This window comes from Dendrobium catenatum, unplaced genomic scaffold (genome assembly GCF_001605985.2).
Source record: "Dendrobium catenatum unplaced genomic scaffold, ASM160598v2 fragScaff_scaffold_299, whole genome shotgun sequence".
Classification (NCBI taxonomy): domain Eukaryota; kingdom Viridiplantae; phylum Streptophyta; class Magnoliopsida; order Asparagales; family Orchidaceae; genus Dendrobium; species Dendrobium catenatum.
In genome coordinates, this window is record NW_021318761.1 from 200920 (window position 1) to 273008 (window position 72089).

General features: G+C 34.0%; 2 protein-coding genes across 3 annotated transcripts; one reads left to right on the forward strand and one right to left on the reverse strand.

Annotated features, from left to right (window-relative positions):
- Positions 1-18804: 18804 nt before the first annotated feature.
- LOC110101137 lies at positions 18805-20521 on the reverse strand. Its single transcript, XM_028693482.1, has 2 exons — positions 19861-20521; positions 18805-18899 (listed from the first exon to the last, which is right to left on the reverse strand). The coding sequence occupies exons 1-2, from the start codon at positions 20519-20521 to the stop codon at positions 18805-18807; spliced, it is 756 nt and encodes a 251-aa protein (XP_028549315.1).
- Positions 20522-25813: 5292 nt separating this feature from the next.
- On the forward strand, positions 25814-53825 carry LOC110101136 (ARM REPEAT PROTEIN INTERACTING WITH ABF2). Of its 2 annotated transcripts, XM_020828925.2 has the most exons (19): positions 25815-26185; positions 26296-26462; positions 28617-28789; positions 28879-28999; positions 29081-29155; positions 33331-33425; positions 34157-34232; positions 34339-34446; positions 36258-36386; positions 36515-36583; positions 36699-36758; positions 36929-37052; positions 37160-37299; positions 40212-40275; positions 40406-40485; positions 52662-52726; positions 52806-52923; positions 53020-53144; positions 53519-53825. In XM_020828925.2, the coding sequence occupies exons 1-19, from the start codon at positions 25903-25905 to the stop codon at positions 53607-53609; spliced, it is 2163 nt and encodes a 720-aa protein (XP_020684584.1). In that variant the 5' UTR covers positions 25815-25902; the 3' UTR covers positions 53610-53825. The 2 variants fall into 2 exon arrangements, with proteins under 2 accessions (XP_028549316.1, XP_020684584.1); XM_028693483.1 differs by lacking the exon at positions 36699-36758 and having other exon boundaries at positions 25814-26185.
- Positions 53826-72089: the final 18264 nt, after the last annotated feature.

Below are 72089 nucleotides of genomic sequence, written 5' to 3' on the forward strand. Positions count from 1 at the left end.
AGAGTCAATGAGAGAGTGTGAGAGAGTGTTTGAAAGATATTTCTTACCATTGGAGCCTGAAGGTTTACTTAGTACTCAAAGGTAAGAGTATTTACTCTTGGCTTGTGATTACTTCACTATTTTCTCCCTTTCTTCTAGAATTCTTGTGAATAAGATCTATCAAGGACATCCGGTTCTCTGCCGATACTTGAAGAGTGTGAACAACCAAGGGTTCTCTATCCACACTAGGAGAGTGTGAAAGGATAAAGGGTTCTCTGTCCACACTAGGAGAGTGTGAAAGGACGAAGGGTTCTCTGCCCACACTAGGAGAGAGTCAAAGGATGAAGGGTTCTCTGACCACACTAAGAGAGTATGAAAGGACGAAGGGTTCTCTACCCACACTAGGAGAGTGTGAAAGGACGAAGGGATCTCTGCCCACATCGGGAGAGTATAAAAGGATGACGGTTCTCTGCCAACACTGGGGATAGTGTAAAAGGACGACGGTTCTCTGCCGCACTGGGTAGTGGTGGAAAGAGTGTTCGTAAAGGCTTCTCCATCTTGATGTGGGTGCAAAAGGAGAGTCACTAGTGGTATTAGTGCAATACTCGGAGGGTGCCTCCGGGGAGTGGATGTACGTCTGGTTTTGACCGAATCACTATAAACCTCGTGTCTTTATTTTATCGCTACTTTTTATTTTTGTGTTTTTACTTTTAAAACTGTGGTTGAAAAATATTTTTTTAAAAAATTCACTAAAGTTTTATTTTCGTTTCCTAAGATCAAAAAAAGGAATAAATTTTTTAATTACCAATTCACCCCTCCTCTTGGTTAGCCGTGGGACATAAGCTTAGGTTTAACAACCTAATTCATAGTGAACGAGTTTCAACACCCATGAGTATAGATCAAGCTTTAGGAGATGAATTATAAATCATAGCAATGTAAGAAGAGTTGAACTAATTTACTAAGAATGATATATGGGAATTAGTCAAGAGACCTAAAGAGCATAATGTGGTGGGAACAAAGTGGGTCTTTAAAAATAAGGTAAATGAATCACGAATCATAGTAAGGAATAAGGATAGATTAATAGCTAAGGGGTATAACCAAATTGAGGGCATAGATTTTGAAGAAACCTTTGCCCCAGTAGCTAAACTTGAAGTTATAAGAGTGCTCTTAGCCTTTTCTTGCTTCATGGTGTTTAAATTGTATCAAATTGATCTTAAGAGTGCTTTATTAAACGGGATAATCAAAGAGAATGTTTATGTTGAGCAACCCCCCAGATTTTAAAACTCACAATTACCAAATCATGTATTCAAATTAAAAAGGCACTATATGGGTTAAAGCAAGCACCTAGAGCCTAGTATGAAAGACTTAGCTCATGCTTACTAGATAGAGGATTTGTTAAGGGTAGTGTAGATACCACCCTCTTCCTATAAAGGGTAAAAGATGAAATTTTTATTGTTAAGATTTATGTAGATGACATCTTGTTTAGATCTTCAAATAAAATCTTATATGATAAATTCTCAAAAATTATAAGTAATGAGTTTAAAATGAGCATGATGGGAGAGCTAAATTATTTTCCTGATTTTAGTGTAAAATAGATGGAAGATAAAACATTCTTTAGCCAAACTAAATACAGCAAGGATATTCTAAAAAAATTTGAAATGGATAATTCTAAGGCCATGAACACTTCCATGAGTTCAACGATTCAACTAGACAAAAACCCAAAAGAAAAATCAGTTGACTAGAAAAAATATAGAGAAATAATTGGATCTCTCCTTTATTTAACTACCAGTAGACCGAATATAATGTTTAGTGTGTGCCTCTATGCCTGATTCTAAGCTGACCCGAAATTATCTCACTTGATTATGATCAAGAGAATCCTTAGATATCTACTAGGCACCCCGAATATAGGAATATGGAATCCTAGAGATAGAACCTCCTTTAAAATCTTAGGGTATTTATATTCTAATTTTGCAAGATATAGGGTAGATAAGAAAAGAACCTCAAGAACCTGTCAATTTATAGGACAATTTTTAGTTTCCTGGTCCTATAGAAAGCTAAATTTAGTAGCCCTTTTCACTTCAGAGATAGAATATATAGTAGTAGGGAGTTATGTTGCACAAGTTTTTTGGTTGCAATAATAACTTTTAGATTTTGGATTACCCATAGGAACCATCCTAATTATGTGTGATAATACAAGTATAATTTGCATATCCAAAAATCCAATTCAACACTCTCGAACAAAATTTATAGATATTAGACATCACTTCATAAGAGATCATGTAACTAAAGGGGATATAGAATTGCACTAAATAGCTATAGGAGATCAATTGGCAGATATATTCATGAAACCACTAGCATATGACACCTTTAGCACCATGAGGAGAAAACTAGGTGTGTTATATACATTCATGCTTGATCCAAAAAAAAAAACTGGTCTAAGAAGTTTCCTGATCTCTACACACTCACCTTTTTGAATTCCCAAAATGACCAATTTTTTGTCCATATCGTACTGTACAATTCAAATTAATACTATACGATTATCACAAAATGCATATATCACAACCCATTGTTGAATTAATGATCCAATTTTGACCTATGAACTACACATTATACTATATGATACTCTAGTCATACTGTACAAGATATGTATCACTAATCGTCCATGCATTCAAATCATTTGGTACAATATTATTGGCCTTCATACTATACGATATTTACTTTTCATACTGTATAATCCATATGGCCAAATGGACTGGGATGAATTTAACTCGGTCGGTATAATATTATTGTCCTTCATACTATATAAACACTAATTCATACTATACATTACTTTTTGTTAAAGGTCGTAATAATGACCCTTTGGGACTAACATATTTCCTTCAGATCATCTAATACGATACTAATTATATTGTACAATTTGACCACCTTTTCCCGACTGGTTGTCCAGCAAAATAAACACTTGATCGTACTGTATAATATTAGATCATACTATATAAATAGTTAAAATTTCTATAAATAGGAAGGAAACAAGCTCATTTCACTCATTCGTTCTTCACTACACTTTTTTTCACTCATTTCTGCTCAATGGCTAGCTCAAGCAAATGTGGTCCAATCATCCCAGGAAGCTCCTGTTCATCTCATTGCCATGATGATCATTTTCTTTCTATTAAGGATGAGGATTCCTACCACAAATGCAAAGCATACAAGATCACGCTTTCTCACATGCTAAATCAAGTAGTCCTTAACTTTGAGGTGATGATCCTCTTTACTTCCACTACCCTTCAATTTCTCCTCACCCTGGCCTTTCCATTTAACTCTGAGCTCCTCTATGAGTTCCTTGCCAACCTTAGGATAAATCTAGGCAATTTTACCCTCACTTTATTTGTCTGTCGTCAAAATATCAAAATCACCAAAATAGACCTCACTGAATATATCAGGCTTTCTACTAAAGGACCTCGAGCCCACTCCTTCATAAAAAATGAGTTTGCCTAGAGTTCCATTAATTTGGTTCTTATAAATGTTGCTTTGAACCAACACCAATCTCTTGCCCAATCCTTAATATAAAATAATTGCATCATCCAACACGTTCTTAGGACATCCATAATACCCAAAACTGGAGATAGGATATGCATGACCCCAATCCTGTATGTTGACACTTATCTAATCATGTTCAATACTAGCTTTGATGAAGTTGATTTGTTATTGACTATATCTGAAACATGACCCAAATTTTCCATCCTAACACCTGTAGGAAACTCAATATAGCCCTAGGATATTTCATATGATATATTCTTCATAATAAATACCAGTTGAACTAACCTAGTGAACCTGACAATGTCCCTATTTTTTATATTGATGCTTTCTTTTGCATCTTATTTCATTAGGGCCAAGAGCATGCTGAGCAAGATTTTGATGAAGAATGGGAGGCTTCTCCAGTAGGAGAACCTACTCCACCAAGAGGACAAGCTCCACTAAGAGGACCTGCACCTACCTATCCTCAGAACGACATCATTTGTTGACTCGACCACCTTGAAACTCGGATTGACTCTCATATCCATGAACAACACCATCAACATGAGGAGGACATGCTATGGTTTGGAGAGATATTTACTTTGATTGATCATCATTTTTCCTCCATCCATCGCTTCTTTCAACCACCACCACCACCTGATCAGGATCCATCATTTGACTAAGTCTCTATCTAATGTGTTTTATGAACTTTTTCTTTCATACTCCTCTTTTTGGTGATGTCAAAAGGGGGAAAAGTTTATATATCCTTTGTTAATATCTTTTCTATTGCATATTATGTTTATTGAAGTCTATTTTAGTTTTTGTGACTTAAAATAAAATGCATGTTTTTGCTCATATTTTTATATTTTTTGTTTATATTAATAATAAAAAAATATTATCCTACTTATCAACTAAAATTATTTGACATCATTAAAAAGGGGAGATTGTTGCATTTCATGACACTTAGTCTAAGATTTTGATGATGAAAAATAATATTGATTGAATTATTTTATTATTTTTAAAATATTTATAATGTTACTCTTTCTATGAGTACTGACATTTCAGGGAGATCACATACTTCTTAAGACAATGAAAGACTTGAGACTAGGTAGATTAGGTTGTGAAGGAGTCTATAACTATATATTTTCTTTATTTCATTATTTATTGAGTATGGCCACAGAAAGTGTATGCAAACTGAGTGACCAAACACATATACACAGGGGGAGAGTTTTTTTTTTTAAGAGAAAAATTATTTTGTATGAAGATTGTACTGTATGATTTAAAATAGTACTGTAAAATACTCTGTGGACCAACGACCATCTTCTGTGAACTAATCATACTTTACAATAGTGATCATACTATACGATTCATTTTCAACCCGAAAGCCTAACTGCTAGATTAATTTAAGTAAGTTTTTAATATTTGAAATTTGAACACATCGTCTGTACAATCAAATCATACTATATAAATATTTGAATACTTACTAAAATTAACCCCCATGATTAGTCAATTAAATCAAGGCTTAATTAATGATTGTTGATCATACTATATGACCTCGATCATATCGTATGATGAAATGAGACAATTTTTTTCATACCAATGTTTGTACCAAACGAACCTTTGATTTTGTTCTAATCATATTATACGACCTTGTTCATACCATACGAAGAACCGAGGCTATTTTTTATTGTACCAAAGATCTTACCATACTAAAGTTTGATTTTTGAACTAATCATATTGTATGATATATACATCATATAGTATGACCAGAATATTTTAAGTGATCATACGGTACGAACTGGATCGTACTGAGAGGAACCTTTTCCCAACTGGTTGTCCAGAGAGAGAGAGAGAGAGAGAGAGAGAGAGAGAGAGAGAGAGAGAGAGAGAGAAACGTGACAAAGGAATGGAACTCTTGAGAGGAAGCTTCATGAAAAGATTTAGGGCTTGTGAGAGGAAGGAGATGGTAAGTTTGTGCGTGAGGGAGGAGTGTGAGGGGATCACATGGTTGCTCTAAGCCTGCTGCATGCTTGCTCCTCCTATGGCACGAGTAAGTCTTGTGGGAGATCTCTAGGGAGAGAGCCTTCAAGGTCAAAGTCCTAAAGACCCTCTGCCTCTCGAGGAGGGAGAAAAATGAGAATGTCTGCTGCCATCACCGAGAGGGTGACGTAGCGTCTGACACTCTGCCACATCGAGGAAGGTGAAAGTGAGTTTGTGTAAAGGCTTCTCCACCTTACTATGGGAGCAGAATGAGAATTACTTTTGAGTAGTGCAAATCCCAGAGCAAATGACTCTAGGGAGTGGGCATATGTCAAGTGACCGAACCACTATAAAAATTTTTGAAGTGTTTTTTTTTCCTTTTATCGTATTTTATTTTTCTTGCATTTAATGTTGCTGTAACTGTTTGGTGAAATTTTGATTTTAATATTTTGTTGTGTGATTTAAAATCACCACTATTATTGCAATTATCATTTAATCACTAGCTTCTTCTTCTAATTAGTTAAGTCATATTTTAAAATTTACAAAAAAAAAAATAGATCTCATGTTCAGGCTTTGATTTTTTAAAAATACCAATTCCCCCCCCCCCCTCCTCTTGGCGCGTCTCATACTTTTATTTTTGACCATGTTTGACCACTCCAAATAGTTGGTTTGATAGTTTGACCATTCCAAATGCCATGTGGCTTTTAAGGTGGTGTGGGAGGAGCTTAAGAGTTGATTGTATGGATCTTAAGGCTTTAATATAGTGTGTTTGAAGTTTGTAAAGGGGTTCAAGATGATTTGACCAAGTCTTAATAGTTGACTTGGTCAACTAGAGTATGATTTGGCTCATGGCATGTTCAAGTATATTTGAAACATACATTGGAACAAAATTGAGGACTTAAGGATATGGTTTTGAGGAAGTGATTTGATTTGATCCATTTGGGTCAAATTTGGTTAAACTTGGGTTTTAGTTGACTTGGTCAACTAATGACTAGATCAAAGATTCAAATCAAGTCCAAATCTCTAAGGGATGTGTTTAAAAGAGAGTTGATGAAATTTGAATACATATAGAGTTTGAATCCATGCATGAAGAGCTTAAGGTTTGATTTGGTAAACCTAGGTTGACTTGGTCAACTAGGTTAACCCAGGGTCGGGGCTTGAACTCAACAAGTTTGAAATAATAATTTGAATCTGCTAGGGGTGGTCCCATGGTTTGGGGAGGTCGATTTAGTCAAATTGATTGTTTGTCAACTAGGTTGACTTGGTCAACCAAGTTGACCCAGGGCTTAAGTTTAGGTCTAACAGGTTTGAAATTGCATTTGGATTTGAATGGAAGTGGTTCCATCTAAAAATAAACCCATTTGGTTCAAAATGACTGTTAAAATCCTTAAAGGGTATTTTGGTCATTTTAACTCGTGGTCAATTGGAGGTTAAACTTGGTCCATCAAAATGTAATTTATTGATCAGCAAGTTATAATCAAGTGTATGGATGTGGTTAGAGGCTTTGTAAAAGGCTCCAAAGTTAAATTCCACTAGTGGATAAGTCTAGTGGCATAGGTCGAACATATTTAAAGGTTTACAGCCTTTGAATTTCAATTTAGATTCTAGGGTTAGAAGTCTTAGAATGAGCTCAAACTTGGATGCTAGACCCTAAAGACATTCCTAATCAATATACAATTTATAGATCATGAATCAGTAGTTATTTTATTTGGGTTTGAAATATTTGAAAACATTATTAGAAGAGGCTTTCAGGATAAGGCCTTTGAACTTTAGATTTTGGTTTGAATTTCTGTGTTTGAATTGGGTTTTAGATTTATATGCTTGAATTTCAATTATCTAAATCATTAATAATCATTTGAGTGATCATAAATGATTGGATAGGATTGAAGCTAGATTATAGGCTATCTCAATGTCTAAATTAAAATTGATATCTAGATTGGCCTGGAGTCTGGATAGGTTTAAATGCTAGGTTTGATTTGAACCTATATTAATATAAGATTTGGGTTGATCCTAGGTATGCATTGATCTATGGTCATGGTAGATCCTAGGGTCTTGATTGTTCTAGGTTCTAGGTAAATCCTAGGGTCTAGATTATTCTAGGTAGATCCTAGTGTCTAGATTATTTTAGGGCTAGGGTAGATCCTAGGGTCTATATTAATCTAGGGTCAGTGTAGATCCTAATGACCTCATATAAAAATGAGGTCAATACGGTCAAAATGGCCATTTGGGTCAAAATAACCATTTAGACCCTTAAGGGGCTTTTTGATCTGACTTGAGGCTTGGGTTTGGGTTTAACATGTTTGGTTTGACATTTACAGTCTAATAGAAGTGGTCTTATACAAAGATGACATCATTTGGATTGAAATGACTATTTAAAACCCTAAGGGGAATTTTGGTCAAATAAGCTATATTGATCAACCAGGCTTGACCAAGGTCTGGGCTTGAATTCAGTGCATTCCTAAGGGTGTTTAGGATGCATTAGAGGAGGTTTCAGGGTTTGATTTGATTGGGCAATGTTAAAGTTTAAAGGAAACTTCAAATTTTTCCTTAAGGGACATTTTGGTCATTTTGACCTATGGTCAACTATAGATCAAACCGGATCCACCAAAATTCAAATTTATGCTTGAAATGTCATAATAAAGGGTCTAGACATGATCAAAGGTCTTGAGGGATGGTCCAAATGTCAAAATCCATAGGGTGGAGGGTCAAGTAGCATAGACTGTAAATATTTGAAGGTTTTATAGCTTTTGTAAATAAATTTAGTTTTTTAGGTTATAGATCATAGATAGAACTCAAATTTGGAGGGCTAACCCTAGGGACATTCCTAATTAATATGTAATTAATATATCATGATTTGGGGATCATTTGACTAGGTTTTGAAAATTTTGAAAAATCACTCAAAAAGGTTTTTAGGGCATAAGCCCTTAAACTTTGGATTTTGGTCTGGATTTTTGGCTTTGAACTTGGTTTTAGATTTGAATGATTGAATTTGAATTAGCCAATTTAATTATAATCAATTAAAGGATTATTAATGATTGGGTAGGATTGAAGATTTATAGGAGGCTGGATTAACTTAAATCTAGGTTGATTGAAGTTTAAGAGATTGGAGTCTAGATTGATTTTGAATTGATTGAAGTTTGGATTGATTTGAGATCTGTATAGATTTGAATCTTCAATAAATTGAGTCTTAAATTAAAATCTATATGATTTATTCATGGAGCCTTGTTAACCATTAGATCAATTGGGTAGAGATAAAGATGGTTTTTTGCAACCTCATACAAAAATGAGGTCAACACTACCCTAGGCTCAATAACACTTGAAATTCTAGGAGGTTGTAACCTAATGAAATTCTTTAAAGAGTTGTCTACATCATCAGATTGGGTACCAAAACTTGCATATGAGCCTTACATTCTAGCTAAGCTAATAGACCTATAATATAAGAAACTTCCTTTGAATTAATCACAAGAGATATACCCTAAACTTGAGTTACCTAATTTGAGCTTTCATTGTTAGTCATATCTATATATGTATTATCAATCTCAAAAATACTAAAAATAGTTGTTTATAACACATGCATATAAAAACAAACAAAAGAAGCACCCAAAACTACCCATAATAATCTTATTATTTAACATATTAAATCCAATAACTCTATTACAATTCACTTCTCCAATTGATGCTCAAATACCAAAAAGCTTATCAGTATCTTAAATAATATGACCTAATATCATGCAGGTCATGTCGTACCTGATCGTGACAATAACAAAAAAATGACCCTAAGATTCAACTGGAGAAGTATTGAAAAACTAAAATTTCTAATTTATACACAACATAGAGCCATTATAGAATATAAAATAAAGTGAAAGACTTTATCTCAAAAATAATATTTTTATATATCATCCAAAAATGTATATACTATCTGAGATATATCTATAATAACGTTTGGTAATTGAGTACAACAAAATAAAAATAAAAACTAATCCTACAAAATTAAACTACCCATGACATACCAAAATCACATATCTAAGTCTGCTATCAAAACTACTCGGCTTGCTCTTTACCCTTCCCCATACTTAAAAATGGAATCAAAAGTAAGAGTGAGCTAACACAGCTTGGTAGGATATCATAGACTAAAACAAAAATCACTAGCTCAAACCAAATTGACTAAAAATATTGTATTGTAATAATAAACTGAATTATTATACATAAAGTTGAAATGGAATCAAATATTGATACTGAATTTTTAATACACATTTATAAATAACTATTGAAACTTTATTAAAAACATAAATAAATATCTCATAGCAAATATTAGAAAAGCCCACATGCTCAAATTTGTAGTATATACAAATGACAATAAATACATTCTTTACATCCCAATCCTCATTCACACCAGTATCTAAATATATAATATAATTCAAATAACACCTAACATAATTTATAATGTGCCCTTGTTACCAAAATAAAAAAACATAGCATAATGCACATAGCACCTAACAGTTCTTGTATATTATGCATATAACAATAAAATATGATTTTTAGCCACCAAAATATGCCTTATAGGCATATGCAACATTTTGAAAGTTGGACCGGACAACAAACCGGAAGAAGGAGAGGTTCACAGTTCGACCGATTCTATAACCTCAAGTTGAATTAAAATAATGAGTTGTCACTATCATATATGATATTTTCTCACCTTTGACTTCATAAATCTGTAGCAAAATATATTTTGTTAATACTCTATAAAGCATTCTTTAGCTTTCTCTTATCCTTCTCATACACTTGCATGACATCATTGCATGTTGTAGTACATAAAAAAGGAGGCATTGACTTTAAAGTAAATTGAATCCAAATTCTTCAACAGTTGAAAATGGCTTATCATTAATCAACATATCAATAGTTATCATTGCTCTAACTTTTCATGGTCATACATGAATGTGGTCAACTTTTTTCCATCTTAATTGCTCTGGTCAAATGACTTGTCTATATTTGTTGGTTGAAAATGCTTTATTTCATGCTTCTTGAAGGTATGAAGCCTAGTAGCACAACGTTCCAAATGCCTTTTAAATTGGGTAGTGGAACCAATAATTCGTGTATCTAGTTGTTTTTTTACAATAAAAGCACTCTCCTTTTTTAAACATTAGGAAGAATAACTTACTCAAACTCATCCCAAACTTTGGATTTCTTCTTCCTTTTCTTTCTTCCTATAACATCATTAACTTCTTTGACATCATTATCTTGGTTTTCATTATTTCATCTTTCATCCTCTTGATTAATTTCATTGTTATCATTAAGTGTATCATTCTCACACAGGTTCACTGCCAACATAAGAGTGAAGATGATCATCAAGTCTTCCAATCTCATACATATGCCTCAAATTGAGGTTGTACCGAACAAATATAAGATCATTAAGTATTTAATGCTCTAAATGATTTCTTCTTTTTATATGTATTTGTTCAAATATACTCCAATTTCTTTCACATCCAGAAGATGAAGATGTTTCATTAAGGATTCTAACAGCTAATTTCTGTAAATTTGGTGCACTTGATCCAAACATCTTCCACCATTCGTCTACAAATAGATAAATATTAGTTACGAAATACATCAATATCATCATATGCATGAAAGAAGAAATGCATATAAAAATATTTGTTACCAGGTTGCATTTTTGTGTCCATTGTTAGTGCAATTGGTTTGCCAAAGTTTTCTAAATTATCACGAAAAACCCTAACTTCATTTATTGTTGCTGATGGTTTAGGACATACATCTTTATTTCCAATTAGATCAATTAAACCTTGCATCACTTCAGGTTTGTGGCAAAAATTTTCTTTATCATATTAAAAATGTGGATTAAGAAAGTATGCTGCACAATGTATGCCTCATCTTAACTGACCATCCCATCTCCTCTTTATAATGCTTGTGTACGGTTTGTACAACCTTTTGACATTTCTAAACATTAACTTGATTGCTCTCTTTGCTCTGTACATCCAACATAAAAAAACCCTACTAATGTTTTTTCATGAGAATCAACAATTCTCAACAACCAGATCAAATGCCCAGATAATTTTGAAGTCACCAAGCAGTCATTCCAAAATTTATTATCTAATATGATAAATGAAACTTCTTGACCTTTTACTATTTTACAGATCTTTGAATAAAAGAAAACTTTGCTTGTTATAAAAGCTTGTAAATCAAGCTTGTGATCATATATGCTTTTCAAAGTAATGAAAGTTGTAGCAAATCTTGTAGCTCCAAGCCTAATAATTTATTTCCAACCAGCTCTTTTTCTTAGCCAAGCTAAAATGAAGACATGGTTGTACACAAAAATAGTAACTTTCAAAGCTCGTTTTGCAAGATCTTGAATATGAGGGATGTTTCCAAAATCTCTAAGAACAAGATTTAAGTAGTGAGCGAAACATGGAGACCAATATATGTTGTCAAACCTTTCATGTAGTAATTCCCCTTCCTTCTTGTAATTTGCAGCATTATCTGTTATAAGTTACACAACATTCTCTAGCCCTACCCATTCAACAACTTCACAAAATAATGAACATAATTTCTTGGCATCCTTTGTAATATCAGAAGCATCAATAGATTTCAAAAAAGCTACACCCCTAGGACAATAAATAAGAAAATTAATCAAGGTTCTATTCCTGTTATCTGTCCAACCATCTTCCATGAGTGTGCAACCTATTTCTTTCCATGATTTTTTGTATGAATCTATTAACAACTTGTATTCCTCTTTACAATCTCGTAGAAGATTAACTATCAATTTGTGGTAGGATGGCAACTTATACCCAGGCCTAATTGCAGCTATAGCATCAACTGCCCTTTGCGCAAAAATAGAGTTTATGACATTAAATGGGATGCAACTGTCATAGAACCACCCCCAACTACTAAATCAGCACAGTGTATGGCTTTTTTGGATGCCATCACACTTTTTATGATGGTTGAGAACCTATTTTAGTTCTTGGTGCAAAAAGTTGTCTATATCTTCTCTCTTTCTCTTCCCTCTATCAAATCCTTCATGGTGTGCATCAGAGGTTTGTGACTTGGGAAGCGACGAAAGGGCCCTTTCTTCATCCATATATTCATCAACAAAAATAGTTGTGTTTTGCTTTAACTCCTCCTGGGTCTATTATTTTTTCTTGTCTATATGTTTTCAAATTTTCTTATATTTGATGACGAACGTCATGTGAGACTGTTTTGCACGAAGATATGTTACCTCTAACTCCTGCTAGATGTTGTTTTATCCGATTAGTTTCACCACCTTTTATAAATTATCCCACAATGTAAGCATCTAAACTATTTTTTTTCCATCTGAACATTTACTTTCACTACAATGATTCCAAGCAACATCGAGCTTTTCATGTACACTGAGATGAAACTATTGGTGGATCCATTCTGGAGTAAACACAAAGCTCAAGATTTTGTATCTAAACATAAATTAAGATATTAATCTTTATCTATGAAAGTCAAAAAGATATAGAAAAGAAGTTATTATATTCTACAGTAATTTAATCAAGATTTTGCCTATATCTTTCAGATATATAAAATACTTCCAAGGTTCATGAAATGAACTTATAAAGTGGGAAGTGAATAAGCATCTACCACTTATAGGTGTAGTAGAGATGTTTGAGTTAATATTTCCCCTATATTTAATAACTTAAAAATCAGTTGGAACATAATAGCACTCTTAAATCAATGAGCCCATTTCAACGATATTGTGATTTTAGAATTGAATTGAAATCCCAAAATTGAATGAATAAAATTTTATAATTGGTAGTGTATTATCTTGGCTCGAATGAATTTTTGACATTTAAATTCTGAATGATTGGATCAGACATGTTTGATTTGAGATCTAAGATGTTCAACAAAGATGTAGAAGACATCAGGAGAGATTTGACAAAAATTTGTGGATAACTTCTAGCTATTTCTCAATCAAATGAAAATCTTCATAGATTACAAGATATTTAGTTTCCTGTAGCAAGTTAGAGCCTATTGTTGAACTTCTGGAAGGGATGACAGTCTGACTGTTTTGCTGGTTGTTGAGTGTTTAAGTCCCATTGGATAGGAAGGTGTTAAGAAATATAAAATAAGCTTTATTGCCTTAAAGCTGCTTGATAGTGTAATAACTTCACCATATTCATTCTCTCAAAACAAACATATTGACTATAGTGGCAAAATAAAATAAAAAATGTCTTCCATAAATGCTTCTAAAACTCCTTCCAACTCCAACTAAACAAAACTTATCTTAAAAATAACTGTACAAATTAGTTTACAGTATAAAAATCATTCACGAAACTGGTCGGCCGACCGGTTCATGGTTCAACTGGTTGAACCAGCCGGTCCAGTCCGGTTTAAAAACCTTGGGCATATGAGTATATCTTTTAGAACTATTCCCTTTTTCACACCAACTTCTCGACCTCCTTAGTTTACCCAACAATGCATAGTAAATCATATATTCCAATGCATTATAGAATCAAAAGCATGACTAATCATATTTTAGAATTTCACTAGAGGTCAAAATGATAAGCAATAAAAACACTACTGAGGAAAATTAATATTTTTAGAAATTTACTAAATTACTAGAGACTGTGCATTACATTATTATGGACATTTTACCGAAATAAAGCACTATTTTTAGATGTCAAAATAAACTTTTGAATCAATAAAAATCATTGTATTTTGAAATTACCAGATGAAAAATCTCAATTAAGTACTTAAAATTACCATAACAGTTGCATTGATAACATATCAAAAGTTTCATGAATAATAGTTACTAGAATTTGATAAAACTATATTTTTGTACAATCCAACTATAAATTTGATAAAAAATCCCAAAATACAAATTTATTGAAAACTGAGATATGCAAAATGTAATCTACCTTGATTCAGACTAGTTCCATAACTAGGTTTACGGTTAAAAATGACTCAAACCTGTTAAATTGGACTTTCTTTTATTAACTTGTTGAGTCTAGTACTTAGGTAATGTTAGTACACACAAGAGCAAATACAATTCTTCCAAAAAATGTTAGGAGATAACTACACATTTGAACAATAATGTTTGGAATCATCAAAACTATATAAGTTGCAAGAATGTAAAAATGCAAATAGCAACTTTCCTAACATCTTTCTCTATAAAACCCTTCTCTATCTCTCACTAGATTTGCTTAAAATGGAATGAAATAGGTGAATAGTAGATATGGGTGTTTTTAAATATAAAATTTTACTCTAACACCACGGAGCCGCATGACATTAGCCACAGTGCTGCATGCAAAAATTACAGCTCTGACTCCCATGCCGTGCACTGCAACACTGAATTAAATGCTCATTTTCCCAAGGCTTCTCTGCCAAAGCCCCAAAAAGATAGAGCTAAGGCACTCCAGTGAAAATTCCAAAATTTTTCAATATGCATTTAAACCCCTAAATCCACTAAAAATACATCCAAACCTTTAAATGTACATGAACCACTCTCAAACATGAGCAAAAAGGTTCAAATGCAGAAATTTAATAGATTTCCTAATGTCCAGTCAGGTTAGACTGGTTTAAACAGAACTCTCAATTTGGAGGTCTCACATCTCATAACACCATTGACCACTAATTTTAAAATAGGTTCATAACAAAATTTGAAGACAAAGTATTCAAAAATAATATTGCAAACTATAACAAAATTATTAAAGGAAGCAACCATTAACCATGAATAATGAAGCAAATCCGTAAAGTTAGGGTTATATTTCAAACCTTTTAACTTCTCATATAATTGGAAAGGAAATCTCCACCTCTTCATCATTATCTTCTTCCTACAAAAGAAAAGATGATCAAATGTTTATATGTAAATGTTTGGGATTTCAAAAAAATGTAATGTATGTAATTACCTTAACCCTTCCTTTCAAAGCATAGTGGCAGCAAACCTAGTTAGAGCCACATAAAAGAGCTTCACAATGCTAACCTCTAATTTCGTGCAATATGTATAAACTACTCTTCCTCCAACATTAAATATGGACTATGAAGCCACTGTACTAATAAATATGAATAAAATCTCAACAACCATTTTGAAAGTACATGATGTTTGGTTTGATTGCTTCTCCACCATGCTATCACATCAAACTTCTTCCCTTCACTACAAAGTTTTAAGCCATCTTCCAATTAATTGTCTATATCTAGCTTTGGAATTTGCTTCAGACTTTCTTCCAAATATCAAACTTACAGAAAATAGAGAGCTACTATAAACATCAAATATATAGAACAATTCATCTATATTTTCTTATTTCATCAAATAATCATGTACAATATAGTGCATGGCTACAGACAGAAAGAACAGAATAGAAAAGCCATGACTGTAAAAAAATTAAAAGTACAAAATACCTAATCACAGATCAGACACTAAACGGCTAGTCCAAGACTTTCTTCTCTTTCCTAGAACCTGAAAACCACGTAGATAACAAGGATGAGCTAACAGCTCAGCAAGACTACACTAGCCAATCAAATCTCCAGAAACACACATCAGAAAATACATCAGAAGAGTAGCCGTACATAATTCAGATAATCATGCAGAAATCGTATAAGCAGACAAAATACAGATACTTGAGCAAACAGAAATCAAATCACAAATAGAATTCATTTCATATAATAGAATATTCAAGTCAGATTTCACAGAACAAATAGAATCGTACAGAACAAACAGAATCGTACAAATCAGATAAAATCATATTTCACATATCAGATAACACATATCAGAATCACGGACCCTGAAAGAATCTCAACGGATTCTGGCCCCTTATGCCTCCCTTTCCTGACACAGACAGAATCTCAATAGCTTCTGGCCCCTTATGCCTCCCTTGTGCTTACAGCACCAGAACTTGTCAGATATATCGAATTTTCAGAACATAACTTATTTTCAGATTCCAGGACCCAGACAACGGAATCACAAAGGATTCCGACCCCTTATAACTCTCTTCTGATATCAAATAACATCAAACATTCAAATTCAGAAATCAAATTTCGTTAGAAAAATCATCAAAGACATAACGACAGTATACAGAAATTCCACAGAATTCACAATTTCAGAAATTTACCAAATTATCACAGATAGCAGAAAACATCATTTCAAGACTTTCATTGTACTAACGAAATATTTTCAACATCTAAATAATTTGCTATTAGATAAAAATATCGCAGAATTCAAAATACCCGGTGAAAATCTTTCATAAAATACTCAAAACGTGCAAAAACATCATATCATAAATATACCAAAAGTTACACGGTAAAATATTCACCAGTACGAAATAACACCTGATTTTTGCTAACGAAAACAAAATTATGAACAAAAAAATCGTCAAAATCCACATTTCTGAAAATTGAGAAAGGAGGAATGTTCCTTACCTCGAGTCGGTCAACTTTTCCAATTACGGCGACAGACGAAAACGGACCGAAGTCGCCCAAAATCCACTTTTTCTCCTTTTTCCTTCATTTTCTCTCTCCTGGGCTTTTCTCCCTCTTCAAAAATATCTCAATCAAATATATACACATGCAGATCATACGGGATGAATCCTATTCATCCTGGGATAATTTTCCCTCTAGACAAGCTTCGTTCAGACTAAGTGTATTCGTTCCTGGACGACTTGCTCTCTAGACAACCTTCGTACAGACGAAACAAATTTCATCTTGTGATGAACCTCCCAGTTTACATATCCTGTACTGATCGTCCCAGGACGATCCCACTTCATCCTGGACGATCCTGAAAGGAAAAATAATAAAACTAGCTTTCACACCTTCAACTTTTGGTTCAGAACTTATGACGTATTCCTCATACATTTCATAGAGTAGAATTCTTACAAGTGACACATTTTTCATGCTCTCTTCTCCAAGATCTATTATAAGATAGGTAAATTCATACTAATAAACTTCATCCATGGATCCCTCACCACATCAAAAGCCACAAGAAGGTTGCATTCACCATAATATTTGTCTTTCATTTTTTTGTTCATCTCCACATGGAAGTTATCACTTGATATACCCCCTCATCCAATACCTTCTTTATAATACAAATTTGTGAAAAGAATAAATTAGTTGTTGTGTATTTAGTTATTGAAATGATATTAGTCGCTTCGTTAAAGAGCCCTATAACATCACAAACTGTCTCAATTATATCCTATTCTTCCTCTGTTGGATAATTAAAATATGCATTTCTCTTTCACTATATTAAAAAAAAAAATCTCTTAGTTGTAATGCCACTATCAACATTGAGTACTTCGAGTTCCAACATGTTGGGCAATTATTACTATCTTTCTTGTATGCAGTTTTAATTATTAACTAACTCCATCAAATCTTACTAATCTACCTCAAATGCATTAACAAAGCTCATTGTGTCTCTAATCTTATCAATTTGTACTTAACACTCTTCACACCATCCTTTATCATTAGGTTTAGTATATGAGCACAATAATGAACATGAAATAACCTTCCTCTGAAGAATAACTTCTTCTTCACTCTAAAATTATCTTTTAGAAGCTTGATCTCCCTATTGTTGTTTGCTACATTATCAGCTAAGATAGTATATACTTTGTCCTCAACACCCTAATCACAAAGAGCCTTATAAAATGTATAAACTATTTTAGAAGCAATATATGGTGGTGACAAATGTTAAAAAACTTAAAAATTGCTTCTATAACCTCAAGTTTGAATTAAAATAATGAGTTGTCACTATCATATACGATATTCTCTCACCTTTGACTTCATAAATCTATAACAAAATATATTTTGTTAATACTCTATAAAGCATTATTTAGCTTTCTCTTATCCTTCTCATACACTTGCATGACATCATTGCGTGTTGTAGTACATAAAAAAGGAGACATTGACTTTAAAGTAAATTAAATCCAAATTCTTCAACAGTTGAAATGGCTTATCATTAATCAACATATCAATAGCTATCATTTATCTAACTTTTCATGGTCATACTTCAATGTGGTCAACTTTTTTCCATCTGATTGCTCTGGGCAAATGACTTGTCAATATTTGTTGGTTGAAAATGCTTTATTTTATGTTTCTTAAAGGTATGAATCCTAGTAGCACAACATTCCAAATGCCTTTTAAATTGGGCAGTGGAACCAATAATTCATATAGCTAGTTGTTTTTTATAATAAAAACACTCTCCTTTTTTAAACATTAGGAAGAATAACTTACTCAAACTCATCCCAAACTTTGGATTTCTTCTTCCTTTTCTTTCTTCCTATAACATCATCAACTTCTTCGACATCATTATCTTGGTTTTCATTATTTCATCTTTCATCCTCTTGATCAATGTCATTGTTATCATTAAGTGTATCATTCTCACACAGGTTCACTGCCAACATAAGAGTGAAGATGATCATCAAGTCTTCCAATCTCAACATCTATGGGCTCAATATTATCTCCTTCCATGCACACTGGTGTTGACATGCAATAGAAAGATTTCAAACTGAAGGAGGAAAAATTTTCAGCCTTAACTTCTATATCCATTTTTATTAAAAAAAAAACTAATACTGTTAATTTTTTTCATAGTTGTAATCTATAATAAGCTAAAGGTAAGATAAAGGATATTACCTAATGTAGTGAGCTCACAACAAACTAATTTCAAGGTTTAAAATTGTGTATTCGGGTATTGAGGTGTTTTTCGTTCGTGAGGCGAGGCGTAAGCCTCAAGGCGAGTTGAGGCGTAAGCCTCAAAATCAAAAAATTGCGTAAACATAAAATAATAAATTTTATATATACTAATGAGTAAATAATATATAAAACATAAAAATGCACAAGATAAATAGCAATGACATTGACATATCACATAAGAAGTTAAGAACTCACTAATCATCAGCATTATCATCACTCATCAGTCATCACTAAGGGGGTCTTCATTTGAATCATCATTATGATGAGCTGCTCTCTCCTCTCCCCCCTCTCCTATAGAGTCCAATATCTCCCAATCAACTTCTTCTTCCTCATTATTAGTTATCTTCCTCTTCCCTAAATAGTAAATATTTTGAACAATATCATAATGAATAATAGTGTAATACATTAATAAAAGTTTAAGAAAAGAAAATTATATTATTTATATACCTTTTTTGATTTGTTCTTGAGTTGTGGTGGATATGGATGCTTTAAGACCATCAAAGAAATCAAAATTTAAATCTTCATCTTGTAATTCATACGGTATCACTTCAACTTCATCATCTACAAACCACTCATCATCAGATGCCACATCATCGCAAAGCAAAGGATCTTCATCATCCATTAATCATTTTTTCTTCAAATTTCTATCTCTGAGTCTCCTATTATACATAATGTACACCAGTGAGTTCATCCTCAATGTCGACAAGCGATTTCTCCTCTTTGTATGCACTTGGTTGTAGGTACTCCAATTCCTTTCACAGCCAGATGAAGAGCATGTCAAGCCCAAAACTTTCACAGCAAAACGTTGTAATTCTGGAGTCCCATCACCAAATTGAATCCACCACTCAACTGGAGATCGTTTGGCAATTGTATCTTTTGCTTGTTGTAATCCAAAAAAACCTTCTTTGTTCCTAAAAGGTACCAATTGCAAGTCAGCATTTGATCTTTCAGTTGCATCACTTATTAGACGATCCATGCAATGATATAATCCCAACTTTATTTCAGGGTTTGTAGACTTGTTCTCTGCATATTGATACTGAGGGTTTAGGTAGTAGCCAGCGGCATGCAAGTGTCGGTGAAGCTGTAGTTCCCACCTATCATCAATAATATTCCAAATTTCCCTAAAGCTTCCCTCACTGCCTCCTAAGTTGGAGGCAATCATCTCTTTGGCTTCATCCATGGCATTGTAGATGAAACCCATTGCAGGCTTCTTCTCAGCATCCACCATCCTTAAAACATGAACCAAAGGTCTAGTGGTTGTAATGGCATATAAGACACTTTGCCAAAATCTGTCATTTAAAACAATCTTTCTAATCTCTTTTCCCTCAGCCTTCTTCGCCCAAGCACAACTCAACCACTGTGTAGATGTGAACATAGCCTCTAAAGGTTGTCTGGCATCCAGCATGCTCTCTAAGGTCAAGTATGCGGTAACAAATCTTGTTGCGGCTGGCCTTAGAATTTCTTTCTTCGAAAACTTTCTCATAAGAGCTAGAACCCAAGAGTGGTTGTAAATAAACTTGGTTATTTTTTTGGCTTTAGTAAGTGCATTTTTATGTTGAGGTAGCTCCCCAAGCTTCTCAAGAATCAGATCTATGCAATGTGCAGCACATGGAGTCCAATACAAATGTTTCCTCTTCTCCATAAGTTTATTACCTGCAGCCTTATAAGAACTTGCATTATCTGTCACAATTTGTACAACCAAATGTTCTCCAACCTCATCAACAATGCTATCTAATAATCTAAATATGAACTCAGCATCTTTGACCTGGTTAGATGCTTCAATTGACCTTAAAAATACAGTATCATAAGGATTATTAATAAGGATGTTGATTAGACTTCTATGTTTGATATCAGACCACCCATTTAACATAATTGTTACTCCTGTTTGGGCCTAAATCTTCTTAATTTCTTTGATGCTTTTATCAGTGCTTTCCAACTCCTCCTTCAAAATTCATGTTCTTAAATCATACATGGTTGGAGGTTTGAACCCTCTCCCAAATGCTCAAACTGAACGAATCATGTTGTAATAAGCAGGTGATATTGCAACATTAAATGGAATTGTATTTTCGCAGAAGAATATGCATATATCCTTACACACTCTTCTCCGCGCCTCTCTTGCATTTTTTGGGGCCATCTTCTATGTAGTAGAAGGCCTATCCTCTAATGTGTCAACCATATAATGATCCATAGGCCCTCTAGCACCCCTAGATGAAATGGGCTTCATAGAAGAAGATGAATCCCTAATGTTACGCTCATTTATTGGGATTAGATCTTTTGGTGGGATTGGCTCATTTGGTGGGATTGGATCTTTTGGTGGGATTGTCTCATTTGGTTCATTGGGGCTGTGGGGAGGGATATCTGATTTATGTCTCTTATTGGAAGATGAAGAGTATATAACAGATCTTTTATGAGGAACTATTTTTCTCTGATCAATAATTATTGAGCTTGACCTCAATAACTCTAACTCTCTTATTAAGATCTTCAAACTTTGTGCTCAGTCTGTCTTCAAATTCTCGAAAAAATTTTGTGTATGTTTCTTGACAGAATTTGATTATTGTTTCTTATAGAGACTGAAGTGCTTCAGTAGAAAAACGTAAATGTGATTGCTGAGGAGATTGGTGGGGGTCTTTCTGAGGAGGTGGGGTATAATGGGGAGATTGGGGGGGTTGTTTTGATTGGTGGATATTTCATGAGGGGAATCAGGGGATGGAGGGCTGTCTGATGGATATTTCTCGACATTAACCATATCCATTTCTGCCTGGAAAACTACCTGTAGGACATTACAAATATGACTTTTCCTTATATTAGCAAATAAGTTAGTGATCACCTCTGTAGTATATACAATATCATCGGCCCATCGAAGAAAACGGAGCCTTTTGTCAGCATACATAGGAGCATAAATAGTAGTATGCTACAAGAACCAAATCTGTATAAGATGAAAGAAAATTTTAGTACTTACATTAAGCCAATAAAATTTTGAATGAATTTAGCAGTTAACACTTAGCACTCACAATTAGCATGGGTACAAAACCGTTGATGTAACCTGCTGGCTTCTTATTTGAAATCTTGGAGGATGCCTTATTAAACTCTCCAACTAAAAACTCCCTAATTGAACTAGCTCAGTTTATTGACAAAAAATCATCTGGATTATTTGCTATTCTTTGAATCAACCGAGGGGTTTTGAAGTTGTTAAGTTGAAAAAGTAATTTTGAACATAAATACATGATAAACATTCTTAACATAGTCTCCGGGGGCTTGTTCAACTCCATCATGTCATTCCTTATTTTTGTTGATGTAACTGAAGTATGTGCTAAGGAATGCCAGGATATTTCTTCTCTTTTATTTGGCAGACCAGTAAAAAGGACCACTTCATCAGCAGTGAAAGGAATGGGTTGACCTTTTATAACAAAGCATTGAAATGTCCCACCTTGAGATCAGCTCATAAATAAGAGGGACATTTTGCTCAAACCCAGAAAATTCCAAAAACTGTATCATCTTTAAACGTTTTAACGTGTCCTTGACTTCAGGAGTAATTTGCTGAGCAAAGTTATCACAGATTATTCGAAATGAAAAAAATATAGCATCTATAGGTAATTGGACAAACATATATCTGAAAATTATAAAAAATGAAAAATTAAAAATAAGTAAATGAGATACACATAAAAAACTCATAACATACGCATAATATAAGCAACGGTCACGCACAGTTTACGCATAACATACGCATATATTACGCAAATCACACGCACAAGAACGCACAGTGCAGTAAACATGGCAGCAAATTATACGCACGCATAAAGTATGCACAATATAAGCACTGAGCACGCAACGTATACGCATAGAGTACGCACAAAAGACGCATTGCGTACGCACAGCCTACGCATATTTACTCGGTGTTTAAAATTTAGTTAGGTTTTATGTTTCAAATCTCAACATAAATTTATTATAAACCCTGAATACAGAGAAAACACGATCGCATCACAATATCAAACATTTAAAAAGTTTCGAGAAGCAATGCATACGCATAGAATAAGCATGAAATAAGAAGATCTTCAGAACCTTGAACACCAACGCATAGCATAATCATAAAATACGCATTACGAAATAGAAAACATAGCATTAAGTTACTTTTTTCTTTGGGGGTGACGATATCTTGGAAGAAACTGAGTGAAGAATGCTTGAAATTGCTCCGGAGTGAATGCCTGAAAGTTCGAAAGTTTACTGTAACTTGAAAATTGAAACGTCGACTCCTCCATTCGACCTTTACAAGGGTTTAAATGTTGATGCTACGTCGACATTTCACTAGGCGCGCCACGTCGGCAACTGAGGGTCCGAACTGAAAAAAAAATTTAGGTTAATTTTTAAAAAGGCGACGCCTTAAATATATGAGGCGAGGCGCGCCTCAGTAAACTTAAGGCATAAGCCTCATAAACTAAACTTATTGCGTAGGCTTTGAGGATTAAATGGACGAAATTGCGCTGAGGCACGCCTTTTATTGCGCAATTTTAAACGTTGACTAATTTGAAGCAAAAATTAATGGTCATAAATAGTTCTTAAGATGGAATTATTAATATACTTAAAAAAATTCTAAGGAACTTGCATTTTAAGAAAATGATAAGGTATAAGGTAAACCATGTGTTACTTAAAGTAAAGTATTATTGGTGTTTCTTTAGCAACATTCCTCTTCCTCATTAATAAAAAAAATAGCTAATGCCACCAACTCAAAATAAAGAACATGCTCAGAACATCATTAAATTTTTAAAGTACAAGAGTTCATTAGTATTTAATATACTATTTACATCATCAATCCAAAATAAGAGATTTAGCCATACATAGAATAAATGATAAGCAAACTCATTTTCATTGTATTCATAAAAGAATCAAAATACAAGAAAAGTAGTAGAATTTTATTACTAGGTAGGATCAAAGTATCTCTTATACACTCCTTCCTTCACTTGTAAAGTTGTTTTAACAAACATAGGCTAAACACTCTAATAGATTGAATTGTGTACTTCCCTTGCCTCCTTTAGATTTACTCTAAGAGGATACTAGAGAAACACACTAAAAGTATTAAATTTTACATTAGCGACTAAACGCTCTCATAAACAGAACAAAACATCTATCTATAGGAAAACACATAAAAGGTGTTTGGTGCTGCAGTGCTTAAAATTGTGGCACTACAATGCTCGAAAGTGAACTAGAGCCTTGGCGCTGAAATATTTGCTTTGTCATGGCGCTTGATGATGTGGAATGATTATGAAGTGAACAAACTTATATTTTTTACTTCAATGACATGTCTCTTAGAAGTTATAATTGTAATACCGCGGTGCTGCGAAAATTGGAGCGCTGCGGTGCCCGAGTGGACAAAATGGCGCTGAGACATTGAAATGTGTGGCACGACGACATTCATTTTCACAAATCCCCTACTCTACTAACCTGATTTTCAAACACAATGGCACCTCAAATGTTGTGGTGCTGACTATGATGCCGTTGTATTGCTTGTATATAGAAAGTATGGCACTACAATGTCCAAAAAGTGGTGCTTCGACAGTGTTTAACAAAGCACATTGGTGTGTTTCCTTTGGCACTGTGGTGCTACCTGTTTCTTTGTATTTTTCACCATTTTGAGTTTTTTCAGTACAAAAACAACACATTTTCACTGAGATTCAAAATATAATAAACAATACATAATTTTTACTTATCATCTCCTAAATAAAATTAAGAAAAAAAGACTATAAGCACACATATATTGAAAACAGATTTACCAAAATCAATATGCACAAACATTACATTGCCCCAAAGCTGAATATATGAAGTTAACTAAGAGGACAACAAACAAAATTGGTGGTAAGAGATGAAATATCACTATCATTGAGCAACAAAGGAAGAAAGCCCAAAATCGCAATCGTTGGAAGCTTGCAGTCATATATTCGAATCTTGTGATATGTTTGAAGCAAGCACTTTCAGAACAACCAGAATGCAAAGCAAGGAAATATAGAGAAGAGGAAGCAAAAATATATGCAGGATTTCTTGTTTCATGGAAGGTTATTGGGAAAATGCAAAATTCTGTAAGAGCGGTGATAACCTACAGGTGCAAGCCGACGAACAAGAAGAAGATCTACATAGTTGCAGTCGTTTGAAACGTCGGCAATAAAGAGGAGATGCACCTAACGCACGAAGAGATACTCGAAGACAAAATCGCAGCCCCCTAGTCATCTCGTGATGCGAATATGCGAACTGCGGATCTTGAGATTTGCGAAATAAGTTAGGGCGGCTAGGGTTTTAATCATGTAATATAATTTCATCAATTATGACTATTATGAGACATATTTAGATAATTAATTTTTTATTTCAAGTTTGAGCAGAATATATGTAGAGAGAGAGGAAGAGAGAGGGAGAGAAGTTGAAGATTTTTTATTTTTTATAGTTATATGAGCCCGCTTTATTTGTAAATATGTAATAAGTGTTTTCAAGATATTGAAATTAAATTTCTCTTATATTATAACACACTTTTTTTTTAAGTATGAAGTTTGAAATTTTATGAACGACAGATTGCCGGAGTAGAGAAAAGGAAACTATTTTTGACTGATTTCGTATAAGTTTATTAGCTTTAGATATTCCGTCAAAAAATTATTTTTTTAAGAAAATAATCGAAAAGGGCGAAGAGAAGGCGGGTAGATTGGAAATTAGAATATTCACTCTTCTTCTGGACAAAAATAAAGTATTGATTTAGGCACGTAAACTCTTTCCTTAGGCTCCGTCCTGGTATCCGCTCGATCTCCTCCCATGGAGGAGCAACGGCGCCAGCAGCTCTCAGCCACGGCACAGCAGCGTAAGGGCCAGAAGAGAAAGTTGGAGGACGTTGCCACTCCATCAGCAGCGGCTGAAGAGGACGAAGCGTTGGAGGATGGTGGCGCCAGCGAGATCTGCTGCCAGACCTCTTTAGAAACCCTAGCCGACCAGGTGAGGGACCAGGTAGAGGTCCTAGAGAGAGCCTTCTCATGGAGGAGAGCCGATCGGGAAGCCGCTAAAAACGCCACTCATGCCCTCGCCGACCTTGCAAAGAACGGTACGGGTTTAATCTTCCTACGTTTTTTCCTTGCGGTTTCGGCGCACTTCGTTTTCCTTTCCTGTTTTTGAGTTGTGATTGATGTACGCTTACTGAGAGAGGTCTCGCAGAGGAGCTTGTGAACGTGATAGTCGAGAATGGGGCTGTCCCTGCACTTGTTCGGCATCTGCAGGAGCCCACGGCTCTGGTTATGGATGGCGATGGCGGGGGAGACCGTCATTTCGAGCATGACGTGGAGAAAGGGAGTGCATTTGCTTTGGGCCTTCTGGCCGTTAAGGTATAAAAGTTGTAGTAATTGTCTCGCGTGATCAGGCTTCCTGGCTTCCTAGATGTATGCTGGATTTTTTTCCTATTGGTCACTGTTTTCTTAACTCTTTGCGTTTACTAGGCAGAGATGTAAAATAACTGATTTGGGAGAGCTAACAAAAAGGTTTTGGTACCCTTGCTAGTTTACCTAGGATTCATGGGAGTGAGAGCTGATATCATTTAACTGAATTGTAATTGAGCTGTTCAGTCAAAGCGTAACTAAACTATGTTTGGCTGCATATTGATAAAAATGGTAATGAATTATTTTTAAATTTGGGTTCAAAAAATGGGCTTTTGATCTTTTGTCCTAGTACAAAAGATGTTCGATTATTTTCACTTTTTTCTTAACGCTGACTATTGGATTCAAGCATCTGTTCATGTGGAAGAAAATAAATTCACCTCTTCGTTCTTGTTAAAAGAATAGTGGAATTTGCTGCTTGCATGATCCTCTCTGTTGACATGAAGCGTAGCTTAATGCAAAACTAAAATGTATTTTTGTTGGAAGTTGTACGATTTTATTTGAACATCGAATGTTTTGGTATTTACCTCACTATATTAAATTAGGAAGCAAGAACGGTTGCAGGAAAATGAAACAAATTATGGAGGACTAGGCAATTGTTGCATTTGAAATGCTTTACAGCTTTTGATGGAGGTTATCAAATCTACATTCTTGTTTATTTTTTTGTATTATGCTCCTTGCACTCCATGCTTTTGCTTATCTTTTGGAAACATAATTTGCTTAGCTCATCATATTACAAAAGGAAAATTTGCAAAATAAATCCCTATTATCAAATGGGCTGGTTATTTTTTGTAATTCGAATACACAAGCTTTTTTTGTAAACAAATTCTGTTAAAATTAAACAAAAAAATAATTATTGTTAATCCACTTCTGAAATAGCTTCTACCTCCTACCTCTTCTTCACCATCATCTTGTCAGCATGCTTCTCTTCATAGAGTTGATATCAGCAAAGTTGCTCAAAAATCTTTGCGAGCTCACCAATTGTAAAGTGTCCCAACAATATCAATGTGGAAGGATCTTGAAACAATCAAACATGGGTATCTGCATAGGATTACAGGATCTTTGTGGGATCTCATGTCAGAGAATGTGGGCAGTTTGCTTTATACAAATTATTTTTTCTACCAATGTATTTTTGCTTATAAAAACAATTTAATTGAACAAAAATGCATAACCTCATGCTTGGGTTGTGCTCCAGCAGGTATCTTTGTATAGATTGCAAACTTACAATTTACCCTAGGCACTTTTTTGTGTGTTGCAGCTCAACCAGGTATCTTTGCCTAGGTTGCGTGCAACCCAAGCAGACAATTGAGACATCTCGTTTTAAATTGTTTGTCTGTCAGGCATGCCCTTGTTGTAACCCAAGAATGGTTGGGCTGAGTGCAACCTAAACGTCAATTTCTTTTTTGGAACTGGTTTGTTAACTAAAAAGTATTTGGTAAACTCAGAACTCTCTAGTTCTTCCCCATCCATTTAGGCTTTTCGCCTGGTGCTCTTGCTAGTGGGCTCTTAGCACCACGAATAATTGGTAACAAGCCTCCTAAGTGCCAGTGAGGAGTGAAAGGTCAAAAAACAAATCTACTTGCACAAATTCCAGTGTGAGCTTTGTAACCCAAGTGAGCTTACGTGCTATGCCAGCAAGGGTTCATGGTGGCTACCAAGGGAGGATTATGGAGTTAGATAAGGGAGATATTTATATTTTATATTATAATTATGTTGTGGATCTAGTTGTTTATGTTTCCAAAGAAACATAAACTTAAAGGACTTTGTATTAAGCAAACAATATCTTTTTTCTTTTAAGTATGCAGGCTATGAGTGGAGGCCGGTGAAAAGTTTCCTAAAATGAATTGGTTGAAGGAAAGCCATTTTCTTCTTAATGGCTCCCGGACTTTTGGATCTTTTACAGTTTTTTGTTTATTTTCTTATGCTGCTCAAAATACTTATCATCCTTGCTATTACTTTTTGACGGTTTAAATAATAGCATGCTGAGAGACATGATTTTTTTATAATATATGGACATGATGTACTTTTTAGTTTCATTTTTGTGGATTGGTTATTTTTCAACTAATTGTAAAGTATGACTGTGTTTTTTTTTTTTTTTGTGTACAGCCTGAGCATCAGCAGCTAATTGTTGATGCTGGTGCCTTACCTCTTCTTGTGGGTCTCTTGGGAAGGCATAGGAGGGGCCATCATACACGGGCTGTTAGTAGCCTTATACGCAGAGCTGCTGATGCCATCACTAATCTTGCTCATGAAAATAGCACCATTAAAACCTTTGTTAGGTAGTCCAGCATGCTTCAGAATGTTTAATATATAGCTTTCATATGCTGTTTGTCAGTCTGATGCATATGCGCACCTCTTCTATATTCAGAATTGAAGGTGGCATTCCACCTCTTGTTGAACTTCTAGAATCTGCAGATCCAAAGGTGCAGAGAGCAGCTGCTGGAGCCTTGCGAACATTGGCTTTCAAAAATGATGAGAACAAGAACCAAGTTAGTGTTTTTTCATTCATAGAAATTGCTACAAATAAGAAAAAGCTATTTTGACCCTTTAATTGAACTTTTTACCTTCAGATAGTGGAATGCAACGCACTCCCAACACTTATTCTTATGCTTCGTTCTCATGATGCTGCTGTTCATTATGAAGCGGTTAGATTCTACTGATACTGTAGTTGAAGTAGGAGGCCTAATTGCTTTTAAGAATACTTTTGTCATACTTTGACTAATATGCTCTTCTAATACTATTGTTCAACCTAGTTTTAAAAAGCAATTTATGCCATCCGCATCTCTAATTTAGTTTGTGATATGAAATACTAAAATCCGTCAAACACTTCTTGTTCTATAATTTAATTATTGTGTAATTTATTTTTCTATTGACATGTTGACTATATCCATCTAACGTGTGGCCTCAATGTTTGAGAGTTGTAAGATTAGCCTCTATGGCAGTTTTCACTTAAGCCGACTGTCCTAATTCTTTCTATGCTTATTGTTTTTGAATTATTGTTGGAGCCGGGATCTAATTTTATGCATCTTCACATGCGGAGATTACTGTACTACTGACCAGCAGAAGGATATCTGTTTTCTCATCATGAATAATCTTATAATGAATGGATAGTGGAATTAGATAAGGTTTCGTGCTTAAAGTTTATTTAAGGATTAGAATTTCTGTTCTATGGTAGATGCATATTGTTTACGTCAATTCAAAGCATCAATAGAATGTCTTGGCACTAAAACTAGACCATGTTTTTTAGAAAGTGAATTTGCTTAATACTTAGGGAAACGGGGTGCAATCTAAAGGCAGAAGATTGTAAAGTAAGTTAATGTATTCAAACTGAAAGTACTTTAAATTACTGAAACATCCTATTGAATCTGGTGGAAATTTGAAGCTTTTTATTTCTTTATTTTCTTTTTCTTTTGATACATGAAACATGAGGAGACTTTACAGTAAGAAGTCAAAAATCCCTCTATCATCTAGCCATTGATTACAATTAAAAACTACCAAAAAACATAGGAAAAACAAGAAACAACTAAAGGGAAAGAGATCTGGACCAATTTTCGAAAATCTCTCCCTATCCCAAACATAAAATCCTTTTTATATAAGAAGATATTTTTAGATTCTTCAATGCACGGAAAAGATATATTTGAATATATAGAGAACCCCTTAAGTTGAGTCATTCTCAGTTTGAACTTTAAATTGTGTGGCCTCAGTGTTTGAGAATTGTAAGATTAACCTCTATGGCAGTTTTCACTTAAGCCGATTGTCCTAATTCTTTCCATGCTTATTGTTTTTGAGTTATTGTTTGAGCCGGGGTCTACTTTTATGCATCTTCACATGCGAAGATTAGTGTACTACTGACCAGCAGAAGGACATATGTTTTCTCATCGTGAATAATCTTATAATGAATGGATAGTGGAATTAGATAAGCTTTTGTGCTTAAAATTTATTTAAGGATTAGAATTTCTGTTCTATGGTTGATGCATATTGTTTACGTCAATTCAAAGCATCAACAAAATGTCTTGGCGCTAAAACTGGACCATGTGCTTTAGAAAGTGAATTTGCTTAATACTTAGGGAAACGGGGTGCAATCTAAAGGCAGAAGATTGTAAAGTTAGTTAATGTATTCAAACTGAAAGTACTTTAAATGACTGAAACATCCTGTTGAATCTGTTGAAAATTTGAAGCTTTTCATTTCTTTATTTCCTTTTTCTTTTGATACATGAAACATGAGGAGACTTTATAGTAAGAAGTAAAAAATCCCTCTATCATCTAGCCATTGATTACAATTAAAAGCTACCAAAAAACATAGGAAAAACAAGAAACAACTAAAGGGAAAGAGATCTGGACCAATTTTCGAAAATCTCTCCCTATCCCAAACATAAAATTCTTTTTATATAGGAAGATATTTTCAGATTCTTCAATGCACGGAAAAGATAGATTTGAATATATAGAGTACTCCTTAAGTTGAGTCATTCTCAGTTTGAACTTTAAATTGTGGTCTCAGTGTTTGAGAATTGTAAGATTAACCTCTATGACTGTTTTCACTTAAGCCGACTGTCCTAATTCTTTCCATGCTTATTGTTTTTGAATTATTGTTGAAGCCGGGGTCTACTTTTATGCATCTTCACATGTGGAGATTAGTGTACTACTGACCAGCAGAAGGATATCTATTTTCTCATCATGAATAATCTTTTAATGAATGGATAGTGAAATTATATTAGGTTTTGTGCTTAAAATTTATTTAAGAATTATAATTTTTGTTCTATGGTAGATGCATATTGATTACGTCAATTCAAAGCATCAACAGAATGTCTTAGCGCTAAAACTGGACCATGTGTTTTAGAAAGTGAATTTTCTTAATACTTAGGAAAATGGGGTGCAATCTAAAGGCAGAAGATTGTAAAGTTAGTTAATGTATTCAAACTGAAAGTACTTTAAATGACTGAAACATCCTGTTGAATTTGGTGAAAATTTGAAGCTTTTTATTTCTTTATTTTCTTTTTCTTTTGATACATGAAACATGAGGAGACTTTATAGTAAGAAGTCAAAAATCCCTCTATCATCTAGCCATTGATTACAATTAAAAGCTACCAAAAAATATAGGAAAAAAAGAAACAACTAAAGGGAAAGAGATATGGACCAATTTTTAAAAATCTCTCCCTATCCCAAACATAAAATCCTTTTTATATAGGAAGATATTTTCAGATTCTTCAATGCACGGAAAAGATAAATTTGAATATATAGAGTACCCCTTAAGTTGAGTCATTCTCAGTTTGAACTTTAAATTTTTAAATTTGATACAGGACAATGGATTTATAAGAATATCTATTGTTTGGAGATTTTCAGACATGTATATGAGCTTCATGTTTCCTTCATTAGCTTCTCTTTGATGACGTGAAGGTTGATTTCTATATGTTTTGTTATGCCATGATAAATAAGGTTTTTTACAATGCTTAGAACAACTTTGTAGTAGATTTTATAATTGACAGTAGCTCTTCAAGTAGCTTATTTAGCCACATACTTTTTCATATGTTGTGGGACAACTCTATATTCAACTTTTGTGCATCTTCAGGCTATTTTTGATTGTCTATTGCTCCCAAACAACCATGTCGCCCCTGCACATAAATATAATACATTGTAATTGATCTTCGAGCTGTTGTTGATCCGATCTAATCTACATCTGTATAACCCTATCCAATATTTTTCTTTTGGTATTCATTGTGGGACTATTCATGGAACTACTCGTGATACTCATAGAGAACATGAAGTTTCTTGTTTATTTTTATTTTGGATCTTCTTGAAGTATAACCCTATCCAAGATTTTTCTTTTGGTATTGTAAGATTCAATACATTACCCATAGGCGTTCATTTGTTGGACTATTCATAGAATGGCTTATCATGCTTATAGAAGATGAATTTCTTGTTTATTTCTATTTTATGCTTTTCAAGTATTTTCTTTTTTTTTTTTTTCTGAAAAAGTGTTTTTTGATAATTTGTTAAATAACTTGTTCATCTTTTGTTTAGATGTCTTGATATGGTGCAACGCAAGATGTATTATTGATTTTGCTGTTGTTTGGGAATGATCATGAACGTCCAATTGATTGTTTAAGTTATGGAAGCAATAAGTTCTTTGAGATATCCTGAGAAGGAAAAAAAAAATTTATAATCATACTATTCTACTTTTTGAAAAGGTTTTAGAAACATAGATACTTGGCAAGTTAGTATGCTTCAACATAGGGCACCGATTTAAACAAATTGATTGAAGCCTTGCAGGATTAGGGGTGTCCGATTAGGATCATGGATCGGGTTTATGTTTGACTCAAAGTTGACAAAACCTGATTATGCTTGACCCGAGCTCGACTCTTTTATTATATGGATCAAAACATTTGATCAAAACCCGCCTAACACTTATCAAAATTGTTTAACATGTTTCTTATATGGATAATGCATTTTTTGGATCAACATGACTTAGTCATTTAATCTAAAACTGAATATTAATTTGGTCAATTTTTAGTCAATTTCGTATTTTCCAAGTCAACTCGAGCCTGACCAAAAATGTAATCAGATCAACATTTCATGCTTGCATTTGATTTAAAATTTAATCGGGTCATCCAAATCTCGATTTTTCGAGTCAGTTCTGTGTTGAGTAATTCATTGACACCCCTATGAATAATGGATGGGTACATGCATCTAGAAAATCATCGCACTTTCACAGTTTCACTGCATATTGATTTCTTATTCTATAAGGTGTTGTCATTATCTTCTGTCTTTTCATCCAAAAATAATGGAATAACTCACGAACCTTGTTTTGTTCCGTTGTTCATAGGTAGGTGTTATTGGGAACCTGGTTCATTCATCACCAAACATTAAAAAAGAAGTTCTTGCTGCCGGTGCTCTACAACCTGTTATTGATCTATTAAGGTATTTTTATAATTGTTGCTTATCAATTATTGGATTATTCTATGACTATAAGCATATTAATCTTGAAAGAATTTTCTGTATGTTTTTTTTACTTTCTCTACAGTTTTTTGGAATGATGTAGCAGTTCTCGCAGAATTGTGATTAATAAAGTTCTAACCTTATAAATGATTGAATTGTTGGGGCTATCTGTTATTCTAAAAGTATATAGTTTTTTGCACCAGCATAGTTATTAGTGCAGCAAAAGTTGTATTACAGTACATTTGAAAAAAAAAAAAGCTCATTATTTACTTTTGGGCTTGTTGGGTTTCATTAATAGATCTAATTTTCCCTTGCATGTTTATGTGAAAGTGAAACCAAAATTTCAGTTAACTCAGCTGTGTAATTTATATCAACGTATTTTCATATCATTCTCTTCCTGTTTATGTCAACTGTTATGATGGACATCCACCTACTAATCTTGTGATAAACAGCAAATTTTAAGGAGGTGACAGATGATACATTATCATTGCTATAGGAATTAAAACAACTTGGGTCCATCAAGAGATTTATAAATGTAATTGCTATTGAATAATCTCACGTTTCTGATTCTTAATGTTCCTGTGTTCTTTTTGATCTGTTAAGAGTGTTACCTGTCATCAATATTCCAATGCACAGGATATGTCCAGGGCTTTCATACTCGTTATATTACATGCAAGGGAAACTTTTAACTTAACGAAGATGCTTAATTGCAGCTCATGTTGTACGGAGAGCCAAAGAGAAGCTGCTCTATTGCTTGGGCAATTTGCTGCAACAGATTCAGACTGCAAGGTGATGCACTAGATGATATATACAGATATCGAAGTTTCTTTCTTTCTTCTGTTATGAAAGTGGGCAATATCTCTTTAGTCTTGATTGGACTCTTAGCTTGCTGCAGGTGCACATTGTACAGCGTGGCGCAGTCCGTCCTCTGATTAGCATGCTTCAGTCAAATGATGCACAGCTTAAAGAGATGTCTGCTTTTGCACTTGGGAGACTGGCTCAGGTTTTTTTTGCTCCAGCCTTTGGCTTGATTTTCAATCTCTCAATTCATGCAATGTTTCATTGTGTCTGTCGACGTAATTTACATAATAGAAAATGTTTGTCAAATGATTGCTAGCAAGGCCTTCGAATATATTAAAGATAGAGTTTGATTAAAATTTTATTAATATTCTTCACATTAAGCTTATAAATCCTATGATAAAGCTTAGTGAGATTAATGCAATAAAATACTACAAAATGAAAAAAGACTAGTACTAAAAAATTAGTTTGGTTTTCCAGAAGTGCTGCACTAAAATAGGTTTGTTTTCTTTTTTCATTGTGTCACTCGGTGATCAAGCCATTAAGAAGAATACACATTATAGATATCTCAGGTCTATTGCTCAAAGCGATGGTACAATATATAGGAATAATTATTAGTAGAATTCATTGGAAATGTTGAGGAAATCCATGATAAGGACATCAAAGAAATCATGGTTGGAGTGATTTGCGACAATGTGATTTTTTTTCCTTGATTCTTTTTTTGGGTAAAAAGTAGTATAATGATCATTTACATTGCGCACGTTAATGTATATTGAATTCATTGAAGCTATGCAGATGAAACTATTGCTATTATTTAGAGTAGTTTTGGAATAAGAAGAAACAATTCAATCACGCTAGGGTTGTCTCAGAGATCGGAATTATGATATATTTTCTATTAGTTAATAACTGCTCTTAAGCAGTCTCAATGGTTATTTGTAGTAAAAGATTGCAACGTATGCTAATTGATACTTTGTTTTACCAGATGTGACTCAGACAATTAAGAAAAAAGTGACTTAGACAATAAGTTGAATTGAATGCCAAGCTGAAGAAATGGAAGAAAAGCCTTGTAGGACAGGGGACTGGAACGATTAGGCAGATGCTGGGGCTATGTTATCTTATTTGGTGAACAATGAATTGACCATAATCAACCTGCACTGAATAAATATGAAGTGATTCTATTGACAAGTTTAGATATTTCAAATATTTTATATAGAAGCATGAAAATATCAAATATGAAATTATCTTTTATGGCTTAATCTTGTTTGATTACATGGAGAGGAATAGTCAGTCATGTGTTGAGTTATGAATATCATGGTAGTTGATGGGATTTGTCCAAGGAAGATGAGGTCAGGTAAGTGTTAGAAATTTAAGTTTTGCTTTCTCAAAAAAAGGAGCAGGCAAGCAAATTGAGTTTAGCAGAGATGAGTTAAATGAAGTATAAATTGAGTAATGAAATAGAGATGACATTTGATGATATCTTGCGGTAGAAGTATTTGAGGCTTAACATCTACAAGAAAATTAAGCACCAATAAAACAGAATTAGGATGAAGTATGCCAGGGTCGCCTATGAATACCAATCGAATGAGTCGATGGAGGAGCCATGGTTGGTCTGTGCATGTTTTTCATTTGCATTGAAAATTCCATGATGGTGTCCCACTTTGATTCATGTCCAGTTAGGGAATCTGGGGTGATTGATCAGTCTAACATGCTTTCATTGTTCAAAAAAGTGGGTACTGATACAAGTTTCAGAAATTTGTCCCTATTTGTAATTTATGGTATAAAGTTTAATGGCCAGGCATCTGAACCTCTAAGGAGCTTTTTCTCTATCGATGTTCTTATCACTGTTGTGTGTAACAAAGGCCTAATAATTCCAATATTTATGCTTGCTCTTTTGACTTTCTCATCATTTTTTCTATAGAACAATTGCTGGCCAAGTTCATAGTTCTGGCAAATGATATACGTTTTGCCATGAGATTTAATGAGTTTCTTGCTATCGTCATGTGCAACCATTTTCAGGACTCACATAATCAAGCCGGTATTGCTTACGAAGGTGGTCTTGTTCCTCTCCTAAAGCTTCTTGATTCAAAGAATGGCTCTCTTCAACATAATGCAGCGTTTGCACTATATGGAATTGCAGATAATGAGGTAAGAGCCAACAAACTCTTCTATTTGATTATATCCTTATCAATTGTGAAGTTTGGGCGCCAAAATCTTTGAGCTATTATTCAATTTACTGAGCGATCTGGAAGATATTGCTTATCTTCTTTTTATAGGACAATGTCTCAGGTTTTATGAGCATTGGGGGTGTCCAGAAGTTGCAAGAGGGTGAATTCATTGTTCAGGTATTCCTACTAATCATTCTGGCAATGATTTATGCTGTCTTGAAGATGAAATGATGCAAGTGCTATAGGGATGCTTTTTATGTTATCTAATTAACATCTAATTGAATTAACATAGGCAACGAAAGATTGTGTGGCAAAAACATTGAAAAGATTGGAGGAGAAAATCCATGATCGAGTGAGTTTATATTGGTTTCTTTTTGTTTTATTTGCTTCATTAACTTGTTCGTAACCCACATTTTGTTCATTCTTTTTTACATTTATTTATTTTTATTTGGTATTATTTTCGTTGTGAGTTTTTTTAAAAGTGCCATAATGTTATTAACTTGGTTCTGTTACCTGTGCCAGGTTCTGAAGCATTTACTTTATGTGATGAGAATTGAAGAGAAGCTTATTCAAAGACGAATTGCATTGGCTTTGGCTCACCTTTGTTCCCCTGAGGACCAACGAACTATTTTCATTGACAACAACGGTATCATAACTTTCTATATATATATATATATATTGGAAGTTTTATTCTAGTGCAAAACTATCTTATTAATATTAATTATTATTATTTTTTAATTTATGGTTATGTAGGGCTTGATGTGCTTCTCAGTTTGCTTGGATCTTCAAATTCAAAACAACAAGAAGATGGTTTTGTAGCACTTTTCAAGTTAGCTAACAAAGCCATGGCTCTCTCACCTATGGATGCAGCTCCTCCATCTCCAACACCACAGGTTGGTTTCCTCCAACCATAGCCCAACTAGCCAGAGCAGTGGCTATGCAATGACCAAGTATTGTTACTGGAGAGGTTAACAAAATATTATTAAGTTTGTCTTCTATCGCAAACTCCTTGATGCTTTTAGTATTTATTTTTTAGGTTTTATTGATGCTTTTGAGAAATTGCATTTTAAAAATTAAGATCAATAACAGTAACAGTCTAGAGCTCAAGAAAACGAACCTGATATCTATTTATTTTAACATTTTTAACAGTCTTTAGGTTCTGCGTTCCTCTTTATCTATTAAAATGTCAAATAAAATTCTCACTTGGAGATTACCATCATGAGAAGACCACCAATTTCTAATGTACTGAGCCATGATTTTGCATGATAATTTAGAAGCTGTTTGCAGGTGTTCTCTTCTTATATTGAATTCTTCCAACTTTTAGTGCCTTCATAATTAATTTGGTATAAAAGCTTAACATTGACTCATTCGCTTCCATTCTATCTGCCTAACTTCATCGCCTTCAAAGACATCATGTTTCATAGCTCATAGTTCTACATTGTGTTTTGTTCATTGTGTGCGTCCATGTCTTCCCTTTATTGTAGTTCATATCTTGCTCGTTTTCCATATTGCGCCTACCTATGATTCTCTTTTCCCTATTAGATTTATGATCTACTCGAGCTCACTAATCAATTCTTAATCTTTTGTTTTGCCTCATGCAACCACTCACACGCCTCTTTGCTCAACCCACATCATCATGATTGTTACTTGCACAAAAATCATTCTTCCCTCATGCAATTAATGCTCCCACACATATGATCTATTTGCATATCTACGTTCTTTTTTGTATTTGTTACATTGTGTGCCTTTGATTGCTTGAATACACTTCTGAATTGTTGTTCCATTCACTTGTTTGCAACTCTTTTGTAATTTTCCTTCATGATGCTTGCTCTCCACATCTTTCATCTCGTTTCTTGCACCAAAAGCACAAGTCACTCCCATACATGGCTACCTTACCCGTTATCATTTTGCACTTTAGCTATCTCGCTTGCTCGTTATATTACTTTTGCATGTTCCTTAATGTTCTCACCGGCTTTTTCAATTCATAAAATCCAAATAAACATGGTTTGGTTTAACCTAAATTGATCTTTCAAGTCATGAACTTAAATAATAAAATGTGAAAAAAGGCTTTTAATCATCCAATAATTGAGTCTATTTAATTTAGTGTGTAATGACCTTCAAGCTTTCAAACACGCCCTTTCAAAGCTAATCATGTTCTTGAGAATGGCTGAAAAGAATTTTCTATTTAGATTGTTGAATTAGTGATGTTCATCCTTTTTGTCTCTTCTGCCCTGAGGATAATTTTCGATTCTTCACCTCATTTCCAAGATTGATATCTCATTTCTCTTCTCTTCGAGGTGGTCTTTGCTAGCTTTACATTATAGTTGAAGACCTTAGTTCTTTCTCTTTTAACATTTCAACTCTTTGAAGTAGAGTTATTTGTATCCCAAGGGAATTGTTTCAACATGTCATGATTCCATTTAATTTTAGACTTTTTAAGTGTGTTTTATAGACATAAGAAAGGATATTTTTTCCTTCATTTATATTCTTAACATGTTCTAGGCAAGCATTCGTGTCTTTGAATTTATAAAAGAAGTGCTTACCCTGTATTAGGGGTTAATTGTATGATCAATAGAGATTTAGAATTTTGTGTGGCCTCCACTTTGGAGGTTCTACCCCTTCTATTGTTTATATTTTTTGCTATTATCTCTACCCTTGCCTCCCTCTTCTTTATTTGTTCGTTCGTCAAAATTTTTTTATTCCCTTTATTCTCTCTATCTTATCGGTTCTCATTCTATACTAGTTTCTTCCAACTCTCTATGTGCTCGGTGTTTATCACAAGTTATATGCCACACTTAAATATTCCTCACTTTTATCTTCTTAATATTGAGAGGAAAAAATGTTTTATTTCTCACAATGTTGTTTAAAGCACACTTTAGGAGCAAAATAAAACGATGTCCTAGTCTTGTGCATTGCTTTCTTGTGAAGCGCATGGTCGCAACAAGTGAATGTGTTACACTGATTTGTTGCATCATATTGCTATGCTCTCCATTACTCTAAGTGAAGCGAAATATGGTTTAGATTTATGATTCTGTTTCATATTTGCCACAATAACAATGTACGATTGTTTATTTCGTATTATTTCTCATAGTCATTGCTCATTGTTTTTTTTTGTTCTCTTTCATTAGAGCTAGTCACTTTTGGGTGGTTATTCTCTCAAGGCTAACTCCCTCGCTAGTTTTAAGATGATTTTAATTAGTTTTTGTTTTTTGTGTTAGTAGCTTATTGCTCACAAGTTTTTTTCTTTAGAATGATTTTCGATGCGTCATCTTCATGCTATCTCTAGCTTAACATTGCCCCTTTATGTTGATCTCTATAGTTGGTCACACAATCTCGTGAGTATATTCTTGATATTTAGGTATTCTTATATCACTTTATTATTTATACATTTGATTCTTTGTAGTTTTTAAATAGCCATAAATTATTGTTATTGCATGCATCATTATATTTATTGAAAAATTATTAGCTGATGTTGTCTATGTTTGGTTAAATAACCATTGTATGCACAAAATATGTGTACATAATATATAACAACTCATGAATGCTCTAGTGAGTAAAGCACTGCTTCGTTTTGTGCTTTGCTTATTGAAAAAATAAATAAAAAATTGTACATTATATGGCGCTTAGCGCTTTGAAAACACTAGTTTGACAAGTTTATTTAATTTGTAGTTTTGTTGTTCTAAGTACTCATGGTAATAGAACTTATTACTTTTTCCAGTAAAATCAATTGCATTTGCGGATAGTTAAGATTTTTTTTTTTTTTTGATTTAGTGGTTTAATGTATGGCTTACAATTCTTATTGCAGGTTTACCTTGGTGAACGCTTTGTCAATAGTTCAACCATATCCGATGTTACATTTCTAGTTGAAGGTTGTGGAATGTTTTTTTTTTCAGTGATTATTTTTTAATTCCTTTTAATCTGTGATCAGAATGGGGCTCGTTAATCATTCACAAACAGGAGTTTTTTTTTTTTTTTAATTCACTTGATTTATTTTATCAGGGAGGCGGTTTTATGCACATAGAATCGCCTTACTTGCTTCCTCTGATGCTTTTCGAGCAATGTTTGATGGTGGGTACCGGGTAAGTTATTCTCTCTTTTAGGATCTTAAATCTCGTTAAGTTTATAAAACAAATTGATTTCTTCTCTGAAACTCTTAAAGTTAATGTTTGACATCTTTTGTTGTAAGAAGTAAATTATTAATTTTGGTCACCATCATGCTACCAAAAATTGTAGATCTAAAATAGGTGAAGTTGTTTATGAATTTCTTTGTTTCATTTGTGTTGTAGGATGTTTTAAGGTATAGAATATTTAATATAGATTTTGTATTCAATGCAAATTTAGGTTCAACTAGCAGATTCAACAAATGTGCAACTTTCACAAGAGAGCTAGTTGTTAATCTCAAAACTGCTACAACCATTTGATCAAAACAAAAACATGTTAAGAATATAATTAGAAAACGACTAGGGTTTTTTAATTGAAAGTAAGAATAAAAAATAAATAATCATGAAAAGAACATCAGCAAATGGAATTTTGTGCATATATAAAAAATATCTTATTGTAGATCAAATAAAATTCAGTAGGACTTTTAATTAATAATGATAAAGAATAAAAAGGAAGAACTAGATAGAGGGAAAGGAGAAATAATTGATAGACAAGCCACACGGTTGAGTAGAGTTTAAAATTCTGAGTCTCAGACATGATCAAGAACTAAAATATTGGAGGATGAATGGTTTGCACATCCATAATAATTTTCTCACATTAGAAAGTTTTCCTCATGAAAACTAAATAAGATTGCGTAATATTTCTATAGAAGCTTCAAAATAATTTGTCAACTGCATGAGGGACAGCGGTTATACTTTGTATCATACTTGTCAACAACGAATGGTGCACCATGGCGCAAACTATCCCGTAGAGCCAGGCGCATAGCATGCGTCACGACGCACGCCATTTTGAATATGATGCAAAATATAAAATAATTATAGAAAGGGTATTAATATAAAATATTATTAAACAGAAAGATAAACTATCATAATAATAATAACAACCAAAGTGATGCACAAGTTCATTGTGAAGTGTTTAATAACCTTCAAAATTTAAAATGCTTAGAAGATTTGGAGCAAGCAATAATAAAAATGCTTAGAAGAAGAATGAAGGATAACACTAACTGATTTATAAAATTAGATATTGAAGGAAGAAATTAGACATTAAAATTGATGATGAGGAGCTTGGAACCTGAAAGAAAGATTGGGGATGCATAAAGTGAAGGATTAATATTGGAGAGGTGGCTCATTACCTTCAGCTAAGGTAAGAAAAGGCACAAGAATTACCTTACGACCGCTACCTTCGTGAGTCGTGACTTCCTAACTGACAGGAATAGAGTGAGTCGTGACCTAGCAACGATGGGGAGTGGTCTTGTTACATTTGGCAGAAGCCAGCATAGGAAGAAACGACAAGAGGAAGAAGGCGTATTAGAGATCGTTATCTTACGGCAAGCTTCCTTTGTGACTTCCTATCTCACACCTTCGTTTAAGGAGGTGACGAAGAGGGTGTCAAAAGTTGTGTGTCGTGACCTAGCGACGAAGCGAGGGCTTGTTACCTTTGTTGGAAGAAGTCGAATGAAGAAGTAGAACAACAAGCTTTGAACCCTAAAGCTTCCTTTATGAGTGTCGGAGGGTTCGGGCGATAGGAAAAGACATAAAGTTTAATAAAAACCCAACTAAAATTTATCATACTTAATAATTTTAAATTTCATTATTATATTAATTTAGAAATTAAAAATATATAAGTACTAAAAAACATTTATAATTATATTAAAAAATCTCTAAATAAAATTGCGCTCGCTATTTGCGTCATGTGCCATGCACCATTGTGCATATAGGGCGCAAATAGTGTGCAACATTTTGAACCTTTGCACCCAGCCGTATAGATGGCATCGTAGGTGCGCCGTGTCGTGCACTATGACACACGCTATTTTGCGCTATTATCATGTATGCTTTGTATGTATTTCGTTGCAAGAAGAGCCACAACATGCCATAATAACACCCCACAAGAGGCTTAAATATTTGTTCATAGGAATAGTCGCAAGACATTCTATTGAGTAGGAGTTGGCATCTTTATTAGGTTTCATATAGAGATAATCATGAATCATCACATATAGGCCTGGTTATCTACTTTTTAATTTACCTTTGGTATTCACCATCAACATTGGTCATGATTTCATTGCAAATAATAGCTGAGTATGATTATTATAGTTGTCTGGAGAATTTACAGATGAGGTATTGGGTATTTGGATATAAAATCATTGAAAGCTGGTAAGATTTTTATTGTTGCTAGAGAATGTGGAGATGGTGTATAAAAATTTAGATGTAAAAATAGTGTAATGCTGGTAGAAAAAGAGAAAATCTCAAGTACTTGTTGATTGCTATGATATAAAATTTGATATATGAAAAATTGGAATGATACCAAAAGTTTTTTATTTGGATTTGTAATTTCGATGCATTTCCCAATAATCTGTATAACTTTTTTATGGTCGTTTATTTCCTGTAGTTAATTGCATAAGAGTTTATGGATGTAGCCATTCTGAACTTGGAGCATGAGCTTGTCACTTCTTTTAATTCATTTTATCATGTACATTTATAATAAATTTGCAATTTTTGCAGTTAACAAGTTTTTGGGAAATATTTTCATACTAATTTGCCTACATCGTGCAAAATATTGATAACTATTTCAATTAAACTTATGCTAGTGGATTTTTTTGAGAGAAAATATATGAAAACTCACTGTTGACTTTGATAGGCATAATTTTTATGGTGAATAATGCACATAAAGATCTTTGTGGAGTCATTATGTATCACATAATATTTTAAACATAATATAAAATATTAAAAAGGCTTGAACTTTATAAGATAGACATTTCTAAGAATCAATTTTTATTTATAAAAGAGTGAGAGGCCTATTAAGTTTTGAGAATATTGTTGTCAACTGTGAAAGCACCCAACATCTCCTTTGTTGTCATATGGCAAAGCCTTTGCACCATCTATTGGCGTCCATCCATCATTGTCTCCATTAAAAGCTCAACCTTCGACATTACTAACCTCCCCATCATTGTTGCATGCCAACACCTATCGAACCCCCTTGCAGTCACTATCGTCTTCAACTTTGCCATAGTAGTTGCATGCTGAATCCCATTGTAGTTGCCTTTGATTTTGCGTGTTGCGTCGCATGCCAAACGCTTCATGTTTATAGTTGCAGACTTCTTTGAGCCCTTCGTAGTTGCAAATGTGGTCGTAGTTACCTTCGAACCCTTTTTGATCACATGCTTGAGTCTTAGTGCTTGTCTTAAAGAACCTTTTGAATTCGTTACCCTAATAATCACACAAATAAAAATAAAATATAAATAATATTTACTTTTAACTTTAAACCTTAAATTTTACAAATCAAAATAGAGTGCTCTAAGGGTATTATGTACTATTTCCTATCCATAGCACAAATAATTTGCTCTATTTTTATCCCTGCATTTTGCCATACAAAAAGCTCGGTGTCGGGAGCGGCTCGCTACGTTATGCACAATAATGGGCGCTATTGACATGTATGGTGACATATCACTTAGATTGTTTTATAAATTATCTCAATTTGTGTCACTTTTTAGGTTATTAGCAACTAGAAATTTCTTCTTTTTTTTCAAAACTTTAAAAAATAACCATAAATTTTACATCTATATTAAATATGATAATTTTAGGCAGCCAATGTAATTTAAAGGCTTCATTGAAATATAATTTAGCTAGAGTGTTTCCTTTAGATTCTCATCACAAGGAATGAAAAGCATCTTTTAAAAAAAGGTTGACTACCACAAATGATGCAATCATATACTTCATAAAAAGGCATTTTTAAAACAATGTTCATAATAACATTCTCAAAAAGCTTGTAAGGTATAGTTAGAGTAGTATGTAAATCAGTTTTTGTCTTTTACTCTTGATTGGTTATGATGTAAGCGAGGGGGGGGGGGGGGGGAAAAGGGGGGGGGGGGGGGGGTAAATCATGAGCCCAATTTTTGGGCTGCTTGTGGTTCTCGGTTTGGGCTTGGCTGTCCGGTTTTTACTATGTTTTTTCGGAGTTGTTGTGCTCCAACTCATTAATTGAAATTAATTAGATTCATTCCCCTCACCTATTTCCCCTTCAGTTCCTCCCTGATGTAGGCATAGGGGGGTGGGATCATGAGCCCAATTATTTGGCTGCTTGTGGTTCTCGGTTTGGACTTGGCTGTCCAGTTTTTGCTGTGTTTTTTTAGAGCTGTTGTGCTCCAGCTCATTAATTGAAATTAATTAGATTAATTCCCCCCACCTGTTGCCCCTTCGATTCCTCCCCCTGGCTCCTTCTCGTGGCTAGTTCTTCCCCCCCTTTGGCTGCCTGTTCCAGTTCCCTGCGATGTTCGTTCCTGTCTCCTTTGGTTGCCTTTCCGGTTCCCCTTATAGCTCTTCGGGTGCTGCTCCTGGACAGCTGCTGGCCTCTTGTTTTGATGGTTCGGTTGGATGTGATTTTTGGCTGCCCCCTTTTCCCCTATAAATATGAAGTGTTTTGTAAGCATAAAAAGAATGTTATGTGAAGTATTTTTGAAACTAAACCTATGGGTTTCTTCGTGGAAAAGCTTGCGAGCTTGTTCCATTCCTCTCTTTTGCTTGGGAAAGCTTGTGAGCTTGTCTATCTTTGACTTCGTCTCGGCTTCTTACCTCTTTTTTCTCTCCGCAAGTTCGATGCCACTTGTATCTTTCTTCTCAATGAATGAAAAGCAGTTTTAGGAGTCTTTTATATTCTAAACTTGTAAGCGTCATCTTTAGCCTATGAAGGTTTGTTTTGTTATTTTTTTAGGAAGACTTTTTAGTATGCTTGCAAAATTAGGGTCTTCCTAATTTTTGCTTGCATCAAGTTAGCAAGCTTTTCATTGTATATTTTATGTGATATATCTTTTTCAAACCTTGGCTAATAAATATTTATCTTTTTTCCTTTATTGTTTCATCGCCATCAAAATGACTTGCAACACCACCAATATGTAAGGTATAAGTTCATAATAACATTCTCACTAGACATTTGCTAGAGGATGTATCTTGGTGTATGTTTTTTGCTGATGATATTCTTCTTGTTGATAAGACTAGAGAAGGAGTTGAAGGTAAACTTGAATTATGGAGGTCAACCTTAGAGTCTAATGGATTTATGCTTGAGTAGATCTAAAATTGAATATATGGAGTGTAATTTTAGTAGTAATATAACTAGTGAGGGGATTGTGACTTTGGGCGATCAAGTCATTAATAAGAGTACACTTTGTAAATAACTTGGATCTATTATTCAGAGTGACGGTGAAATAGATGGGGATATTATTTGCAAAATTCAAGTTGGATGGTTGAAGTGGAGGAATGCATCGAGCTTGTTGTGTGATAGAAAAGTCCCCCTCAAACTTAAGGAAAAATTTTATAAGATGGTGGTGAGGCCTGCAATGCTTTATGGTGCCGAATGTTGACCATTAAAAGAGAAGCATAATACTAAGTGCTGCAGAGATGAGGATGCTCAGGTGGATGAGTGGCTTTACTCGAGATAGGATACGAAATGAGCATATTCGTGAAAAGGTTGGTGTTGCTCCAGTGGAAGATAAGATCAGAGAGAGTTGCCTTAGATGGTTTGGTTACATAAAACGGCGGCCTTACGATGACCCGATTAGGAAAGTAGAGGTATTAAATTTGACTTATGTTAAGAATGGTATAGGTAGATCTAAAAAGACTTGGTTAGAGAATGTTAGAAATGATATTTCCTTATTAGATTTAAATGAGAATTTGACTTTTAATAGGACACAATGGAGAAAAAAGATTCATGTAGCCGACCCCACATAGTGGGACAAAGGCTTGATGTTATTATTGTTCTATTAACTGTATAATTTATTGGTTAGTGCATCATATATCAAAATCGTTACATCTAGCATATTTATTTTTATAGTAAAAACTAGTCACTTTTATACTAATGATATGCATGATAATAACTATTCTACTGCATGCTTCAAAATTTATTTTCTACCCATTTTAATTTTTTAGCACAGAAATGTTTTCTTATAGTTACTTAATTGTATAGAATGTCAATGCCCAATTTTCTTTATGACTTTAAATATTCAAGGGCTTGATGATCATAATAAAGAGTAAATTATTTAGGTAATAAATAGTCTCCAATATATTTGAGTTTGTCATGTTGCATGAAATTTATAGTTATATTAGGGGTGTCAAAATGGGTATTCGGGTCAGGTTTGGGTTGAACCTGGAATTGACTCAAGTTCGATTTAGCTGACCTAAACCCTACCCTTATTTTGCAAATGGGTTAGAAATCAGGCTCGAACTTGATCCGTCGGTTTGCCATATTGAACCAACTGATCCGCTAACCTGGGTTGCGAGCAGGTTGTAGATGAGCAAGGGTGTGGACCATGTGGGCGAGGGAGAGGGTGTGGACTCTGCCGGCGAGTGGGCAAGGGCCAGGCGCGAGCTCGCTATGGGCCTGTGGGGTGCGATCGTGGGTGCGGCCCTGTGGGGTGAGCTTGGGGCGGCGGGTGACAAGTGCATGGGTGGTGCGAGTTCAACTACCTTGCTTTGGCGGGTGCGGTGCGACGGATGCAGTGGAGTGCGGGAAGGTGGGTGCGTGGCTTGAACTCCGGACAAATCAGGTCAAATTGGGTTAGTGGATTAACCTGGATTTGATCCTATTTTCAAACGGTTCATAAATTGGTACCCGAAACCGTCTCGTTTTTTAAATTGGTTGACCCGAATCTGGATTTTCCGGGTCTGGTTTGGGTTGGGTCACCCCTAGTTATTGTTAGGATATTCTTGTTTCTCCTCATTTAGTTTTAAACTAAAATATGTGATAAGATGTTCCTCTTGACTTAACACCAATTATCAAATGTCTAACTATAACAAAATTTGGGGCAAATTATTTTGTGCGGAGACCACACGAAAGTTTACATTCGGATTTGCTGCGTTTTTACTGTGCTTTTGCTTTATTTTTGCAAAAGGCAGCTAATAAACAATTTTAATTGCGTATTAGATGCCCTTTTGCAAAAAATACAGCAAAAGCACAGTAAAAGCACACAAATATCTTATTAATTGAGTATTTGTTGCCCTTTTGCTGCGCCTTTGCAAATACTCGACAAAAGGGAAGCAAATACACAATTAAAATAGTCTATTAGCTGTCTTTTGCAAAAATACAGCAAAAGCACAATAAAAGCACATCAAATCTGAATGTAAGCTTGCGTGCGGTCTCCGCACAGCATAATTTGCCAAAATTTGGAGACATCTATTGATTTATAGTCAATAGCATTCATATTTTTTTTTATGTTTTAAGTGCACAATCAATTGATTTTGATTCATTTAATTTTGCCCAGACAATTAGTGATGAGTATCATAATTGTACCAACTCCTATGTTCAATCCCTTATAAAAGTGACTGAATTATGAGAACTTCTTAACTAAACAAAAATATTTAGTTAGCTTTTTTTGTTTATTAATTGCTTTAAATTTCTCATAATAAATGTATTTTTTTCTCTTAATGATATAAAGGTCAAAGTATATCAAGTGAGGTAACATATTATAGTTCTACATAGTTATTAATTTTCATTCATAGGCATACAAATATAAACCCCAACTAACTCAAGGGTTAAATACCCAAACGGTCTTCCGATTATTCAAATGTGGACAATTTAGTCTTAGAGTATCATATTTCTCTAGTTTATTCTCTTGACTATACATTTTTAATCCAAATTGGTCACTTTGGGATTAAATTGAGTTCAATATTATATAGTTGAGGGACTAATTGGGATCAATTTAGTATTCTAATTTTCATCTATTTTTTGTTTTGAGAGATCCTTTGTGATCAAATTTGTAAGTCGATAAATTAAATTAGAGGAATGCTATATTCTGGGATTAAATTGACAACAATGAATAGTTAAAGGACTATTAAGACTTATTTGCTTAAATAATTGATTAAAATTCAAAGTAAAAAAAGAAGCTAAAATGCGCAGTTAAAATTTATAATTTAATATAAAAATTTTTGTTGTAGCACAAATATTTCTAAAAAATTGTACATTTTGAGATTCACATAACTATATGTCCATTTATGCTCTTGATTAGTCTCACTTTTTACAAATCAATAATAGTAGCAAAAAGTTCTCGTAAGAATTAATTTAATGGATGATCTTTTATGATATTTTATGGAAGTAGGAAATATTGCTTTAGTAGCTAGATAGCACGCGAATAAGATTGAGAGCTTTGAATCCTTGTCCACTCAAAGTATTTGTTGAATATTGGTGAGCTGACACTCTCCAGTATTTATATTGCCATTCATTCTTTTTTTTCATCCATTTTTTTATTTTAATAACTATGAATTTGATGAGTTAACACACCAAATATTGCTTGATGGGTTGATTCTTATGCTTTCTATTAATCCGATATGGTTATAATATAACTCATTGAACTGAAACAATTCTTGTGAAAGTCTATTCTTGACAGATGCGAGGTTGTAAGAATTTAGAAACACCGGTTATCTTGGTTTGCTTTTGATCACTGAAGAGAAGCTATCCACCCTTGGGATTTCTTGATGTGATGAGAAGCTTAGGAGTAATTTTCTTTCAGATTGATTAGAATTTTTTTTGACCTAGATCTCCTCCGATATCAGATAATGTTTTAGGGTGAAGATTTTCTATGAGTTTAAGGCCCAATATTTAATTACCTCTTTTATCCATGAGAGAGCACGCTCGATTAAAAAGATTGTTTAGGCTCTTGTTTTATGATTACATTTGGTAGTTATACAACAACAACAACAACGCTATCTATGATGCACCGACACTTCTCCTCAAAGAGGCGTGCAGTGTCCGACACCGTGTCCGACACGACACTCGTCCGACACTTCTCCGACACGTGTCGTGTCCGACAAAAACGTGTCCGATTAAAAAATATTAAATGCAAATTGGACACGCGTGTCCGACACACGTATCTTAAATATTTTATGAATTTTTTTAAATATAATTTCTTATATTTTGCGGGATTTAAATTAAATTTCTTATTTCCTATCCACAACACCAAATCAACGTCTGCACTTAATACCCAATCATCGAATATTCTCATTTTAATTTCTTTTTGGCAGTGAAGGTATTTTCATCTCATCTCTCGGTGACCGATAAATGACATCGATGCCTGACTCTCGTTGCCTGAAATATTATTTGTTGTTTTTTGAAACTTACCAAAAAAAAGCTAATGTACATGCTCGATACCGCTCAATACATGCTTGGTACCGCTAGGTACAAGCTCGGTACCGCTTAGTACATGCTCGGTACTGCTAGGTACATGCTCGGTACCGCTTGGTATATTTCCATACAAATAACTTACAAACTTTAAAAACAAGCAGAACTTCAAAATTACTCTTACCCTGGAAAGTCGAACCCCGCCAGGGGGTAGCGCCCCCTTGGACCCCCAACAGACCGGTATATTGTTGTATTCATGTTATCTTATTATTGAGATATTTTGATTTTACTTCATATCAATTATAATTTCAATGTTGAAGGATAGTAGTTCAAATAGAGAATATCCATTATGATTTAGGAGGAATAGAAATCTTCGTCTTCTATCAAGGAAAACCCAATTTTATATGACATGTAATAATAAGATGTGGGATGTTGCTGGAGATGAGTTTGAGTGCCTTGATGATATGGGATTATTGGAGGTTGTAAATTTTTCTCTATATGAACCAGAGTTGGAAGCAATGATATTCAATGATGATGATATTGAAGGTCAAAGATCAACCTTTGAATCTAATTCTATCATTCCTTCTATTGAGTAGTTGGACCTTCATGTTGTACTAAATGTTTTTTTGCTTATATTTTTGTGGTTGTACTAGACATTTTGTACTAAACATCTTTATGTTATAAGCTAAACAAGTTATCATGAAATTGATTTATTATTTCTTGTCATTTTTAATATAATGTCATCTTAAGTTCTATATATTATATTAAAAAATTATTATGCTGTGTCCACGCCGCACCCGTGTCCTATATCTTTAAAAAATACCGTGTCCCGTGTCCGTGTCGTGTCGTGTCCGTGTCGACGTGTCCTTGTTGGTGCATCATAGAACGCTATGATGCACATGCACATGCATGTCATGAACTCAACACGACATGGACACGGGACACGTCAATTATTGAAAATAGAGGACACAAACATAGGTTGAACATGATATTATAATTTTTATATTTTAAAAATAGTGTATAAAAAATTGAATATGTTAAATATTTAAATTAATTTAGAAATAATGTCATTTAACTAGAATTTGTTCTTAAAATGATTAATATTAGGTTGTCGAGAGTTGGACGTCGATGTCATGCATCAGACATCGAGAGAGGATACAACAATGTTGTCGAGTTGTCGAGAGTCGGGCATCAATGTTAGGCAATAAGTATCGGGCGTCGATCTCAAGAGGGTGTTTGTCATCAATATTGAGAGAGCATTAGCTATCGATGTTAAGACAACGTCGGACAAAATTGAGTTATCAAGTTGTTGGTGTAGAAATTGCTAGTGCCGAAATGTCAAGATAGTGTCAGACTTTAATGTTGAGATGATTTTGAAATTTCGATGTTGTAATGACGTCAGACGTTAATGTTGAGATGACATTGAGCATTGTAGTGGAATCAAAGTCGTGACCCGCCAAAGAGAAATGAAAATAAAAATATTTGATGAATGTGTTATTAAGTGCGGGCGATTGATTTTGTATTGTGGATAAAAATAAGAAATTTAGTTTTTATATTTAAATAAATAAAAATTTTAAATACAATAAATTATATTAATAAAAATTTATAAAATATATAAGATACGTGTGTCAGACACGTATACAATTTGCATTTAATATTTTGTTTAATCAGACACATTTTCTGCATGTTCGACTTGTCGGAGGCGTGTCGGACGCATGTCATGTTGGATACGTGTTGGACACTGCACGTCTCTTTGAGAAATGTCGGTGCATTATAGCAACAACAACAAGCCTTTATTCCACTATGTGGGGTCAGCTATATGAATCATTTTTCTTCATTGTGTCCTCGAGTATCAAATTCTCATCTAAATCTAATATAGATAGGTCATTTTTAATATTTTTCAAACACTGTCGTTGTCAAACCCCAGGTCCTTGATGAGAAAAGTGGAGGGTTGCGTTAGTTTGTCGACAACTAGCATAAAATTTATTGAATAATCATGACATTAATCATTTAATACATTTGGTAGTTGTATATGAATTTAATTAATGGGAAATTATTGGGGGATGGGAGTACACCTAATGGAGATATCTTGGGTATGCCAATGGACCTAGTTTAAACATTACGAAAATTGATTAGTAATTATGGGATACGTTCTCTATGGTGTCATGAGCAGATCAGAGCAGATTGTGTCAAAGATGTGCTTTCGTGGTTGACTTCAACTCATTCACTGACGAAGGGCTGGTCATTTTAATTTTAATGACCAGTTAGAGGTACACAACACGGCCTTTTGTGGTTCTGAGATTACTGGATGTGACCCCCTGAAGCTAAGAAGCTTGACACTAACATTGGTTGTTCACGAGGTTTTGTTTAACTTGAAGAGGCATGTCTATGACACAAGTGGCTTTGGTTGGTTTGATTTGATTTTGATCAGTGGGTTGTTATCATAGGAGCTAACTCATGCTAACTCGAGCCAAAATAAATATTATTTATTTTTATAATTAACTCGAACATATGCAAATTTGAAGGATACTCCAGTATTGCATGTATCAACAAACAGTTTAAACGCATAAACTTGGTTATAATGGTAATTTTTTTATGCAACAGCTTGTTATGCATTTATTCATATTTTATCTTGTTATTAATCACGCTAAAACACCCTTTCAGTTTCTGTAAATTGCAAATTTTTCAACACCGCTCTTTGTCAAGTTTTAACACCTTTTGACATCTTCATTAGTAAGTTTCTGTTGATTCTGTTTCCGCTTCTTTTGTCTGGGTTAGGTTGATTTCAGTCTGTTTTCAGTTATTGTGCCTTCTTTGAAAAGAATAAATTATTATTTTCAAATACTATAATCCATCCATCAGTAACAGTACTGTTGTTAGTATGTTGTTGACTACTGAGTTTTAAATGAATAGTTGTTTTTCATGTCATGCTTTGCCTAAAATTCAATCCTTTCATATGTTCTGATCTTAAAACCGATGCTCCCTGAACTACTAGGAGAAGGACACGAGAGACATCGAGATTCCAAATATTAAATGGGATGTATTTGAGTTGATGATGAGGTATGTAACTGCATCTTCTTTTCTTGCTATATCTGTGTGCTTAGGTACCTCTAACCTTTGAAATTTTCCCTGTCCGTAGATTTATTTACACAGGGTCTGTGGAAATATCAACCGATGTTGCACAAGATCTTCTTCGAGCAGCTGATCAGTATCTTCTCGAAGGTCTGAAACGTTTGTGCGAGTATGCCATTGCGCAGGTTGGCACTTGCATTTTTTTTTAATACTTGCCTGAACTTCAAATTATATATATGCTGGCCGGTCTCTAAAAGCGTCAGGCTTATCACTTATCTCAGGTTGTGAACCTTGACAACATCTATTCGATGTATGAGCTGTCAGAGGCCTATAATGCCTTGTCATTGAAGCAAACTTGCATCCTTTTCATTCTGGAACACTTCGATAAGACACGCACTAAGCCATGGTAAGTTTTTTTTTTTTAGGCGGGCCAATTGCCAATGAGCATCGTTAAATCCTGAAAAGGGCTCATGTAGTTGCATGTTAATAGAAACATGAATGATGATCTTTGTTAAGGTTTATGATTTAGATTTCATTCAAAATAGTTTTCTTACCGTTTGAAAATTTTTTGTAACAAAAAAAATAATGATAAAAAATTCTCTCAAGAGAAGCTTTAGTTCGTTGGAATTTGAATTATTTTTTGGTTTAACTGTAATGATTTCATTATCGACAAAAAATATTATTTTCTTAAGAACATATTTTCTATCTGCAAACGACCAAATCGGCGCTAGAGGTGTTGGTCTTGCTGACATTTTCTTGCCGGTGTTCTGATTGGCGTAGGCACTCTGAACTGATCGCTCGCATTATACCGGAGATGAGGAATTATTTTGATAGAATTCTTCGCCCAAGTCAGAGGAATTCACATTTGTAGATGTTCATTGTGGACGTCTGTAACGTAACAGCGGCTGCTGCAGTTGGGTGGGTGTGGGTCGGGTGTTCGGGTGGAAATAGGATGTTTTTTTTTTTAAGCTTCTGTAAAGTTTGTTCTAAAATTTTCTGTGCTTGATGCTCTTTGCAGCTCTTGGATTATATACATCAGGTAATATTCCAATGTTGCAATTTTATGAGTTTATCCCTTAGTGAAAAACCTCTTGCTATTTGGTCGTCGTACCTTTTTTTTTTTAGTTAATTTGGTGGAAAAAGCTGACGGCCATTAAAATTTAAAATCCCCACTGCACACACCAATTTCCTATCGTCATCATTGCAGTGTTAAGGAGTATGCACGCTATGTTTCAGAACTCTGCATTGGATACACATTCATAACACACTCATATATTTGGTATGGGTATGAGTATGCGTATGACCTCATGGATGAGTATTTAATATTGGGAGATAAAATGATTTTTTTTATTAAAATAAGTTTAAAAATAATTAAATATATTTGAAGATAAAATATTTTTTTTATATAAAATTTTAGGTTTAAAGTAAATTTAATTATTACAAGATTTGATCAAAATTTATTAGCAAATGTAAATTTTTTTCCCCTTCGTGTAATATATGCAAAATTGAAGTTGTGTGAGGAGAATGCGTGCAAATCAGTTCCCTTGATGTTGCTTCACTCAAAAGTGGGCTTATTTACGCTACTTAACTGTCGGCTGCGTCATATTTTTTGGGTAAATCTTGCAGATGAATAATAAATTGCAAGGTTGATATTAACCCTAAGTATTACATGCAATGATAATTTTAGTTTTTCTTTTTGTTAGCTATCCTTTGAATATAACTAGAGTCGATGAAAGATATGTAAATATAATTGCTGTGAAAGCAAGCGGGGAAAGCTGAAATATTGGTGCTAAAGTTCAAAGAGAATGATAGGGGTGTCAATTCGGGTAACGGGTTGGGTTTGAGTCGAATTCGGAATTGATCTTGCACTATTCGAGTTTGGGTCGACCCGATCCGTTTTTGCAAACGAATCGATTTTTCGAACTTGAACCTGACCCGCTTCAGGTTCAGGTCAACCCGACTCAACCCGCTTCGGGTTTGGGTCAACCTGATCTGACCTGCTTCGGGTTTGATTTTTTTTTTTTTAGTTCCCGCATGTGACGGACAGCGCGGGCTGTGCAATAGCGACGGCGGTGCTGGCAAAGAAGCGGGCGACTTGATGGCTTGAAGCGACAGACCGACGTGTGTAGTCATGCGACACAAGCGACGCGATGCGAGCGACATGTGTTGTGGCCTATGGGGCAGGCGGGCAGCCCGGGTATGCGGGGTTGTGGGGCAAGCGGGGACGCTGGGCAAGCGGGCAGATTCTGACAAGGCCGATTTCCAGGTCATTCCCGGGTTGCCGGGTCAACTCGAACCCGACCTGATTTTGCAAACGGGTCAATTTTTCGGACTCAAACCCGACCCGTTTCGGGTTCTAGTCAACCCAAACCCAAAAATTTCGGATTGGATTTTCGAGTCGGGTCCAATATTGACACCCCTAGAGAATGGGCACGTTAGCTGTTTTGTTTTCTTCCACGAACCAGCATTATCAACATCCTACTCTCTTATCTACTTCACCAATTTGCCCCAAGAAATTTCATACTTGAGTCTCTAGATGCTAAAACTTGAGCAGGAAATCATGTCAGAGGATTGTAGTGTTGATCCCTATATTAAAATACGCGTAAAAAGAGTGAAACCAGAGATTATTGAAAGGTCAAACGATCTCCGATCGTTAAACGAATTGCGCCGTTGTGATCAAAGCATCGAATTTACCTAAGTGCGACTAGATCGCAGTCAGATCGGATGAGACCGGTCAAAATCAGCATCCGACACCCAAAGACGAAGCGCGACGTTGTCCAAATGATGTTCAATCATAAAACAGACTTTGTCGTTGCGTTCAGAACATTTAAGTCATCTTATGTTAACTAAAATTTTGCTCAAAGATAATCGCACGAGAAAAGCCACATTATTTATGAGGCGATAATGCACAAATTTGAGGAATTGAAAAAAAAAAAGAAAAAAAAATAAGGGTAAAATTTTCTATTTTGACTTCTACTATTATAATAATAATAATAATAATAATAAATTCGATTAGACACCTTACCTTGGTTGTCCGACGGCCATCTGGCGACGTGCCTTTCACGATCTTCCCACGTCGATGCCGTGCTCGACTAGTCCCCTTCGCACGGAATTTTTATTTGGTACGTTCACTGGACGTAGAGGAAGGTTCGGTTTTAGGCAAAAAAGTGCCTGTACCGAATTTTTTAAAAAAATACCTAGTTTTTTGAAAAAACTCGGTACATGCCTTTTTTGCCTAAAACCGAACCTTCTTATACATCCAGTGAACGTACCTAATAATTACTCCTTCGCACGAATCCTACGTAAATCTCGCCGGCAACTCATCTCGATCGAAGTTATGCCTTGTGATAAAAGGGAACTAAACGATACATTTGAGGATTTTGGTTTTTAATTCTTCCACGCTCGAGTACTGCTTGCCCCCGAATTCCCTCAACCGAATCTTCTTCTTCCTGCTTACGAAAGCTCCCGTCGGACTCCCATGTTTTGTAAATCCCTTTGATCCCTCAATGTGCACCGATCAAACTCCACAAATTCACCTTACGACCTCAAACTTCCGCCTCCCCTGATCGTCTCATATACTCGACCGAATCAACCACGATCAGCCGCTGCAGCCATTTGATTTCCCATGTAGCCAGTATTTCCTCACTCCCGAAAGCCGCACACATATCCCTGGTCCCGGCTGGTTTCTTGTCTTCCCTGTCAATCTCCCCTCGTCCCTCTCTATTTTGTGCAGGAAGACTTTGCCGAGCAGCTCCCGTCGAGCCAACTACATACGAACCACACCCGGCCTCCTGTGCCGCAAGCTTCACTATTCTTCCATTTGAAAGGCTTCCTTTGGGTGGGACTGCTTTTTTATTGCTTTTTAAAACGGAGTTTTAATACAAATTTTTTTATTTTTTTACTAAAATTCTGTTTTAGAAAGCAATAAAAAGTCCATCGAGCAGCCTCCGTTTCACGACCACCTACGCCTGCACTACACCCAACACCAAGATTTAATCCCCACTAGCAGCCGAAGAATCCTACTGTGCCACCCCTATACGACTTCCTCCCTAGGCTGACCTCAGATTGACGAAGACAGTAGATAGGGGTGTCAATTTCGGATCACGGGTCGGATTCGGATCGAACTCGGAACTGACCCGGGTTCAAATGAGTCGACTATAACCCGATCCGAGTATGTAAACGAGTATTAAACTTGGACCCGGACTCGACCCGTCGGGTTGGCGAGATGACCCGATCCGACATGGTTTGGCATCTGGCGGCGGCGGGACGGCGGGGCACCGAGCTCGCCGACGGGTTTTCGGGTTGACCCGACAACCCGAACCAGACCCGTTTTTCAAACGGGTTGAATCCGGGAATCCGAACCCGACCCATTTTGAAATCGGGTTGAGACCAACCCAATGGTCGGTTCGTCGCCCGGAAGTTCGTATCGTCAAAAAACAACCCACGTAATCTAGATCCGATCCAGAAAAGACGAAATAAACATTGTTAATTATAATTAATTAAATTAAGCGATCATTAATAATGATTAATTATTATTAATTATAATTAGTTATAATTAAAGTAAAAAATCATTAATTACAGCTAATTATAATTAATTATAAATTCTCATAATTAATTATTACTAAGTATGATTAATTATTGTTAATTATATTAATTATAATTAAACTATAACTAATTATCATTATTTATGACAATTATTATTAATTATAATTAATCTTTACTCATATCACTAATATAATGATTTAATTTACTAATTATTATAATTAATAAAAGTTAAATTATGTATTAATTACTATTAATATAATAATTAATAGTTTATTTATACTTAAGGTTATCATCTAGTATGATTAATCATAATTAATTATCATTTATTTTGTTTTGTCATTATTAATTAGAATTAATCATAATTTAAATAACATTTTAATTTATGATCTTATTATTAATTATAATTAATCATAATTAATTTAAATTAATTAGTATCAATTATGATTAACTATTGTTAATCATAATTAACTTCAATTGATTATAATTAATTTATTAATTATGATATATTAATCATTATATTTTATAATTAATAATAAATGTTATTAATTTTATTTATTGAAAATAATAATAAAGAAAAATGATGCAAAAAAATTGTATGTATCGATCCTCGTGCTTACGTCCGTCCTACGCACCAACACCATACTACCGAACGTCCCCTTGCAAAGATATAATCCCTCAAGACTCAAAATCTTGGCTTAGCATCTATGATGTGTTGGGAAACCCATCTAATACACCCATTGCTTAGCAGTGGTTGGAGGAAATTAACCCAGTGCAACACTTGCAGCAGAATATTTGTTTTGATTGATATATATATATATATATATATATATATATATATAATTTTGAAAAATATTTAATTATCTTTGGGAATATCTAATTTTTTAAAATTTTTGAAATTGAACACGTCATTATGAACAGTATATCGCCTCGAGAGGCGAACATATTGTTCCCTAATGGGTTCAAATTTTAGAATTTTAAATTTATCCGAATTATCGTAGTCAAACTCAAGGAGGAAACAACATATGATCTCGAAAGATCAAAATGATGTTCAATCAATTGTTTAACTATAATAATTCGGATAAGAGATCGTTAATTTCATAATCAAAATAATCATAATAAAATAATATATCTTCCCGAAGAAAGATGATATTACATATTACCGATTATTTGAATTTGACGATAACGATCGTCATTTTTGTTTGAATTCCCAAAGATAATTATTTAGAGGTTTTGAAAAATTAATTTTGAAAATCTGGTCTGGGTTTCTAAATCTCCTACGAGCGCAAGCCCTCGTAGTTAATTACATCGTAGGGAAACCTGAGTTTCCTACGAAAACTCTCGATTAAAATAGCGGTATAAAATTTATTTAGATATTCAAAGATCGATATCAAAGGAGGTTAAGGGTTGGAATTTTCAATTGGGATTGGTTCAAAATTGAAGACTTATTTCCGGAATCAAAGGAAGAAGGGTAGGAGGTGTTTTAGGATTCTGAATTACTTCAGAAACACCTCAGCCTATCCTAAGTGTTGGGCTCGAATTTGATTAAAAGAGATTTTAAGTTTGAATAGTCAATTTTATTAGAATGACGTTGGGATTCAATTCCCGGAGGTTGAGGTCTCAATGCCCGAGCCAGCCTCGGAACCTAAGTCTAAATTGGGTACTGAAAAGTGACCCGAACCTAGCTAATGCAATGCAGATCTGGACTTACCCCGGCCTGGATTGGGGAGCCAGCTAAACCACCTAGGCGCTTTAAAATTATGAGTCCGGTCAATTTATGTATAGTGGTAGGGATGTTGTTTAAGAAAGGTTTTTGAGAACAGGGCCAACATCTAGAGCGGATACTAATTAGCCCCTTTGACTTATGTTGGATTTTTTATGCTTAAGCTAAAAATGCAATTAAAAGTTTTAGAAATTTAATTTGTTATTAATCTAATGCATGTTAATCGACTCAATTAAATATTTGAATTTAAATGAAGGCTATGAAATGAGAACCCCCGGCGGCCCCGGGCTTACTTCTTAAAATGTTAGAATTTTTATGTGAGCTTAAATGTTTTAATTTGATTTAAGTTGAAAATTTTTTAAGCGACTTCTTAAGAGCCTACGATCGAATTCCAGGCTAAATCAAAATACAACATGCAAGAGCGCCAAAAAAACTACTAAAAGTAGGCAATCATACATCGCAATCAACATCAAATATTAATCAAATCAATTAAATTAATATTCAAACTGAAAGTCCATAGGCAAGTGCCCTTATTATTACATCCCAGAATTGTAGAAAAGAAAAGTGGACGGGCATCACTAACAACAACCCGGATTTCTAATCCTAAAACTCAAATGACTTTGAGAATGAGTCTTCTCGTTATCCACTTCTTCGTCCTTCTGCTTCTTCTTGGATCGTCGGGTCCGGATATCCAAATGAAAAGAAACTCCCCCTTGAACGGGGTGTTATCTTTCCTCTTTGGACATTTCAAAGTTATCCTAATTTGGATCTCCAAATGGAGAGGGACTCTCCCCTAAGGGATGTCCCTTCCTCTTTGGATTCCAAATTGGATATCTAATCCCATTCTCAAAGCACTTTAAATATTACAACCATGATATAATCAAATTACATTTGAAAAATAGAATTCTCGACTCGATCCTGCAGGGTTATCCTAATAATCAGCAGTTATATAAATAATCACAAGTAGTTATAATTTATCTTAAGTAGTTGATCTATTTGAAATTTAAATGTTCAACAGAGTGCGGTAAATAAACAAATAGACAGTCAATCAATTCTAAGCTAACAACCAGCATGCAGTGAAAGCTCAAAAATCCGGCACACAGCGGAAAAGTAAACACCGGACTAGCCTAAAACTATAGTTGGTTGTCCTATAAAATCATCTAAAGTGTGTGAGGTAGGCCGTGTGGCTTTGATATGTCCTAAGTAGGGTCATTAGATTGGAGTTGCTTAAGGTTCGATTGGTTGAAAGGCTTACGGGAAATTTAATTAAGGTTTAAATATTAATGGTTTGAATTTGATTTTTAAAATTTATTTGATTATTTGTTGGATACCACCTTTGTTTCACACTGAGGCCGTGAAGTTTATTTCACCTTCCTTGGGGCTAAGTTAATAGCTTCGTAGGCTTGGGTTACTCAGTGGTATCCAGTATAATTAAGTGATTTGATTTGATTAAAGTTTGAAGGTTAATGAATTTTAATTAAGGTTGGTTGATTACTAATTTTAAGGTTAATTAAGGATTTCTGGAGTTTTTAAAGCAATTTTGAGTATTTAAGAATTTTTTGGAATATTTTAATCATTTAATTAAGGGGTCAAAAGTTGATTTTTTAATAAAAAGTGTTTTCTGGAAAGTTAGCATTTTATTAAAATACTAGACCTTAATACGATCAGTTAGACAGTAAGTACATTGAAATTACATTTTTCTACATTTTATTACGAAGGTTTGAAGTTTTGAACTGATTTTGACCTAGATTTGACCAGTTAGTTGACTTTTTTATTTTGAAACATTTCTAGAAGTTTAATATTTTTAATAAATATTAGACATTATTATGAGTTAAATTCAATTGAGTTTGGTCAATTTGAATTTTTCTTGAATTAGTTATGAAGGTTTGAAATTTGAGATATTTAATGAATTATTGAAAATGCTTAATTAAAGGGCTTTTGTTGGTTTGAATCCAAATAGATTCCAAACTCCTTGAAATCAGCTCCAAAGGTCATGAATGACCTAAGGAGAGATTCCCAAGTATTTGGAAAATTTTTGGAATTTTAATTATTATTAATTAATTAAATTAATTAAATATTCAATTTCAATTAAAATTAAATTAATGTTCAATTTGCTGTCAAATCAAGGGGCTTTCAATTTTCATTTGTTAAGGACCTGATTCTGGTCAGTTAGAGGGGTTGCACATAATTTTTTGGTTTAAAATAGATTTATTACAATTTCTGGAAGGTTTAAGGGTTTAATTAAGGTTTAAACTTAAGAAAATTAATTAAGGGTCTTAATGATGTCTAAAACCAGTTAAAATTTTCCTATGGGCTGAAATTGTCACTAAGTTTAAGTGGTCAAAGTTTTAAGTCATGAAGATGTGAATCCTAATTTTTGGAATTACTCTAAGTTTTCTAAACATAGGTCCTTAATTATTGTCCTTAATGTCCCTATGTTTGATGGATTTGAATCAATGTTTCTCTAACCCTTAACATATAAATAGCATGCATGAACACATAAACACATTCAACACCTAAATCTAAGAGAGCCTTAGACTATGTGGTGTGTGCACCCTAAGCATGAAAATAACAAGATAAAAGTTAATTAATTAAGGGATTAACCAATAAACAATTAAAATAATTGCTCATTAATTAACCACCACTCCCCATTAATTTTGTTCAAGTATGCTTAATCAAAGTTTAAAATTTCAAGGCATCTCTAAAGATTTAATGATTTAAATAAGTATAATTTTAATTTGAGAGATCCTCTGATTATTTAATAGAATATTTTTAAATAGATTTTGACTTTTTTATTTTAAAATATTCTATATAGCATTTAATTAAATATTGTTAAATATTTGAAATTAAATGTTTTGAAATTATTAAATATATATAGACATATCTAATATTCTAAATTAATTTTAAATTAAAGAGCTTAAAAATATGGACAATTTGATGTATTAAAGTGATTTTTTAGATTTAAAATTAATTTTCTATAATTTTTAAAAGAAATTTGAGTTAAAAATGATTTAAAATTTAAATTAAATCGATTTAATTAAATGGTGGCACAGCCGGCGCTGTTAGTAGGACAGATGGCAGGCTCTGGTTCGGCCAGCCAAAACGCTGCGGCGGCGGCGGTCAAGTGGGCCCACACGGCATCCACTTAAACCTGTTAGCACTCCGTCTTGACCGTCTGATACCCGCTATTTGAAATGGAGCGCTCAGATGGCGTCGGACGAAGATCTGAGCGGCAATAGGCACTGTGCGGGTTGGACAGACCGCGGGAGGAACAAGATCACAGCCGTTGATCAGGAAAGCAACGACCGAGATTTTGTACAGTTTAACTGGGCTGAAACCGAGCCCTTAAGCTTATTTTTGAGCTCGTTTTGTAGATCGGTTCGATCAATTTGCTTGAAATTTTAAACTTAAGTCAATATTATGAATAGAAAATCTGGGGACGTAATTTTTTTGATTTAAAATCACTTATCGAAAATCTATTTTAAGATAAGTGTATGAACTAGGGTTTAAGATTTTACCCAATATAATGGACGGTTTTACCCGTTTATTGGATTGTTGCACTTGTAGACTGCCCACGCTCCTATTTGTAGAAGATCCCTCGCCTTGATAACGTCTAGATCAAGTTGTAGAAGACTTGGATGGATTTGAACTAGGTTCGCCGAGAACTTGCCGGAAACGACTTTGACCGACGGGATTTGGGTGTGGACGTATTAAGGAGGGTCTCTTGGGGTCCAGGAAATAAGAGGTTTTGATTTTGGGGCTTTGGTTGGAGAGAGAATGGTAGAATAGAATGAGAGCTCTCAAAGGGTGTTTTTCCCTTTCATTCCCTGATTGAATGAGTGGCTAAGATTTGCTGGATGGACTCCCAGATGATGCCACATGTCAAGGGAGTGGTTGGAAGGCTGGAGAATCAAGGACACAAGGACTAGTGAGGTGGAAAGGCCTCCTATGTCCTTTTGAGCACTTGGGATGATTTGAGACCTTTGGATCTTTGATCAAGGATTGAAAAATACTCCAAGAAGGTTCCAGAAGAAACTTGGTTAGCAGGATTTTAAATGGGATTTGGATTTAATAATTTTGGTTAAGGGTTTTAACTACTTGGAAGCCCCTTTGACCATTTGTTGACTGGTTTGACCAGTCAACAGGTCCAATCAGCTGACATGGCATGCAAAGAGATTTAATTAGCTGATTGAAGGTCTTGGAGGGGATTTGATGTTCAAGGGTTTGAGTTTTGAAGGCATGAGAGGGAGTTTGAGCTAGTTTGACCAAGTCTAAAAATGTTGACTTGGTCAAAATGACCATGACTTGGTTCATGGTGTATTCAAAAATATTGTAAATATCAAATGATAAGGGTTTGAGAATTTGACGAGGTTTAAATGTGCTTGAGGCTTGATTCAACATAAAGGGGTTTAAAGGTTGATTGGGTCAACCCTGGTTGAATTGGTCAACCAGGTGGGTCTGGGGTCTGGAAATGGGTTCGATCAATCTGAACTGACATTTGGAGACCATTGGAGGTGGTCCCAAGGTCTGGGGAGGTCAATTTAGTCAAAATGCATATTTTGACACTTAAGGGCCTGTTTGGTCAACCTAGGTTGACTTGGTCAACCAAGTTGACCCAGGGTCTAGATTTGAGTCCAACAGGTTGAATTTGATATTTGAAAATTGTTGGAAGAGGTTCCAAGCAATTTGGAGGTCGTTTGATTTGAAATTGATATTTGAACCCCTAAGGGGTATTTTTGCGATTTTTGACCCCTGGTCAACTTGGGGTCAAAGTGGGTCCACCAAAGTGTAGTTTAATTTTCAATGGGTCAGGATTAAGTGTTTGAAAGTGATTAGAGGCTTTGGAGAAGGTTCTAAGGTCGGGATCCACAAGGTGGCAGGTCCAGTGGCATAGGTCGTAAATATTTGAAGGTTTTACATCCTTTGAATTTTGGTTTAGATTATGGGGTAAGAGACCTCAGAATGGGCTCAAATTTGGAGGGTAGCCTCCAGAGACATGTCTTATCACTTTGCAAGTGATAGACTCTGAATCAGATGTCATTTGACAAGGTTTTGAAGTGTTTGAAAGATCCCTAAAAATGTCTTTAGGACAGGGCCTTTGGACTTAGGATTTGAGTCTGGATTTTAGATTTGATCTGGATTTTGAGTTTGAATGATTGGTATTGAAATATCAAAATCATTTATAATCATTTGGGTGATCATAAATGATTGGATAGGGTCAGAGCTAACTCAAAGGTAGAATCAAAGTCTAAAGTAGAGTTTGGATTCTGAACTGGACTGGGGTCTAGATCTAGGAGAATCTTAGGGTCTAGAATAGATTCTAAGGTCTGAAGTCTAGAAAATTCCTAGAATCTAGAGTAGATCCTAAGGTCTGGAATCTAGAAAGACCTTAGGACCTAGATGGATCCTAAGGCCTGGAGTTTGAAAAAAAATCCTAGGACCTAGAATATATCATAAGGTCTAGATTCTAAAAGGATCCTAGGATCTAGAATAGATCATAAAGTCTAGATCTAGGAGAATCCTAGGTTTTAGATTTATGTGGAAGAATCCTAGGGTCAGGATAGGTCCTAGTGTCTGGAGTCTAGATTGATGTAGGGTCAGGATTGATCTGGAGTCTGGGTGGGTCCCTAGTGACCTCATACAAAACTTAGGTTAACAGATATGTAGCTCTTGTATGCGCTTTTCTTTGCGTGGTGGGGACAAATTTAAGTATATGTTTATGGTACCTCTGACAACATCCCAGTGATGATCCATACACGTCTTTCTTGACGTGTTGGGATTGAATATTACAGCCGCAATGTCGCTCGAAACATATCATATACACTCTTCTTAGCGTGGTGGAAATGCTTAACTGCCCATATTTCACCCAAACGAGGGAGAAGCTGGAATGTTGCCAATATTTCCAGTGAATAGAGGACCTAACTTGAATAATAATACATGAAACCTGAAAAAAGCACGGGAAACATAATTTGAACTGAATCCTAGGGAATTGGACCCTAAAGTTTAAAATGCACAATAAAAATAATAAAATAATAACTATGAGCATGAAAATCTATTAGTGACTGTAGGATACTTGTCATGCAATAGTAATCCACCTACGGGTGATGACTAGTAACATGCAGCCAACATGATAGAGTCCCTCATACATAGTGTAGTATGTAGTGAGTGTGAGCTCCTGTCAGCAATGATGGAAGATCCATCGTATGTGCAATAATGATAGTCAGCAATAGAGAGTGAATACAGTAATGCCTTACCATTGACAATCATTCGATTGTAGGAAAATGCATGGATCCCTCACAAACAAGGATCAAATGATCAATATGCAATGCTCATATCAATAGTACTCTGTAGGAAGAAGACATAAGTGTGTATTGAATAATAGCTCGCCAGCGAACATATTCAGGGAAACTAGCGATGAATGCAGCTCAAATGGTAGCCTAAATCAACATGTTGATGAGCATATATGCAAATGATAATGCTATCTACATACATGTACATGACACATGCAATAAATACTAGGGAAGGTATTCATGCAATTAATAATAATTAAAGCCTTCAGTGAATATGCCAATATCCTGCAAGCAATGACTGTTGATTTACGATAGACATAAACACCTATGAGCCACTATAGTAGTCTCGCCATATATGATACATGCTACTTTCCAGCAGACATAAAAAAGTTGCAGTGAATGCCAACGCCAATCAACAACAGTGATAGTAGATATGCCACAAGGGTGTTGAGTCCCTTACGAACATAGATAAGCATGTAATGTGATATATATGAGGACTGAAGATCATAGCAAATACTTGAGTACTGCAACATATGAAAGTGCCTATGAGCTGTTGTAGAAACCCATGCTATCAATAATCGTGATAAGAAGAGTTACAATCATTTTGTTGGGCTCAAAAACTTGCAAGGTTGAATAATTCTGTATAGTCAAAGAATGATCTATTGAAAATATGTCTCGGTGGTAGGGCACACCAAAGATGAGTTAGATGGAAGTCTCATTTAGACTTATATATGCTTTAATCTTGGTAAAAATATTGGTAATTCTAGAGAAATGTCATAGAATGAAGGGTGAATAGACATAGATCAAGCTTCCCAACCTAATGTCATATCAGATACTAGAATATTGTTGCGATACTGAAAACTATCCTTTGCTATGTCATATTCATATTTAGAGGGGACTACCTTATGATGAAGGGGAGAAAAAGAAATCTAATAGCACATCAGCAGAGCCTTTGGTCTCATCAGATCATGATACTTTATCTATCACAAAACAATCTCATGCAATTTGAGTGTCGTCATCTGATCTGAGTAAAGGTTAGATGATTCGTGGAACTGATCTCTCACAGGATAAAAAGATGGAGCTTACATTAGAATAATAAAGTATCTCATGGCTATCCTGGATGAAACGCTACAATTCGCTAGTAAGAAAAATAGGGAATCGGTAGTAAAAAAATTGTGGGCCACTGAAGCGCAAAGCAATGCCACCATATCTGCAACACTCATTCAAGCGGACAAAAGACATCTATAAGCTTATAGATAGAATGTTCCGCACATTCAAATAATAGTTGCCAATACAATTGATTAGTGCCAAATAATTTAAAATACCTTCATACATGCATTGAAATATGCATAACACAACAAAAACAAACACCATCAAGCGTTTGCCCAACTACATGGGGTCGGCTACATGAATCCTTTTTCACCACTGTGTCCTATTTAAAGTTAAATTCTCATTTAAATCTAATAAAAATATCATTTCTAATATTTTATAACTAAGTATTTTTAGGTATACCTCTACCTTTCTTAACATAAGTCAAATCTAATACAACAATTTTCCTAACCGTGTCATTGGAAGGCCTTCGTTTAATGCATAATAATTCTTGCAAATATGTCATTCGACATCCCAAGATGTATTATACTATAACAGTGAATCACATTTACATGTCAATATATTGCACATGCATACAATCACAATATGTAGAACACATCATAATAAATGTGTCATTCCGTATGCATGATGTATTGGGCACATACACATCGCAACATACAAAATGCATTAAGCTTATACAGACATGCAATTCAACATATAAAATGTATTGCGGTGCAGCAGTGTGCCCAATGTTGATATTATCTATCTCATGACCTATTTTAGAGATTTTGATGATATAAATATATGTTTGGATATTCTAATTTGTGTGCTAAGTATTTCAGGTGTAATGATGTGTATAGTAATTACTTATGAGATTTATATTGCACAACTCAAGTTCAATCAAATGTTAAGATTAAGATGGACCATGATGGACAACTTGAAGGACTTTATGTTATTGTAGGAGTATGTTAGTGATCCATTAATACTTAATTGCATTACTTGATTTGCTCACAATCTAAATATCTATTAATTATATATTAATCTTGATATAAAAATCGATAAGGTTTCTTTATTAAATAAATTTTATAAGCTTCATGAATTACATAATTATTATTAAATATATAAAGTTATATAATTAGGAAAATTAAATGTAATAACCTTATGTGGTAAATTTTTTTATTATTTATTCATTTTAAATTGACTTGTTTCACATCAATTTATTGATGTATGATTAATTTTATCTAAATTATATCATATTATTATATAAATATTCATTATATCCTTAAATATTTAAAAATGTGCATAAGTTTTTATTTTGCTAAATATGATATTATTTTGAGTGAAATGTGGTTTAATTTTTATTGCATTAGATTTCTTGGATTATGTATATAGAAATTGATAGGTTATATTTGAATTTATAATGAACTACCAAACATTATCTGATTTTAATATAATTTGTTGGGTAGCCATTTTTTTCCTTATTTTGGATGCACATGAAGACTTTTTGACTTTCTCATTTAATTATCCATTTTATAGCTATTTGAAACTTATATATATTTAATATAAATGAATTCTTGATCAAATATAATATTATTAGTTGATAAATTAATATTAGATTAATAGTTTTATTCAAATTTGACTTTACTTACCCTTTCCTTTTAAATACTTCTCTTCCTCTTCATGTAAAGGATGCTCAAAAAGGAAATCTCCAACAATTCTTCCATTCTTTTCTTCTTCTTTACATGCTAAATCTTGAGAGGAGAAACTTTAATTTTTATTCCAAGAGCTTTTTTCATTTGCGAGATCAAATTCTTGGTTGGAAAGCTTCAACACATAAAATCATGTAACATCTCTGGGAGATCTTGAGTTTGCTTTCATTCACTATATCTTTACTTGCTATTTTTTTAGCTTTCACCATATATATATTTTTTTGAAAATATCTATTATTTGGTGAAATACCAGTTGAAAATGTTATATTAAATTTTATATATTACATCTTTTAAATCAAAAAAGTTAGTGAATCAAGTATTTTTTTTTATTTTCTTTAATGTGACATAAATTTATATTTATTTTTTTTGAAGAGCTAAAGTTTAAATTAGTAAGAATTTTTTTTATTTAAAATATTATTCATATTTTTATCAAAATATAAATCTACCTTAAAGTGAGTAAATTTAATATTCCATTTGCCAGTAGTTAGATGGTTAAAATTAATTTAAAAGATCACCTCAAATATTATGAACATTTTATCACAAGATAATTTGAGCTTATATCATTTACATCAAATTATATTTTAATTATATTGATCTAAGCCATTTGGCTTTTTGTAATTTAAATTATAATTTGATTGGGTTGTACTTGCCCGTGTACGAGAGTACTTAGGTTGTAAAGAACTTTTTTTATTTAAAGAAGTAAGGTTTGCAAGACAAACCTGTATTAGTGAATTCTAGCCTGAGAGTTGGCTAACGTGGATGTAGGTCTGATTGGAATAGACCTGTCAATATTGGACCCGACCCGAAAACCCGACCCGAACCCGACCCAAAAATTTCGGGTTCGGGTCAACCCGAACCCGAACCGGGTCGGGTTCAGGTTAGAGATTTCGACCCGTTTGTAAAACCGGGTCGGGTTCGAGTTGACCCGGAAACCCAAAATCGACCCGGTTTGACCCGTTTTTAATTAATTTTGGAGGATTTTAATGAATTTTTATGAAATAAGTAAATAATTTTTCAAAAAATTATAAATATTATTGCCCAAATTAAATTAATCTTGATTTATTTTAAATAAATTGAAGTAAATCTACCCTTAATTTGATTTAAATTTAAATAAAATGAAATAAATAAAAAAAATTTAATTAAATATACCCAAAGCGGGTCGGGTCGGGTTGACCCGGACCCGAAGCGGGTCGGGTTCGGGTTCGGAAAACCGACCCGTTTGCAAAAACGGGTCGGGTCGGGTCGGGTTGAACAGTGTCGGGTCAATTTCGGGTTGGACCCGAACCCGACCCGTGACCCGTTTTTGACAGGTCTAGATTGGAATCCAGCACGAATAATGTAAAAATATTGTGTCTCTTATTTCCATTTTTTGCATCTAATTTCTTTATATTTTTCATAAAAATTATGTGATTTCTTCTTCTTTTCAAAATAGCTTTAAAATCATTTTAATTGCATTCTTTTAATAAAAATTTTAAAAACTCCAATTCACCCCCTCTCTTGGGGTGCCATGTCATCCAACAATTGGTGTTAGAGTCGTATCTCTTTTTATTTTTGCTTAACATCCTAGAGTAGATCCACTTATAAACATTGGCACAAGATTTTCCTAAGGGTTCACTTCCCGAAGGGCAATCCACTCATCGTCCACCATTGTTAGATAATGTTCCTTTTGATTATTAGAAAAACATTCTTAAGAGGGCAAGACTCTCGTATGTGGCACATGCTTACACACCAATATCATACACCCACTAAAGAAATTAATGTAATTAGATCTAAAAAAATCTTTTGATGAATGGACTGCATTAGAGAGAGAATTAGATGAGTTAAATGCTAGGGAATATAATACTTTGCATTGTGCACTTCTTCTATATGATTACATGAAAACTTTCATGTTAAATTCAGCAAAAGAAATTTAGGATAAATTAATTATAACTTATGAAGGTACTAATGAGGTTAGAGATGCTAACATAAATAGACTTGTTCATGAATATGAATTATTTCACATGTCTCCTTCTGAATCTATTTTTGATATGTATACAAGATTTATAAAAATAATTAATATATTACATTCTCTTGGAAGAATATATACGAATCAAGACTTATTCTATAAAATTCTTAGATGCCTTCTCAAAGAATGGGATGCTAAAGTAACTGCAATTAGTGAGGCCAAAAATTTATCTACTTATCCACTTGATCAGCTTTTGGGTTCTTTAATAACACAAACATATTATAGCCCAAAGAGATAAATTGGATAGTCCTTCTAAGAAAGGGAAAGTGAAAGGTAAAACTATTACCTTACAGGTTGATGATAATGATGAACTTTGTTCATCAAGCTCTAATGAAGATAGCAATGAGCTGGTGGCCATGCTTTCAAGAAGACTTGGGAGCTTACTAAGAAAGAAAAATCAAAGGTATAAGAAATTAAAATATTATAAATTTCAAACTAAAAAATTTCCTACAGGAGAAGGGATTATTTGTTACCATTGCAAGAAACCTGAACATATAAGAGAAGATTATCCATATCTTATTGATTTAAAGAAGAAAGAGATAGATGTAGATAGAAAGAGTGATAAGAAAGAAAAGAAGTATTTCAAGAAGAAGAAGAAAGCTTTATGGGCCAACCCAGATTCAGATGAATCAAATTCATCAGATGAAGAGGTGAACATTTGCCTTATGCCTGGAGGAGAATCAGATTGTGATTCTCAAGAGGTATGTAATGATATTTTTTATGAAGAATTAGATGATGCTTTTAATGAATTAGTTATTGGATATAAAAAATTAAAAAATTATATAATATTTTAGCAAAAGAACATAAATATTTAGATATATATTTTAATGATTTAAAAAATGAATATGATGATTTGAAAAATAAAAATAGTTCTTTATTAGATTGTTCTTTACTTATTTGTAAACTTGAACAAAAAAATATTCTATTAAAAGTAAGATTAGATTTATGCATAAAATCATATGTTTATTATTAAGTTCCATCAAGTACAACATCAAACAAAAATTCTTCTTATATATCGCATAGACATTATGCAAAGCCATATGCAAACACTAATTTGGTGTAATTGTTGTGGTAGAAAAGGATATATCTCATTTGATTGTTATGCTCGTAGATCACAAAATGCTAAACAATCATCTTTTGTATGGGTTCCAAAAAATACAAGCACTTCAACTACATACATAATAGATATCATACTACTCATTTAGAATATGAACCCAAAAATATTTGTGTTTCAAAAGTTAGCATTTGATTTTCTTTTGTAGGAATGCCTTCAAAGTAAAATCAATGAAGGCATATAATACTTTGACAGTGGATGTTCAAGACATATGACGGTTGATAAAGCAAATTTCTCTACATTAGAATCAAGTGATGGAGGATATGTCACATATGGAGATAAAGTAATAAATCTATTTTGCTTATAGGAAATAGACGTAAAAGTATTTATTTAATTGATTTATAAAATACAAATGATGTTAATTTGAATTTACTTTGCATGAATCTATAAATGATGATGCTTGGATATGGTATAGAAGGCTATGTCATGCCAATATCCACACTTTAAATAAAATTTTTAAACTTGGTTTAGTAGTTGGTTTACCAAAAAATAATTTTCATTTTGATTCTATATGTGATGCGTGCATTCATGGTAAACATATGAAAAGTTCATACAATAGTAAAAATATAATTTCTATGAGCAGACTTTTAGAATTATTACACATGGACTTATTTGGGCTAATTAACACAATAAGTTTAGGTGGTAAAAATTAGGAATTTATTATTGTAGATGATTATTCAAAATATACTTGGGTATTATTCTTAGCTAATAAAAATAATGCATTTGATGATTTTAGAAAATTTGTTAAATATATTTAAAGAGAACAAGGTTATTTGATTCATAGAATTCAAACATATCATAATGGAGAATTTAAAAATAAATCATTTGAAAATTATTGTGATGAAAATAGAATTAGACATAATTTTTTATCTCTTAGTA

Coding starts and splice junctions, on each gene's coding strand:
- LOC110101137 (XM_028693482.1), bottom strand. CDS start 20,521: ATGCTGGATGCCAGACAACCTTTAGAGGCTATGTTCACATCTACACAG. Junction 18,900..19,860: donor TGGCTGTGAAAGGAATTGGA/GTACCTACAACC, acceptor TGTCAACACCAG/TGTGCATGGAAGGAGATAAT.
- LOC110101136 (XM_020828925.2), top strand. CDS start 25,903: ATGGAGGAGCAACGGCGCCAGCAGCTCTCAGCCACGGCACAGCAGCGT. Junction 29,000..29,080: donor ATGATGAGAACAAGAACCAA/GTTAGTGTTTTT, acceptor TTTTACCTTCAG/ATAGTGGAATGCAACGCACT. Junction 36,584..36,698: donor AGGGTGAATTCATTGTTCAG/GTATTCCTACTA, acceptor GAATTAACATAG/GCAACGAAAGATTGTGTGGC.